This window comes from Pterocles gutturalis, unplaced genomic scaffold, assembly GCF_000699245.1.
Source record: "Pterocles gutturalis isolate BGI_N339 unplaced genomic scaffold, ASM69924v1 scaffold23779, whole genome shotgun sequence".
In the NCBI taxonomy this organism is placed as follows: Eukaryota; Metazoa; Chordata; class Aves; order Pterocliformes; family Pteroclidae; genus Pterocles; species Pterocles gutturalis.
Window position 1 is genome coordinate 1 of NW_010136381.1, and position 53,843 is coordinate 53,843.

The window sequence follows — 53,843 nt, forward strand, 5'->3', positions numbered from 1 at the left end:
GGTCCCGCCGCCCCTCTCCCGAAGGGAGAAGCCCAGGGCGTGGGAAGACCCTGGGGTCCCTGCGAGAGGGCTTTGCCGCAAGCACGGCCTGGCGCGAGAGGGGCCGTGGCGTGCCCCGTTTGTCGAGCAGATAAACCACAAGAGAGCTTTTGTGCTGAGAGGCTGCTAGCTCTGCTCTGGTCTTCCCTGCTCTAACACTCCTGGGCTTTCTCAGCTTTTATCTTCTGAACAGTCAGAAGGTGGTAGGAGAGCTGTTGTTCACATAACCCGTGAAATAATATGTACCTATGGCAAACAACGGCGATGTGAAATCAACCTACAGGGGTGATGGAGTTCAGACCGGGAATCGAAACAGGTGGTTTATTTGTCCAGTTTAGATTCTGAATTCCTTAGGGCAAGGACTGTGTTGTTGCATGTGGCATATCTAACAAAATGGCTTGAAGTTTCAAGGAGCTATGATACTTAGCTACAATGAGCAGCAGATCTTGAGAAGTTCACCTACAGATTCTCTGTTGGTGATTTACTAGAACATAAACCAGTTTACTTTTTACCATGATCGGAATTATGTTTTCTGGATAGGATCTGTGCTATCTGGTAAGGTTGACCTCACAGAAAAAGTTGCTTCTTGACAAAGGTTTAATAGGATTGCTGCTCTTTTTGGTCTCCTATTTTAATGATTCTCAAAGAACTTAACATTTCCTAGTGATACATTTGAAAAAATTTGGCTGGAAGTGGCAGATAAATTCAAAAGTTGTAGGACACAGGATAGTTGGAGTGGGATGGGCAGAGGTAGGATTGCCTTATAATTGCATAACCTTTGCTTCTTTAAGAAAGTGTTTCAAAATACTTTTACTTAAGGTAGAAACACTTGATACTATTTGCATATTTTTAAGTGAAGTTGTAATTTATAAGAACACCTTTTGGAAAAAAAGTCATTGGTACATTAAACTGTCCAGAATATGAACTTTGAATCAAAAGTTGAAGTCTAAGAATAAATCAGGAATGTTCACATCTGTTGTGATAAACCAAGCATTAATGGCCAAAGAGTCTGCTGATACCACTATATATATTGGTTTAAGTAATGGAACACGTAGCTTAATTCTTGTGTTGATTATATTTGCTTAATACATGCATCAGTATCAAAGCTGTTTGACTTTATTACCTATTGTGTTCCATTCCAATCAAGATGTGAGATCAGAATGCTGAGACACTAAAGGAGGTCTGAGTATGTGCTAACATAATAAATGTGGCTTGCGTTAGACACTGGGACATTTAATCAGGCATACTGGACAGTAATAGAACTAAGGCTCTATTGAAGTAGGCAATCTCCTGGAGATAATGGTTTTCTGAATAGTATTATAATTAGCTGGCTGGAGGATTCTTTACCAAAAAAAAAAAAAGTCTACTTGCAAACAAAGGGAAGGTTTCTGTTTACAGAGTATTTTTCTTAGTAGGCTTCAGTTTATAGGATATTTTGTCTGCAAATTAGAAGAGTGCCTTTATGATTGATCTTCAGTGACTTGCAGCAGAACAAGGTAGTAAAACAATTTTAGAATCTAAGAGCTCTGTCTGTGGGAACAAAAACACAGGCAATACCATTTCGAAGCTGCAGTGTACTCTTTTTAGTGTCATAGTGTTGAGTGTAAGGGAAAATGTGTCTTTGGAGTCTGGTTTAGGTAAGAAACAGAGAAAAAATGTCATTTTATTCTTGGCAAAGATCTTTTAAATGGTGGTGCACTTCAGCAAAATACTAATGTTTTACAAGTTTTGTCTACTGAGATGAAAAGTATTCTGGCTTTCTCAGTGAGCCCAACACCCTAGTCTCTGAAGAAGAATTTCTCTGACTCCAAGCAGGAGTTAATATTTCCAGAAACGTTACTGGAAGTCTTCTGGACAGGAAGTCATAACTAGATAAAAGACAATACCTAAAATGAAAGCCTGCTGTCTAAATGTACATGCTAATACTCCAGGAAACTGCAGAGTAGAAACTTTCACTGCTCTCAATTGTTTTATTTGTTCAGCTCTAAATATACGACAAGTTTGTAGCCTTGCCCAGTCCCTTTACACCAGGCTTAATCAGCCTCTTTCTGTTTTCCGTGCTATTTTCTTCTCCAACATGTCAAATGAGGACTGTGGCATTGAAAATACAGCCACGGCTTTCTAATGCTTGCACTTAGATTACTGTTGTTAAGCTGTGGTCCTATTTGCAGTGGCAGGCAACAGCAGTAAGATTGTATCTGTGAAACAGTCTGTAGGATTCTGTCTACTTAAATCTCTGTCACCTTATTTACTTATCAATATCAACATGTAGCCATAGCTGCCCTAGAAACACTACAGTTGATTCTCCATTAACTGTAATTAATACTAAATGTGTGCTTTTCCTCCAAGACTTCATGAATTCCTGTTGTATCCTCCAAGTCTTAAGGGTTTATACTTTTAGAGGCCAAAGCTTGCAGAGGATAAGCTCAGAGATCTGGCTGGAAACTGCATTCCTTCGTGAGCTTCTTGCCTTTCCTCTACCTCTTAGTCTTGTCCTTTCAGGGAGAAGAAAGTAAAAATATTTTTAATAGTGAAAAGAGATTTAGTGCCATGGGAAGTGTCTTGAGAGAGAGATAAGAACATGATAGAGATTTTTTGTTATTTGGAACTACCATACATGAAAGAGTACTTTTAAACTATGCCACTTAGACCTCTTGAGTTCAAGAACTGGACAAAATAAGACATTACCCTCTGCTACTAGTTAAAAGCAGTAATGAAGGCATCGTCTTCTCTCAGTACTAATTGCACATCAATGAACCACTCCTGAGGGGCAAATTTTTTTTAATCTTTCCAACACTGTCGGCCATTGTGAGAATAATTTTTTGTATCAGTCTGAACTAATACGTTCAAATCACTTTCTTCTTAGTCACTCAACAGACAATTTTAACGATACTGAACTTGTACAAAGTTGTTGGATGAGCAACCAATTGGCGATGCAGTGACATGTAAACTGTTGTATTGCTGGCTTTAGCTTTGAATTCTGTACTTTGTCATGGGCTAGCTACATTGGACTGAAACTGTGGTTTAAGTCCAGTTAAAAGCTCAGATGCAGGTGAGACTTAAAGAACGTGCTGTTTTTCTGGGAAACACAAGGTGCGGTATTCCCCCAGCACTGTAAATCGTTGCTGTAGCTGACACATCTGGTACTTCAGGTGTAGTTGCCAGAGGCCTTGATAGCTGAAGTTGTTCATGCTGAGTAAGAGGTTGGTATGCCCTTTGTCTCAAAACTGTCATGGTTTCAGAGTGCTACAAGTTGGTTGATATGTGATTGCTGAAGCTGTCATACGGTGTGCTTTTCCTCCTTGAATCATCTGATGTTTTTTCAAGAGGTTTCTAGAGGTCTCCCTTGTAGTGTTTTGTTGCTGCCTGTTACAGGTGAGCTCTTAAAATAGTTTCACTAAACAAATATGCCTTAAAGTACTCTTGGGCAATGGCGTGTTCTCACTATGAAGTCCAGCTTACTAGATAGGAGTTAATAGAGCAGTTGCACATTATCCATTTGAACCATACATTCAGCCAGTCTGGCTTTTATTTAGCATATTATGGGATTTTATGTCTGGTCACAGAACCACAGCATGGCTGAGGTTGGCTGGGACTTCCGGACTTCATCTTGGCCAACGCCTCCACCTGCTGAAGCAGGGACACTTACAGCTGGTTGCCCAGGACCATGTCCAGAGTATCTCCAAGGATGGAGACTCCACCACCTCTCTGGGCAACCTGTGCCAGTGCTCAGTCAGCCTCACAGTGAAAAGGTATTTCCTGATGTTCAGAGGGAACCTCCTGTGCTGCGGTTTGTGCCCATTGCCTCCGCACCTGTCACTGGGCACCACAGAGAAGAGCCTGGCTCCATCCTGTTTGCACCCTCCCTTCAGGTGTATGTGTATATATACATTTATATATAGATAGATCCTTTTCTGCAAAACTGCTTTCTAGGTGGTTAGGCCCCAGCTTGTGTGGTGCCTGTAGTTGTTTCTCCCCAGGTGCAGGACTTAGCACTTCCCCTTGTTGCACTTCATGAGGTTCCTGTTGGCTCATTTCTCCAGCCTGTGATTCTATGTGCAATAAGCATAATTGTTCTGGAGGCTGATTCTGCGTGTGAAAAGGTAGGATGACAAGGAAGCATTTAGATTGTTTGTTGTCCGTGAGCAAAAGAGATAATTTGGTAGATTTTTTGTGGTCTTAGATCTTAAGGCTGACTCTGTTCTTAGTCTTGTAGGACACCTCTCTGCATCTTAAACCCATTGGACAGCACCATTGCGTAGTTCAAATCTTGCAAACTGAAGCGTAACTTGGCAGCAGTGTCAGGTGGGCAGTTGTCTTCAGCCTTGATCTTGCATTTGGCTAGTAGCCTGTCCAAGACAGTAGTGGATTTTTTGCCTGGGAGACAATTGCTTCTCTGTATGTTTGCATTTGTGACTATTAAATGCACATGTTGGATTTTAATTTAAAATAGCATGAATGTTCTATTCCTGTATCCAAGCAACAGTAAGAATTAGGTGATAGGGTGCAGATGCGGTTGCACACAGTCTTGAGTAAAGCTGCTTCTTTGCTGCTATTGTCATCAAGAGAGGGCTCACATACATATGCAGTTTCAGATGATTGTTGCTTCCTAAGAGGTGATGTTTAGCCTTTGTGCTAACGTGGCTACGTAGCTGTGTATCACAGTTGTGAAGCAATAAGGGTGGTAGCTTGTAAGGATCATTTTAAGCAAGTCATCGCTTTGGTCTTGTAACTGGCACCACATCTGTTAATGAGTATTCTGACATCACTCAAATTTCTGTAAGGTACAGATGCTATAGTTGGTAACTCATGACCATGAGTTAGACCTTGATTCTTCGAAGATGCCTTCTTTCGTCTGGTTTTGTTTGCCTGTTGCCACTTGTACATGAATGAATGAGCTGTGCCAGTTTACATCTGCAGAGCCTGCAATGCTAACTAGTGCTGTCCCTAACAGCACATTTACTGAAGTCTTGCAGGAAGATAGACTTTCATATTTGGGCATGTAGAACTAATCAAGCTGTCCAGCTGCTGTAAGCAGGTTTCCCTTGTTAGTGCTCATCAGAGCTGATGCATGAATAGTTGTTTTATGAAAGTGCAATGCAAACATCAGGAGACTTACGTCCAACAATCACTTGCTCATGATGATTAGTAGGCTATCCAATAACAGATTTCATTACATATTGCCAAACCAATATGAGCATGACATTCTTTCATTAGCTATCTATGTTAATAGAAGGCGGAGTTTAGACAACTGTCATGTGTAGACTAGCTGAGATTTGCTCAGCTCACATATGTTAGTTATACAGAGCAATGTCCTTCTGAGCAGGATGGCTCTCCACTTTAGACATTTGGTGCTTGTCTTTACAGTCGTGGGAAAGATCTTAAGTGATAGGTGTTTTTTTAATATTGTACTTGCTTTCAATCATATGCAGAAAGATGTCTTGGATACAAAACTCTGGTCTAGATTGTAAAAGCAGACAGTTTTTAAAGCATGCTCTTAGCTCTTTTCACTTTCAAGGAGAAATGTAGTTCATCTTCTAGCCTGTCACAAAAATCTGTGTGATTATCAAATTTAATTATTTGGCAGCTGGTTTGGGGCCACTCATGTTTCTTGCTTCCTGTATTGTAATCATTAGCAGCAGCACTGTGAGCTACAGTGAATCCTTGCGTGTGAAACCCTTGCTGTGACAAAAGCTTATGCAAGAATTAACTTTACATTTGCCTGTGCTGTGTGAATACATTTTATTCATTGACAGGAAATTGCTAGCACAATTAATGCTCTACAGCATGACCGTTGATGGGAACTCCTCCGCAGTGCACCCAGTTTTAAAGGACTTGTATTTGTAGTGTGACTGGCACCAGGTAGCAACCCACGATGTCAGTCTTATTTTCATTGGCCTTCCAGACTGCCTAAACTTTCCAGTCACTTGCATACTAGAGTTCTCCTCTTCGATAGTGCTGCTTGTATTTTAGTTACTTGTGAGTGTTTGATGTAGGACTGTCATAGTAGCTAACGGCAAATGTGAAGAGGTGTGATGCAGCTTAAGATAGGATCTGGAGCTGGCACACAAACAACCCTTGCAGGCTGTAAGCTGTAAGGTAAAGCTATGACTGCCCTGGATTACCCTACTGTCTATCTCCTGCGTTCCACTAGGTATTGTGAAAACTGTCATTTGCAGAATGCACGCAATGTGTTAGTGGTTCGACTTTCTAAGTGAAGAATTTTTCAAGTGAATAAATGATGAACTTTTTTACAGTTATGGTGATTTATAAAATCATCAGTGTCAGGACTTGTTTAAATACAGATTTGAACAGTGTAATATTTTGCAATTTAGAGGGAGCCTTCAAATGTAGATGTTGTTCACCTGGTACAGAAAGCTGCCATGGATAGAAAAATAACCATTCTAGAATAATTATCTGCTAAAATATTTGAACGCTGTTACAAAGAAGATGTATATGCGAGAAGCAGTTTCCCAGTATTAGGAGGTATAGCAGCAATATTTAATGCTTCTTTGACATGAGCTGAGCAGAGTACATCTTGGAAGTAAATCTTATTTCCATGCCTCTTCTAAAAACTGCTCACAATTTCTTTGACTTCTTAACTAGCAATTATTTCTTAGAATAGGCTGTAATTTATTTTTCCATTAATCAAAACAAATAGCCTAACTTTGAATGCAAAAGAAGGTCTGACTTTAAATTAAATTGTTTTTAGATCCATATGTTAGTTTTAAAACAAAGTAATTGACTAGGTGGAAGTCTCGGCTTGTTCCTTAAAATGAATGAAGCACTGCCTTCAGCTCTTAAAATCATGATTTCAGAGGTGGAAAAAGACATCTTAGAAAAGTAAAACAGATTAAATAGTTTGAGAGCCTCTGTCAGAGTTAATCCAAATATCTGTCGTCTTCTGTATGCAGTGTGGAAGAGAGATATCAAAGCTGCTTTTGGCAAAGCGTGTGGCTGTCGTTTAAGAAAGATATTACCTCTGCCAGATAATTGACATTGATCTTCTCTAGAAATCTTTGTTCAGTTTTTTGAATTCATGTCAGGAAGACATTCACTCTCATACCAAAATATGTGCTAAACTTGTTAGCTTATGTAGTTTGGACATAGCCAGTTAATCATAGTAGTAGTGCTTTCTATGGTGAGTCTTAAATGAATCATAGTTTTATCAGGGTAGCTTTAATTCTCGAAGGCCAACAGTTATGTGAATAATGCATGACCAGGAGTTAACACTTAAAAAGTGAAGTACTTGGATTTGGTTATGTCCACAGTTGTTATGAAATGTCTGACAAAACAGTATCAGTGGGAGTTTTGAGGAAATGTGAAACTGGCTCTCTCCAGAGCATGCTTGTGATTTTTTTTTTTTTTTTTTTATTTAACTAAACTTGCAAATTTGCTAAAGCTGTTAAAATGCAACGTGCTGGTTTTGACTGGGACAGAGTTAGCCTCTCACTAGCTGCTATGAAGAAGGTTATGTTTTGATTTGTGCTGAGAAGAAGGCTGATGACATACTGATGTTTATAGTTGCTGCCAGGACAGTCAGGGACTTTTCAGCTTCTCTGCTGTGTGAACATCTGTAGATGCAGGAGAAGCTGGGAGGGAGCACAATCCCCAGTTACCAGCCTAGGATTTGACCTTAGGTTTAGGATTGAGGCCCAAATTTGCCAATGGTCCGTTCCATATTATGTATGTCATGCCCTGTATATACATGAGGGTCTGTTCAGAAGTCTGCTCTGTCTTGGTCATCTCCCTCTCCCTCAAGGTTGTCTCACTTCTCTTAGTTGGCTCTTGGTTTCTCAGGTCCTTATTGCTTTTCCGGGATTATGGTTTCTGGACTCTCCCTGCTCTGGGATCGTTAGCTGGGAACAGGCTGAGACTTGGTCATCAGGTGGTGAGCAGTATCACTGTATATCACTCATTTGTATATTTGTATATATTTTTATTGTTATTATCATAGTTTTCAATTTTATTGTAGTTTAGGTATTAAATTTAATTAAATCTCAATCCATGAATCTCTTTTCCCTTTACCCCTTAAATTCTCTCCCCCATATCGCATTGATATATAGCCATTTTCCTTTCTTACTCCAAGTCTGACATTGCACTCATGATTTACTAGATGTTTGAAGCATGAAATACTGTTGTGATCAGTTAAGTTTGCTGAGATGGTTTACTGAGTGACTAGGGACTGGTGTGAGTTTTATCTTGAGGAAACAAAGCATGCTCTATATTTTAAGTCTGATTGCTTTGAAACCTGAAATTACTGCCACTCAGTGTAGAAACACAAACTGTACACTGATTTAGATGAAACAGCTAAAATGACTTTCAGTTCCTCAGGCCGTCTGTAGTGCCATCTAAAGGTACATAGATGTTCACTTGCTAATTGTATTGCTGTTGATGTGACTGATCTAAATTAGATTAACAGTATGCCCAGGGCAGGCTTGATGCCTTGGGTCCTAAATGAGCTGAATGTATTGTCAGGAGATGCCAAAGTTTGTGCTCACGCTATAGATGATGTACATCTGTTGAATCTGAATAAGTTCATTGAAGAATGCACAAACTCCAAGGGGATTCTGATGTCTTTTGACACCTCTGTGCTTCCTCATTCTGGTCTGCCTGTTGTGACAGTCTTGGTGTCTGTTCTCTGTACCAAACAAGGCAACTAAGGCAACTAGTCTTGGCTTTTGGTTTGTCCCATCGTCTTGCACAAGTCCTTCAGGAAAAAAAAAAAACAAAGCCAAACCATATATATTCTGGCACTTATTTCTGTGATTTTATGCTTCCTATATTTAAAAATAAGAGTATTGTCTGAAGGTTTGTATTTTTCCTCTACCCATCTTTTATGAAGGTCTTTCAGTGGAGCAATGTTATTCATCCTGAATGAGAGGAACAGACTTTGAACTTTCAATATGCGTCAACTCCAAAAAGTATCCATTTCTCACAGGAATTTTACTTGTTTCATAGAGCTACTAATAAGATAGATATTTATTTACCTTCTAGTTTTGTTGCAGACCAGTTGCTAAATGTTTGTGGTGCATTGAATGCCTTCTATTCGATTTACTTCTTTTGAAAGCTTTCCCAAGAAACCTGTCCTCTGTTCTAGCTTCCAGTGCTTAATAAAAAACAGTATTTGTTTGATTTGTGGTGCTAAATGGTGCTAAACAGAGAACCACATTCTCTCCCCTTCTGTGCTGCTGCTACCATCAATATGGTATTTGCATATTGATAGCAATTAGGTACTTGCTAAGCGTGCATATTGTGCTGCTTGTTACAGATAAATACAGGTGCCTCAATTAGAATAGATTAATCCGGAAACTTGCGGGTAACTTCTAGTATTTCCTAGTTCTTTGTGGTTGTATCTTTTTAAGACAATGTGTAATTTCCTTGAAACATAGTTATACCGGTCAACTGGCAAAAACAGTTGCATCTAAAGTCATTGGATATTTTAAAACACTTCTGAAGTTTAGCTTGCTAGGTTGGTTTGTTTTTTTAACAAAACCTGGTAATTGAAGAACATGTAAATTGATACATTAGTGGTTTATCTTAATTTGGGAAAAATTACAGAGGCTCTCATTACCTTAGAGAAACCACTTGAAGTCCATGCTCATCTAATACTTTTCTCAGGTTTATTGTTAGCCTGGTTTGTTCGTTCTTCTCTTACCTGTCCATGTTACCTGTCTTGTATGATTTCCTGTTCTGTCCCTCCTTATGGACTGTATTAAAACAGCAGTAATACTTGGCTTATAATTTTAAACTCTGCATGTAAATGTGGGGTGAGATGAGCTTTCAGTCTGTCCTTTTCTTTGTGGAAGAGATGGTGTTGGTGGCAACAGGTTGTGTTCTGAATGTTTAGTTAGTAAGAGGTGCATGGAGTTAGCTGTTAGGAGCATGTGTCCTGATAGACTGTCCAAACAGTTACTCATTATTTCCTGTATAGCAGAGATGGCAGGCTGAAGATATAGGGCATGAATATAATTGAGGAGAATATGTTTAGAGTGTAGTGAATAGATTATTTTACAGGGTAGTGATTGAAAAAGCTTGTGCTAACAGTAAATTAGCACTGAAGTTCTGAGGTAGTGATCTTGAATTATGCATCTTGAGATACTGTAAAGGCACATGATCTGTCCCCCACTCTGTTCTGTTTTTAAAATAAGGGCAGTGAAACATTGAAGGTTATAGCTAACATATAATAAACAAAAAGGTAAGAACTGAAATGGCTAATGACCACCTTCTTTGCCAGTGTCTAGAACTTCAGGTTTTTCTCCTATAGAATACCAAATAAGGAACTTCTTAAAAAAATTCTGCTGTTTAGAGCAAGCTTTCATAATATACATTCTGTTAAGACACTTCCTTTTTTTTTCCTTCTCAATTTAGAATGACTTTTCCCATAGTGACTGCATGTCGAGTAATGAGACCAATTTGCTAGAACGAACCACAGCACCTCATGATGGACTACCAATGGTTTCCCATAGACCTCAGCGAGAAGGTATGTTGTCTGACATTTTCTGAGGAACACTTTAAGGGTTTTTTTGAACGCTAGACTCTGCCTGGAGTTGTAGAAATCTTGCAGCTGTCTTACTGTTCATCTGAATGAGAAACTGCGGCGATTGTAAGTATTATAGCTTCTCTGCTGCCTACTTGGTCTTTTATTATAACAAGTTGTCACTCTTGTTAGCTGCTAACTGCTAGTGACTGCATGCATGAAAATTGATTGCAAATGGGCTTCCTCCTGAAGAAAGAGGTGGGATTTGGGAGAAAACAAGAAAATTTAATGGAGTCGTATTAACAATGTTTAGATTTTGAAGCAAAGCTAAACTTTAAGATACTGGGAAACAGTGGATAGCTTTTGCTACTTGATTCAGTTGTATGTGATTAGTCTCAAAGAAAGAAAGAACGAACAAACACATATTAGGAGGTTTTATAGAAGTAGTTGTTTGGAGAAGCGAGAGGCTTTCCATAGACGTAAGTTGTCTTTTGGCTTTGTTGGGGAGAATGAGAACAAGGCTTCAGAGTATAAACAGAACTCTTCTGTGCAATTGCCAGCACAGTTTCTTGTCTTTGAAGAAATAAGCATTATTGAAAACAGATTTATTCTTACCCTTTATTCTCCAGCAAGATTAGCAAATTGCTTGTCTACTCAAAGCTAGTCCACACTATCCTGCAGATATTGAAGAGGTGGCAATCTGGGAAAGCTATTGCTTTCCTTTTGTCCTCATAAATGTCCTTTTGTCTCTACTCTGGAGATTTAATTACACTTCGAAGGCAGGCAATTTGAGAGTTTTAATTCCCTGCAAAAAACACTGAGGAAGATTATGGCAGGTTACAGACAACAAACCTGTTTCAAATCCTTTTACAGGGTTCAAAGTGTTCATATTTGCAAATTAGAAACACGAAAGGGAGACTCTTTAGCAACACTCTTGAATTAAGTAAAAGAAGCACGGAAGAGTTGAATAAGTGAATCTCGCAAAGAGCTTAAATATTTCTCAGCATTCGTATTATCATAGTTAGAAACTACAGTGAAGGGTCATAATAATTTTGTGATATTTGCTATTTGGGTATGTGATAGAGAGTCCCCACTACAGAAATCTCCTTATTGGGTTAGGAATAGCACTGATGTTAAAACACGGTTTTTATTCTTAGCTGTGGTGAATATGATTTTTGGAAATCTTAACTTATACTTAGAATGGGAGCAATTGCTTGACTTTATTGTCCTGAATGCACATGTTCTGTGCAAAATAGATGTAGAGATGTAAGACACCTCATTGGCTTGTATATTCAAACATTTCTTGGTCTAACCATTTAGAATGTTCAAAATGTGATTGTGGAAACTGAATTTTAAAGCAGTCTAATGAAACTGTGTAACTAAAGCTGTGCAGCAAAAACACTGTAATTCCCTGTTGTATCACTTATTACCGTGAAGCATACAACAGCAAGAAAAAGAAGTTAAGGAAGCTGAAGGTACTACATTGTGAAATAACGCTTCTCTATACTTGAGGACAAATGTATTTAGCATTGAGAACATTCAGTAGTTTAAAATAAACAGAGTCTCATTAGAGAAGAAGCTTGTCTGTGAATGTTAATGGTGTTAGTTTCCCTAATTATGTATCATAAATATATGCACGTAGTAAAATACAATTTAAACCAGTATTCTCAGTGACAGTCATAGGAATCAACTTTTTAATTAACTTATGAATATCAGCTCAGCTGATGGTATCAGTTTTAACATTGGCCATTAAGAAACTTTACTGCACCAAAACTCATGCCATAGTCCTTTTTCTGACAGTATCTGTACCAGATGGGTAAAAATTTAGGTCACTAAACATTTGTCTTTTCATGGTGTGTAGATATATATTATTGTCTGACATCCTTAGCTCTTCTCAGATGTCTTTGCTTGTAATAAATAATCTTCCTTAACTGATAAAAATGAACTGATCATCTAGTGCTCTAACTCCCAGATAGAGGATTAGAGCTGGTGTACACCAGCACACTCAGTTTTTGTCAGTCTTTCTACTAAAAGAATTGAAAGCTGTAACACTATCATTAGGCTTATATGCTGGCTTTAGAACTGGCATGTTTGATGGGGATGATACTTTAATTCTAACTTTTACAAAATTCATTAAAAATGTTTAAGTTAGATAAAATGGTAATTAGCTAATCTCCAAGAACAACTTTGTAACACTTTTAAGACATTGATTTTTTTTTTTTAATTGGTGGGAGTTCCCAATATATCCCATGTAAACATGCCGTTAAAAATTGTAAGGAAATTCAAACACCACCCTTCTTCCACCTCCCCTCAAAAAAGAGAAAGTTTCAAAAGCATTGAAAGGAATAATTGATGGTGTAGAGCTGGTTGAACTGGTTTTTGAATACATTTTTTTACATGTTAATGTGTTCATGCTTTTAAAGGAATAAAATTCAGTTGAATTCTTAGGCCTGCATAGCAGGAAAAGTGAAAAGCCCATCTCAGTTACATGAGGATTTTTATATAGAGTATTACCTGAACAATGTTATGTGCCCTCAAAAAAATCTCCAGACCCTGAAAGCCAGATGGTGCTGCTTCTTAACAGCCAGAACTTACCTGTTCTTGAATGCAGTAGACTATGGGGAAATGAATGTTAAGTAGCAAGTACTTTAAAGTACCTTTCTTTCTTTTAATTTCAATTTAATTATACTCTTTGTAGTATGATTGTAGTAGCCTTGTGCTTCTCCTCTTCATTTTCTGTTTGTGAACACTCATTTCTGTCTCCATCAGGCCTTCCCCAGGTATTTCCTTCCACCCAAGTGCCGTTCAGAAATGTGGTTCTTCCACCTTAGTTTGCTCTCATTACTACTTGATGTTTCAGAAATGTGTATGTGGAAGGCACTGTTGCTGGTTTTTATCAACACTTGCTACTTCTTGGAGTAAAGACACAATTTGACTTCCTTTCATCGTCTTTTCAATTACAGTGGTTATATTGTTTTACTTACGTGACTTTTAGTCTAAATAAGCTCTTGGGTAATGCACGGATTCCCATGATCTGTAGTGAAGGGGTTGTGGTCAGGCCAGAGAAATACTTCGTAGAGAACAAGGCTCCACCTGCCCCCTGCAGTTTGTTATAGCAAAATAGCATCTGAGAAAGAGAGTGGTGTGAGTCAGTAAATATCATACAGTGATTCTCAGAGCGGCAAGGTAAGCTGATACATTTTCAAACAGTAATTTTGGTATGTACAATAAGGTGTTTTTCTTTCAGCTGTACACATTGAGAAGATAACCCTGAAAGGAGTACCAAGAAAAAGGGCTGACAAACATTTAGAGTACACATTCAAAGTAAGTAAATAACCTCCAGAGTATTAAAGTAATTGTCTTCATGATATCTGTGTACTGTAGATATATACAGCTTGTTTCAAAGTACCTGCTCAGAAGGCAATTTTGAATTACATTAGGGTTTTCAGAGATTCTTGGAATTATCCTATCATTCTCTTGGATTCTGTGTGCAGATCAGGTGGTTTATATAATCGTGGGCATAAGGTGGGAAGGTGTGTGACATAGCTGGGTGTGTGACATCACTTCAGGAAACTTGGCTTTTGCTAATTTGGGGTAAGCATTACAAAGAATTCTGAAACTAGTTGGTTGTTTGCTTAAGTGGCATAAGAGCACAGTTCTTGTGTCTGCAGTTATATATTGCTTGGAGTTGTACGGTCATCTTAGATCTCTTTCATTAATATTGACCATAAGAGTATGGCTCTTGTGGTTTTTGACAAAACTTGGGGTTGGTTTTCTTTTGTTTTTGGATTTGTTTGTTTGTTACAGTAAAAACAAACAAGCTAAAAAAAAAAAGGGTCAACAAACTCAAAGGCCTACCTAGTATAGTCTTCATATATTATAAAAGCCAGAGGCAACATATAAAAAAATTATGTGAGTGAATTTAAAACAAAACTGAAACACTGCTTCTTACTATGGAAAATAGGCTTTCAGTATTGTGGTTTGGTACTGAAGGCTGTAGGTGTTAAGTAATAGCTGCTAAGGCTGTTGGTGGTCATGTTCTAATTGAATCAAGTAGTAGGTTCCTTAGCAAGGGCTGGCTAACATTCTGAGTCATTTGGCCAATAGATGTGAGTCTGGTAGTGTACCAGATTTGAACATAGTGTTAAATTCTACCTTTTTTCTCCAAACAAAAGAATGGTTTAGAACAAACATTGTAACTGGCCATTTGACATGGGTCATAGGAGCTCTTTGAAAAGGCAAACTTAAAAAAATGCCATTTTGAGCTGAAAACTGATGTGTCAATCCCAAAGTTTGATATTGTATTCTCTAAATGGATGTGAATTACAGAGTTTTATCTTTTCTGGTATTATGAGAAGCTTAAAATTAAAGTTAGGTTGGCATGTATACTATTCCTGTCTTTGAAATAAAGTAGTGGCAACAGATACCTTGTGGATCATGTCTAAAGGTGAAATTTGCAAGAAATTCTACACTCTTTTGCTGAGGACAGTAATGTGGAATTTAGCCTTCGAAGTCTTAAAGGTTGACTTGCCCAAGTATTTCAACCATGTCATAGATCTTTTGTCCAAATAGTCTGTGAACTGAGTACTAGGTAAAATACAATAGTAAATATGAGAGGTTTATACAGATTGCCCGTATGGATTATTAATATCTAAAGTCACAAAACTATTTTGAAAATTCAACACGTAGATGGATTTGACCGTGGTTTTGAATTTCTTTGTTGAAGGGGGAGTGTGGAGATATTCTGGGAAGTGTTTGAGTGAGCTTGAAACACCCTCACCTAAGTTCTTTTAGAAAAGAGTTTCCTCTCATCAGCGCTGTGGGTGTATGCTGTGCTCCTCGCTGCAGGTCATTTTGTGCTTGCCCGGACACTGCTTTTTTTAAGGTTATAACAGCAATTACAATCATTGCTTCCCAACTGAGGGCACCAAGAGTAGTTGGCATTTCTGGGGACTAAGTTGAAGGCACTTGGTGGTTGATATCCTATCAACTCTTAGAGTAAATGAATGTTTATAATTGCCATGTCCACTCCCGTTACACAGAATCTTCCCCGGCATGTAATGGAAATCTTAAGCTCAGAAGTGGGCCTAAAGCTAGGCAGCACTCATCTAACCAAGCTTACTCTTTTTTCTTTTTTTCTCAAAATATGCATGTGAAGGTGCTGGCTTACTACTTGAATGTTGAGTCAGAACAATAAAGTACTGAAATTTTATACCAGCACATACCAGAATGCTGTCAGATTCTTTAGTAACTTCTTTAGTAACTTGCAGTGCTTTTTATGAATTGTACCCTACAACAACTTCTATATGACCATGTAGGAGTCAAACCTGAGGCAGATAAAATTATTTTACAGGTAATATAAACAAGATTTTGTTTCCCGTTTTTGTTTTAACTCATGATAATGGCAGTGAGAACTCAATCAAGTGTATCTGATCTACAGTCCTTTTCTCTGGTACCTGGTTTTTGCAGTTAATGATGTCTGTCTGATACAGAGATGTCTGTCTGTAATTACAGAGCCTTCTGCCTGGCTTCTTTCTGACTCAGTAATCTTCAGGGATTTCATTGCATTCACCTGAATTTGCTCATACTCTTTTTAGCCACAAGTAACATTAAGGTGATCTTAACATGTACACTCAGAATTAGTGTAAGTCTTTGAAATAGTACACCATTTTCCCTGTTTTGCCTGGTATTTACTTACCTGCAAGTGTTAACTGTTATGCTGAGGTTTGTTTATGGAAATGTTAAGATCCGTTAACTGGTATGATATTTGGAAAAATAAACTGTCCTCATTCTCTTTTCCTTCTTTACTAGGTAACCTGGTCTGATCTTTCCGTAACATGTGTAACAAAAACACACCAGGAGCTTCAGGAATTCCTGCTAAAAGTATGTATTGGGATATAAAAGTAGTGTTTATACATCAGGTTTATGACTTCAGAAGTAGTCTAGGAGAGCTGTGATTTCTGGGGTGTAATTACAGAATCAAAAGTATGCTACCAGATTCTTGTACTTCACAATGGTATTAACCATTTAAATAATTTATATTGTGATGGAGCAGCTTGACAGATGAAGCAGTTCAACAGAATGTTTGAGGAGTTTCCCAGGAGGAGATCGTTTGTCTCATCTGAAATTGCTCTTATCATTTTAATCAAACTGCCATAAAACTACCAGATGAGTTTTTAATATTCCCCACAGAGTTAATGTATAGGTACAAGCACTACTCATTTGCTTATTGGTATCCCTGTCAGAATGACTTTAATAGAATAATTTGGTTTTTTTAATTAATGAGGCAGAGCCATGAACGTAATAGTTCTTGATTTTATTGTTGCATTCTTCAGTAGGGCAAAGGCAGGCATATTCACTATTGCAAGGAGTTAAATGTGAGAAAAATCTAGCAACTATTTGTGCATGCATTTTAAAAAAGTAAAAGTTCTTCACGTTGTTCTCCACCTCATCCCAAGCAGGGAATGCACTTGTGTGCATAGGCCACGTGTAGATCCCATGAGTGTGATGACCCTGAACTGTGTGTTTCAGTGCCAGTGTCTAATATTTTGGGTTCTGCCTATTCTGGGAAATTCTGTATTTAAACTTCTGACTGTTCACAGCACTAATGAAGGATCTGTTCTGCGCATATTTTGATAGCAGGTGGTGGTCTTAGCTGCAGTGTCAATTGCAAGTGGAATGCCAGTTACTATACAAAGGTCATTGTCCACTGCTTCGGTTATCAATGTTATGTTTTCTAGTGTTGTAGACATGAAGCAGTGAGTATTCACTGCTGCTTTAATCTAGTTGTAATATCTAGTTCCAAGACTTAGAGAGTTTAATTTGTGAGGATTTGAATTATGGATGGCACGTCCATAATTCACGTTGTGGGACACATTGCAGATGGTGTGTCGCACAATATAGGGTACGTATATCTGCTCCTGAAGAGAACCTTAAAAGCAGGACTGGCCTATGGGATCCTGTGCAGTTCTGGGATGAGTATTCAACTGCATGCCTCCTGTTCTCCTACCTGTAAAGACACAGTTTCTGTAATGGACCCTCTAGTATCTCCTTGCTGCCAGGAGAGGAGTAGGAGGAGGAGACAGGCAAACAGGATCCAAACTGTTGCAGAGCTCTCCAGTTTAACTGGTGGCAGCTCTTTAGATGTGGAGTGTTCCATGGGCTGGCTGACTGCTCCAGCAGAGTCTAGATATATACAAGAGAGCAAGACAAGAGGAAGAAAACCACAGGCTGCTACAAGCTTGTTGAGTTCTGTGGAGAATGTGCACAGATGAAAAAGATATTGTTTGTGTTGGTTTGATAGCCATAAGTATAGAAGAGAGAATTGTGAAATAAAGCAGGATAAGACTTATACCTTGCTTTAAAAAGCACTGTAGCAGTACAAATGCTGTCCAGTTCATATACATTTGCATTTTGGCTTCTTGTTATTCTTATTTCCAGTCTGTATGGCATTGTTAAGTACTATGCTCAATTTTCTAGGGACAGAAAAGAATGGTCAGAATACTTGACAGAAAATTCCAAGGTTGTGGGTGATAGCACTGAGATAACAAAAAATAGTTTCAGTATAGAAGTGTCAGTGGGAAATATAAGGTAGTAAATGGGATAACTTAGATGCCTTATATTTAAAGAGCACTTTCTCTTAAGTGATAAGCATAAAAAGTTCTTCGCATGTGGGAAATTACCCACATATGTGGAAGGACTAACAAGCTTGTTTTAACAAGGCTATCTCATTACCTGAAGTTAAGATAGTAAGCACCTAATCTTGGGTTTGTATAACTTTGACTTTTTAACCACAGAAGGAATTGAAATCCTTTCAATGAAAGTTGTAAAGAAAAAAAGTTGTGGGTGTTTCTGGAGACAAATTCAAATATGAAACACCAGGAGAGGAGGTTTGCTTATTCCCATGCTTCTGCAGTAGGTTATTGGTACCTTTTGGTTAATACTGACTAATTCTTCAGTCAGAGTTCTTCAATAGCATGCATGAAAGGCAGACGGGTCAGTTAGGAAAAGCTGTGTTCAGGACTTCTTCCTCTTTTCATAGCTAATACACTTCAGGTGCTATAGCACTGTACTAATCTAATACTAACAGCACCTGGCTGTTTGAATTCCAGAAGTTCCTTTTTATGCATGTTACCACTCAATTATCTACTTTAGATGTAGTATTTCTCTATTAGTAGCACTTCATTCAGTGAAAGAATTACTTCGTGCTTTGTTGTTGTACCACTAGCAGAATGTAATATCTCTGGATTGAGTGTATTCCAGATATGCAAGAGAAAGATGCTACTCTAGTGTAAATTACTTAGTGTAGTTGATCATAACTGATGGCAGGTGTTAACCAGATTATCAATAGCTTTTAACTTTAGGGAAAACCATTTTTGGTATGGCAGTTTACTTTTAGTTGCCCCAAAATTAAAAGACTTTTTAAAAAATCTAAATTAATGAATTTGATCAGCTTTCCTATACTTAAGTACATTGTTTTGGAATCAGTAAATATGAAAAATCTTTGTTCTAGGTAACATTTTTCGTTTAAAGTAGACATGCTCTGCAGTAGCAAGAATTTTGCCTTCTGAACTAGAACATCAGAAGACCTCACTTTGTAGTAGTGGCATTAGAAGCAGTTAGAATCAATTTTCATAAGAAGTTTCAGTGTTAATAGCAACTGGAGAAGGACTTGTTATTGATTAATATTGCCCACTGAAGTCTAGTGTATTCTACTCCTGTTTCTTTAAAATAATTTGATCTAGCTATAAGTGATAATCATGAGTACAGTGCATTCAGTCCTCCCTGGTAATTTTTTTATGTTATTTTCAGACCTACTTTCTGTGTGTGACAGATTTAAAGAAATAAGTCAAAAAAAGCTGTAAATTTCTCTGGAAAGAACATAGTATTGTTCTATTTCTAAGTTCTGGGCCCCTCAGTTCAAGAGGGACAGGGAACTGCTGGAGAGAGTCCAGCGCAGAGCCACCAAGATGATTAAGGGAATGGAGCATCTCCCTTATGAGGAAAGGCTGAGGGAGCTGGGTCTCTTTAGCCTGGAAAAGAGGAGACTGAGGGGTGACCTAATTAATGTTTATAAATACGTGAAGGGTGAGTGTCAGGAGGATGGAGCCAGGCTCTTCTCTGTGACATCTAGTGATAGGACAAGGGGCAATGGGTTCAAGCTGGAACATAGGAGGTTCCGCTTGAGTATGAGGAAAAACTTCTTTACAGTGAGGGTGACAGAGCACTGGAACAGGCTGCCCAGAGAGGTTGTGGAGTCTCCTTCTCTGGAGACATTCAAAGCCCGCCTGGATGCGTTCTTGTGTGATCTGATCTAGGTGTCCTGCTCCGGCAGGGGGATTGGACTAGATGATCTTTCGAGGTCCCTTCCAATCTCTAACATTCTGTGATTCTGTGATTCTGTAGTTCTTTGAAATAGACCTTTAAACCATCTTACACCTGGATTTGAAGTGAGGGTTTACAGCAAAGTGTTTCTCTAGCAAACCTGAATTATGATGATTTGTTGTACCTTTAGTGTGTAAATACTCAGACTGGAACAATAGAGTTTCTCATTGATACCAAAAGGTATAAAGATTGATGCTGAACAAATAGAGTCTTTAAATTGTCAACTTCTCATTTCTGAACATTACCCTTTTTCTCAGCTCCCAAAGGAACTATCTTCTGAAGCATTTGACAAGACTATTTTAAGAGCACTAAATCAGGGTTTTCAGAAGAGGGAAGAACGAAGGCATGCTGATCTTGAGCCCATAATCAGGTAAATATTTTAGCGAATAACCTGAAATGCGTCACCTGAAAAGTGTTTGAAGTAAAATTAGATTACTTTTAGGGACAGTGGAAATTCTGCTGCCTAAACACAATTCGTGAAGAAAATGGGAAGGCAGTGAAAATAGATACCCTTAACTATTTTTTCTCCCCCTTTAAATTGAGACTCTTATTAAACTTTAATGGGTTACTTCTTTAGATGTAATCATACAATTATGAAAATATTTATCCTGAGCAGCATTTTATAGCAATGATTTGCACTTCAGCAAGGGTCTTACCTCCATTATTACAAAGATATACTCAGAAATATTAGAAACAGTAACTCAAAGTGCGCGTGTTGTGATTTTACGACAGGATAGAGTGAGAGAACAGAATTTGGAAAAGAATAAACAGTAGTAGTGAAGCATGTATATCAAATTAACTGTAGCTCACACATTTGTAAGAAAATGGCCCATACCTCATAACCTACTATCTAGTGATGAGGGTGCTTGCTGGGTTGTGGGACATGTTGGTCAAATCCTCCTAAATCAGAACATAAGTATGAATTTGGTTGGCCCTCCCTGTTCTTTTTATTTGTTACAGATATCTTGTTGTGTTTGTTCTTTCCTGTCAGGTTTGTTCAGGCTTGTTCAAAACAACTTAAATTATTCATCAGTCTCTTGAGTTAGGGTACTTGTTGAAGAATCAGGCAGCGCTTTTCAAGCTCCTGCTCAGAATATACTTCAGGTCCAAGCAAGACGGATCTTTGGGTTTTGCCTTAATAGCTTAGCTGTAGAAGATATGGAGCTGCTCTGTGCCTCAACCTCCCCCTTCCCAAATTTCTTTTTTTTGGATCTGTAATATAATTTGTCTGTCTTTATTGCCTTGATTGTCAAGCCGCGAACTAAATCTGTACGAACAATTTTTGGCTAATAAACATTCTGAGTTTAAATTAATAAACATGTTAAATAGAGGTTGACTGAAGAGAATGTATCTGTGATACAGAAAGGTTGTGGAGCCTCACTGCACAGTAATTACAAACCCAAGAGATTCAGTTTGAGGATAACCTTTGAACATATCCAACCATGTCATAGTGTGGAACTATAATTACAATTTGCAAGCTAAGTTGTGACTTAGCTACGTGGAATGCTTCATGAATAATCTCATGATAATAGCATTACTGTATACAAATTTTGTTTTCTTACAGTATCAGTTTAGCATAAATACATATTTATTTGGGGGTCTTAAGTATGTGCCCAGTTACCAAAAATTGCTCTCCCTTGCCTCTGCTCCAAAACAGTAGAACTGGGTAGTGCTTCCTGGCAAGCAGTAACTGAAAACTTGGTGTGGGATGTAAAAAACATTCATTCTTGGCCTGTTTTCTTAACTGAAGCTGATAGAAGTTGTCACTGGCCTCTTGGGAACAGATTGAGACCAGTGTAGTGCAGTATTGAGAATCCCACCTTTTGCTCTTAGAGATAAGCATGAAACTCCAATATTGACGTTATAGCTGAATTCAACTTTGTATTTAACCAAATAAGTATTTGAGGAACAGGTGCTTTGTTTTGGGAAATAAAAATATAAAGTCCAGTACAAACTCCTCTTTGATAAAATGTCACAGGTGGCTAAAATGTTTGAATTGGGATGGCTCAAAAGCGCAAACATTTTAAATTAAAAAAAAAAAAATCATCATACCAATCTCTTGTACTGGCTGTGCAACAAAGCTCAAAAGTAGTATTTTACATTGTTTATGCTGAATGTGTAAGTTCAAGTGTTTGGACTTCCTAAGAACTGCCTATTCTGCCCTTAAGTGGTACTATAGTAATTTTTTGTCTTTTTTCCTATGGAATATTACTTCCAGTTTGACAAACTCTCACTTAAATTTCAGGCAGCTATTTTCAAATACATCGCAAGCTTTTCTGCAGAATCAGAGAGTATACAACTTCTTCCAATCAATTTCATCAGAGTCTTTGCACACTCACAGTAAGAAATAACCTAATATTTTATATAACAAAACATCTATAAAAAGCTATTTTTCTTGTCATGCCTAATTATGTTTTTATAATTATGTATGGATGTTATATTGTATTCCACCGGTCATATTTGAACTTATTGCCAATGAATAATTGCTTTAGCAGATACTTGTACTTTTGACAATGGGAACATGCTATGTAGCATCAGCTTGTATTCTTTTCTTTCTTTCTTCTCTTCTGCACCATCATGCTGTTAAAACAGGTAATTATGAATTGAGTATGTGCAACAGTTTGGAACTTCTTACTTTTAAGAAATCTTGAATTTTGGAATTAAAGGCTTGAGCTGACCCAGAAAATCCCATCTGTTTTTTATTTGTTTTCTTTTGTAGATGAAGCATTTATCTCATATTTTAACTAAGACTAATCTTGGTTATATAGTGCATAAATAGTGGGATTGTCCTAATTTCAGAACATACAGAATCTTGTTCAGAGCATTTGCATTGCTTGCAAGATTTCCTTGGTGGACCTGTAACCTACTTGTTAGAGTAAGTTACAGATTGTTTGTGCAACCTAAGCTTAGCTTTTCTATATGGATACCTTAGGATGTGGTCTTTGTTTCTGTTGAATCCTTTCTTCTCTAAGTGCATGTTCTACACCATGACAGTTAAGGCACTTACTGAGAGGCCATTGCCTCAGGAGTTGCAGAAGAACTTAGTCAGGAATTGAATAAGTTAGAGGTTTCAAACAGACTGCTTATATGTGCTTGAAAGAAAATAGAGGAATTACAGCTGACTTAATTTGAAATTATGTGTGTGATCTGTGACAAATGTATTCTTTGCATGATCAGATAGAGGCCTTCTCATTAGGGCAGAAGCTGTAGGTCATCTTGTGATACTTTTTTTTAGTAACACTTAGGACATTCTTTCATGGCAGTTTTGTGAAAAGTGTTAAGCTAGTGAGGTCCAGGACGGCTGTGAAAGTGGCTGGAATTTGCTCCTGTGAAAATTCTGACAACGCTGCTGTATTGCAAGGCTGCATGGGAAGGAAGGAGTTTCCAATATCTAGAAAGATTCGTGTTAATGATAGGCACACTACACAGGGCTTGCATATTTTAGTCTGTAAACTACATCCAAGTGGGAAAAACTTGGAAAGGCATTGTTGTACATTATTATAATTTGAAAAGGCTGAAAAAGAACCAGTGCTGGGTTCCATCGTGATAGACTTGATGGCATTAGTGCAGGGCAGAGATGGTCTGTGGGGTAGGCAGAATAGAAGGGTGAAATGGACAAATATCAATTCTGCAGGAGGTCTTACAGATTATAGTGTGATCATAAACAGGAGCTCATTTGTGTAATAATAAGTGGGTACATGAAAGTTCATGAGGATTTGTCAGATCTAGAATGCATGACAGATAGGATGAGGAATTTCATTGTTTAGCAGAGGGGAGGAAAAACTCTGATGGAAGATGACTTAATACTTAAAATACCAAAGAGTCAGAATGTAAAGAGGATGATCTGTTCTCTCTGGTGGATAAGACAGAAAGCAGTGGGCTTAACTTGCCATGAGGAAGATTAGGACCAGGGGCAGAGAAGAGTTTGGTTATTACCCGCCAAGTCCAAAACAGTGAGTCAGGTCTGAGATCAAGGCAGAAAAACAAGTCAGTAGGTCAGGGTTAAGAACAGGATCAGCGAGGTACGTGGCCAGGCACAGGCATGGCTGCAGTGCACCCCAGACAAGGGCCTGAGCTCAAATGTGGCTCCCAAGGCAAAGGATGGAGGCCCCAGATGAGGCCTGTTGCAGTTCAAAAGACTCACAAAATTGCAAAACTGTACTATATCACATTGGATCTTGAGCACAGGCAGGTAAAGCCCTTGGGAGGGCAGGGGAAGATGTTATAAAGTCCATTGGTGTGGTTAAGGGCCCTGACATTGAGTTCAATACTAAGAAAAGTTTGGTGAAAACCAATAGTGCAATGAATTTAAGTATAGTTGTTTTTCTTCTGAGAAGGGGGACTAGGTGACTTGTTTGGAGTAGCTCACAATCATGTTTCCTATGGTGCAGGCTAATAGAAACTGCACTAAGACAAAGTTACCGTGCTCATTACCAAAATTACCGCAGTTAAGCAGTTTGTGAGTTTTTTTTACTGGTGGCCTCTGTGTTTTTCTAGATTTCCTGTTTGGGATTCCTGAAATCCTGCTAATACTTGCCATTGCAGCTTAGTGTGTGGTGGCATGTTTTGCATCTGATGACAGTGTGGGGGGAGGAAGCGTATCTTTGAGAAAAATCTTATCATTGTTCTCAAATCACGTGCAGAGTTAATTGCCAGGCAAAGCAGTTAGGGCTTAAATTGGTCTTCAGTTGCTATTTAGAGTTGGGGATAAAAATATCTCTTCACAGAAATACAAAAATATTCACTCTTTCTGAAGGACTTGTATGCTAGAGGCATGATATTACTAAAACCTAGGTGAAATAAATTCAGTGAAGGGTCTTTATACCTTAAATAATAGTTGGGCTCTCACACTGAATAATATATTTAGTAAACGTAATTATGCCACTATAGTTCCTTTAAGGAGGAAATCAATTAGCTCCCTCCTGGTTCATAACGTCAGTTATTTTAGACACTTCTTCGGGCTGGAGTAGACTTTTGGTTCCAACAGACTTTATTAGAGCATGATCTCTGGGGGCTTAGTATGTTCAATGCAGACAATATTCAGAAGGATCTTCCTGTCAAAGTTTCAAGCTCCCAAGCAACAGCTTTCAGATCGTTTTATCTGCACTTACTTGGAACTTTTTGAGAGGGAAAGAAAAAAAATAGATTCATTACCAAATCTAGTCCTTTTTCAGAGCATGGCAGTGGTGTTTTTGCAACAAAACTGTAAATCTTATTGCCACTTCTTTTTCCCCATCCCATCTGGCATAAAAAGGCAAAAATTGTGTGTGAACTGTGTTGAAGTCTATAAGACTTTAGCCCAAATTAGGTCTCCTTTGGCAGGTGTATGATTTGACAATAGAGGAGTGTAACTTGTTGCAGAAGAATTCTAGTAACTCGTTGGTCTCCTCCCATTTCCTGCTGTAACACAAAAAAGACTTTTTTAATCATCTGAACTACAGGATAATAGGAGTATTTCTAATACTATAATCATGATACCAACCTTTTGAAATTGCACCATAGCTCTAAAAGTGTTTTGCGCACTCTTTTCTTCAAAATAAAAGTATCTCCATAGAGCCTTTACTCTTGGAGATGTCCTGCTTTGAAGGAGACCATGTTCAAGTTACTGCCACATGCAAACCAGTAAGTTCAGTCTTCCATTTCCCTGGCTTCCAGTTTAGTACAGGCATTCAGGACCTGTCTAGTTGTTCAAGATCTATAAAGTTACTACGTGAACTTTATTCTCTGCAGGTAACTTACAACCCTCTTTGAAGACGGTTAAGGCACCAGAACACTTCAAGGAGGACAGTTCAGAAGCTTCAAGTCAGGAGGAAGGTAGTTGTGTACTCAAAGGTGGTTCTTCTCTGAGAAATTTTACCACACTCAATTCTGGATATAATGCAGTTGACCAATTTCTTCATTGCTACAAAGCTGAGAGATCTGAATGAAGTGTGATATGTAAATGAAGAGTTTTTGTATACTGTCAGCAGTTTCCTTAGGGGTTTGCTATATAATCCCAGGAGCGGGAGTGCTCATAGACAGCTTGGAGGCAGAAGTTCACAGCTGTGTTGAGCAACCACAAAGATATACATTACCATTTACATGAGCCAGGATTGTTTGTAGCTTTTTATGTCTTTACCTGTTCTTCAGTTACCGGGGCTAGAAGTTGAGTGCAGCATTTCAGGAGTTGCAGACTGATTTGCATTAAATGTGCCAAATTTGTCTAGCTTTTAGTTTTACACAGAGAGGATGTTCAGGTTTTTCTCTTCCTTTTCTTAACCTATGCTGCTTTATTCTCTGGACTGTTAATAAGGACTCTAACTGGGAATGTAGTGAGCATTGATTAAAGGTGAAAGCTGTTTTTTCCAAATACCTCAAAAACAGTTCACATATGGAAGCAGCAGCCTAGTGGCTGATGAGTCATTTAATTCTGAAAGGAATGGCAAGACAGTTTTGCATTGTCTTCAGGAGCAAACAAACATAAGCTTCTTGTAGGTGGAAAGGATGAGAAAGGGGACTGATAGGTGAACATAGGCCACTGAACACTTACACTAGCTTTCACAGAATGACACCACTCTTATCCTCTTCCAAGATAATAACTAATAAGAAGCTTGCGCTTAATCTTATGTGCAATCAGTAATCCACATATGCAGTTTAGACAGCTTTTTCTTATTAAAAAAAAACATTACCATTTTCTTCTTTGGAGTTCAGAATGCACCAAGTAAATTTACAATATATTTGACAATTACTCAAATAGTGGTTTACATACAGTCCCTAAAAAAAAAAAATCATCTGATGAAACTACAAATGCATTTCAGAACACCTTTTGTGCCATTTTAGTGAAGTGCTACCAAAAGTTTAAAAATTCTGATTTTTTAATTTTCTTTTTTTCAAATCATAATTTGGACTTACGTGTAGCATTGAGAGAAGTTCAGGCAAAATGATAGTTACCAAGAAGCCTAACATGATCAACAGTTGGAATTAAGAAAAGTTGCTTTTGATAAAATGTAATGGTTGCCTTAAAGAAAAGGGTAAATTATGTCTCTGAAGCTCTTGCTTCTTGTTTGAGGCAGTATCTCTTTTTCTGTCAAATGTAATTTGTAAAGCTTTACTTCCATAGTGAATTTTGAGCTTCAGAATGCAATACTTGTGTGTATGACTTGTCTTCATTCACTGTTCAGAGTGTGTGACATAGTTTTGAGATGACTTTTAGCAGTCAAAAAAAATTACAAAATTCTGTACTTTTATGACTAAATCCTTTCTTCTCTCTCCATCCTTTCATACTGGGTCATATTCAGTCACATTTAGTCCTTATGATTAAATGTAGAGGTCAGCAAACACAAGCAGTTGTTATAGTTCCTATTTTTCTGTTAATTCTTTTGTGAAATGGAAGGTAAAGAGTCTTGATTATACTGTCTGCACAAACTGATCTGTCCTCTATGCAACACCTGTTAATTTCAGCACTGTAAATTAAGCTTAGCCTATTTAACTGAGATGTCTTCTGCCAAGTGTCTGGTAGTGATAGATTAATTTGTTGGATTGATGTAAAAGAGAAAATAGGAATTGCTGTTGAAGTTATGCTTTGTTTATTTTTTCCAGATGTAATGCAACACACAGCAGTTCACAAGAAACATAATGGAAAAAGTCCTGTTGCCAAGTAGGTACTAGATTGTAATGAGACTATGCTACATTTCTGAACTTCATTTGTTAGTGCTTTGAGAGAGTATGTGTTTTCTTCTAGATTAAAGCTTGTTTGTGGGCGTTTTGTTTGGTTGGGATGGGATGTTCTTGTTTTGTTTTTTTGTTGTTTGGGGGGACATTATTAACTTAATCTGTATTAGAAAAATATTTCAAAAGATCCCATTTCTAAATCTCTAGGTCTAGGTCATTTGGAACTCTCTTCTTTCACAAATTTTGTGAATCTTCACTACTTGAGTTGATGTTTTGATTTGTGTTTATAAGCTGAGTAACCTAAATCTGTATTGCCTGTGTTTTTTCCCATATGTACACACACCCATGCATGTACTGAAAGTTTCCAGTGCTGCTGTTTTTAAGCTTTCCTTCAGTAGCTTCAAAGATGACCCTATAGGAGAAGATAGTCCATTCTTTCCCTTGCTTAGTAGCAAAAGCTGGTATACCTTGCTGGTTTACATCCATTGTAAGTGGAAGCACTTCTTAACCATGATTAAAGTAGTTTATGTATGCTTTCAGATACATGAAGTATGTAATGTGAATTCACCCATTAATCTGTTTTGAACAGAAACTTTGGATATGTTTGCACATAGTTATGCAATATTTCGACTATATTAAGAGAAAAAATAGATACAAAATTTATTGCAATTTACAGTTTTGTTCTGTGTTGTTTTATCTGTAAAATGTATTTATCGCGGGGGAGGGAAATTACCTGGAATTACAATAATTAGAATATAAACATAGCATAAAAGAATGTTGGTTGAGGTTCACAGATCTTTAACAGGGAAGATTCTTGTGAAATTACCAATTGGACAACTTAGTGGTTTGTTTCTGCTTTGGTTTTTAACCCTCCTGCTTACTCTCTAGTTACATTTTTTCAAGAAGAGAATGTCATCTTGACAACATCTCTGATTATACCTACAGCCTACTATGAAGTTGTAAGAGCGGGATACAAATGCAGTAGCATGTAGTTACTAATTAAAAAATTGTCTTTTTCTTATTCATTGTATAGTATAGTATAGTATACTAAAGCTGGCTGTAGTTTAGGATCATCTATCTTTCAAGTAGGAAAAACAGGGACAGGCCTTTCCACAAACTTCCCTGATGGAAACTCCTTTTGCTACCTGTTGTTTTCTGTTTATTTAAGAGCAGAAAATGTATTTACTGCTTGACTGCTAGAGGTCTGTTAGTTCTCTCTCATTTGCATTACGTGTCTGTCTTCTTAAAATCTGTGCCTGCTCTTTATGTGTTCTAAAGAAATGGCACTGAATGAAACTTTTCCCTTATAAATATGTATAAAACTGTCCAGAGTCGAGCAGTTCATCTCAAATAGCACTGGTACATTTCAGGAAAATTTGTACATTACATCTGTCTGCCTCTTGTTTTGATTCAGTATGGCAGCCTTACTCTTGAAAAGGTCCAAAAATTTGCTGGTAGGAATGAGATCAGACATATGAAATAAAAAATTTAGTGGTATCACACCTTATGTGAAAAGACTGGAAATTTGTCAGCAGATTCTCTTAACTCCATTTGCCAGAAGTTTGTAAAGTGACCTTGCTTGTATCTCTACTCATGGGCTTAACGTTTGTCTTTTGGGACCTTCTTGGGTTCTCACCATTTTTCTTAAACTGGTTTTTTTAATATTCTATTGTACATCTTTTAAGTAGTTTAAGCACTTATTTCCAGATATATTTGGTAAGTAGCTACTGGAACTTCAGCACGTCTTGTGCTTTGGAGTGAGCTCTATTTCTGCCATCATGGGAACTGAGTAACATTTCATATTGCAGTAACCTTCATGAAGCAGTTTGCCCACAGCCTTGAATTAAAAGGCACTTTCACTTATCAGCATAAGGATTTTGATAAGAATTTGGAAGTGTTAACTCTTTCTTTTTTTTTTTTTTTCTTAAAAATCCGGTCAGTAGTAGAGCAGGTTTTTGTAGAATAGATGAAAAGTTTATAGGTTCATGGCCCCGCTGACTGCCAGAACCCTGACTTTTTTCAGCAGTTTTGACCACTGCTCTCAGGCGTAATTAAATATTGCTTCTGACTGGCTGCTGTTAAGAGAAGCTTCAGCAGAAGGCATTATAAGGTCCAAAGTAAATGCCAAATGCAACTCCTCTTTCCCAGCACTACTCAAAACTAGCAATCCTGAAGGTAAAAATATAAAGCAAGATGACTGTTTTGAAATTCAAACACACACAGCTGCAGTATGATCTGTTAAATAGCCACACGTTCCTTTCCTTAAATGTCTCATGAATCCTGAATTAGAGATTACAGACTAATTCCAGCTTTGTTATTAATGATAAGGAAAAAATAAGATTAGTTTAGAATATATTTCTATCTGGAAAATTTCCCCATGTCTGGTATAAAAAAAGCAAACAAAAAGACTGTGTGTGCAGAAATAACCATGGAAACTCTGTGCTTAAGTACTGTTTTCTGCAAATTCTGTTCTGAATTTTGCATCAAATTATAGTAGACAAATGAAAAATGAACTCCAGTTATGTTCAGATCATTGGTATAACTTCAGAGCACAAGGACTCCTGTAATTTACATCTTTTAAATCTTTTGAGAATTTCTAGGGTTTTGTGAAAGCAGAACACAGCAGTTTCCCAAGATGATACAATAATGTGTATGTTGGTAGGAAGAGCTTGCAAATTTGTTCATGTTGGCATAACTTTTGTTTTTTCCTTTCAGCAGCACTGGCAGTGCAAAATGTTCTTCACTGGATAGCCTTAACATACAGCACTCTGAACAAAATGGGGTGATGGACTGGAGAAGAAAAAGCTGTATTGTCCAGCAGCACCCAGAGCACTGTACAAACCTACTTGACCAGGTGTGTTGCTTTTTTTTCTTTAAAGTAATATTCTGAGACACTTGAGAAGACTATCCACTACACATGATTAGACTTAGCTTTGAAAGATGAAGAGCCCTGCTAAAATTGTGCAAATAGTGTTGAAGTTCAAGTTGCTACTGATTTGTCTTGATTAGAAAAATCCTCATAACTACTTACCACTGCCTTATGAAGTTGCATATTTTGTTTATGAATTTGTAAGTAAAATCTACTGTTCATTTCTAATCAAACACTTTCCTGTTATTATAACATTGGCATCAAAGATAATTTCAGAATGCCTGGGGAGTTTCTGTGTTATTGCAAGGAACAAACTAGAGGCTGTATTAATAACTAAACCATATTAATGCTACAGTAGGGACAACAGCTTAAACTTATTCTTTCTGTTTTATCTGCATTATCTAAGTAATTTAAATATTAATCTTTGTTGAAAAAAGTTGATAGCAAGATGCCTATACACTTTTTGTGAGATTTGTGTCTCTTCAATGGTCAATTTTGGTGTGAGTATAGTTGAGAAGAGTAATTATTTATAAATAAAATCATCTGCTGAAATTGGGAAAGGAATGTTGCTCACTGTTTACCTGTGAAAAATCTTGAATGTTAGAATTGCCTAATATTACACTTACTCTACATGGAGAATTTGGCTATTGATTATTATGTGGGGAATAACAAGCCAAACAAAAACAGTTTCCTTATTTCACAAAGCAGGAATTGAGATTTGCTTCTAACGATGGAATAGTAGACTGCATCAAAGCTTGAAATATTGTAAGCTTGAGGCAAGAAAAAAATTAACATAATAAAGCAGAGGAAAAGCTACTTCCTATTTAAAGGATGACCAAATACAGCATATTTGGACAGAGATTATTTCTGAGTTTTCATAAATATTACTCTTTTGCCAAATATGAGATATTACTAGCAGTTACTAGGAGTATACTTAAAGAATTATGCAGATGATATGTTTTTTCTTATGTGCTTCTAGGTTGTATTCTAGAGTTTAGTTTAGGAGCAAACTCCAGTTTAAGGCTGGGTGTCTGCTTTGTTGCTATGTAAAAATAGTTTTCCACATATAACTCTCACCCCCCGTCTATCAAATAATTCCACTTAAATAATAAATTCTGTAGCCCTTTAGGCCTTGTGATTAGCCTTTTTAGTGGGTATGTGATGAAACACATTTGTTTTTATCCTCAAGAGGAAAGACAGCATGCAAACAATAATTTGTTTGATATTTTCAGAATATTTGCAAGTAGTAATTTGCTGACTGTTTTGCTGATAATGGCATAAACTCAAGACAAGATGCGTTATTCTAAAGGCCTGGATGCACTGTACAAATAGTTGTTTGTATGGGTACAGCACTTGTGAGCACGCTAGTCTTGAACCTCTCAGTCTAGAAGGGTTTTTTTGTTGGTTGTCATGATACTAGTTCTGTTGTTTGACTGGCATCTTTGTATTTTCTCTCTAGCATACAGCAGAAAAACGAACTCTATCTACAGTAAGCAAGAAGAAAGGAAAGCCACAGCTGGAAAAGTAGGTTTCCAATGTTGTAACACCTTCACTCTGATAAGCAGATTCTACAGTTAGGTGCTTTGTTGTGCTGTTGTAGAACAAGAGCTGGCATAGTGTGAAGCCAGTCTACATAAAAATACTTATTTTATCTTCTGAAAAGAAGTAACTTGAAAAACAGAATGTAGTTGTATGCATTCATTTCTCAAAGTATCAGTTGTCATTTAGGAAGAAGATGAAGGAGCAGAAGTAGATTCTTAATAGATACTGAATTGCATTTTTTTCTCTTTATTTTAAAGTTAAAAGTTGTAAAGCTGTCCAGAAAACACTGAAAATCAAATAGGGATTGACAGCTACTTTTAACATTATGCAGTGGGTGGTAACTTGCTGAAATATTTTATTGAAGATTATTTGCACATCAGAGGGCTTTAGAACTTCCTGTGGGCTACACAGTCCTGCACTGTGAGGAAGTGAAAACATTTCCACCCTTATCTAATACTCTGCCTCTTTCCAAGTTGACTTTCTGTCATTTTGTTACCTAATGTGTTTATACACATCAGTGTGTACGGTGGTCTACTGCTGCATTACACACATAAGCTTTCAAAGATTACTTTAGAATCAGCTGCACCTTTTTTTGTGTGTTTTCTTTTTTAGATCTTTATTTGCAGTGTTTAGTAACACTGCTTGCAGTTTGGTTCCTGGTATATTGCACTAACAGCCTTTACCTATTTGTTTATTATCTACATTTGTTGTTTTAGCTATTAAATATACATTTCTGGCTTGGAATCACTGTCATTTTTCACACTGGCATTATATGTTCATTCATGGTTGTTTGTTTGTGCCCTTGCATTTGGAAAAAAAACCATGAAAATTATTTACACAGGGAGAAAGCAAAGAAAAACGACTGCCGGTTGAATACCAGGACTAATGGAGTTAGAGTTGCAGCATCACAGCACATCCGTACAGGGACAGCAAAAGGTAAGGTGTTTGTTCCCAAGCTATTTGTAAGAAGCAGAATTTCCAGTTTTGCTGATTTATTCATTGGTCTGCAGTAAAGTGGAAACAACAAGTCTGAAATCTGTGTTGGTGCAAGTCAGCATGTTAGCTGTCTAGTCTGTGCTTTGACTTGCTGTATAGAACATGCTAGACTCAGTCTTCTGTATGCAGTTACCTAGGGTATGTCTCTCTTCAAGCATAACTGGAAAAATCCTAGCAAAGTCATCCATAAGTTCTCTTATATGGAGTAGTAGTTGCAGAAACAGTTAATGTTGGACTACTTATATGAAACTTACCAGTCTGAGCGTGAGGAGGTCCAGCGCTTTGTCATTAGGGTTCTTCTTGAAGCTCACTAGTTTTTTCAGCTGTTGTGGAATGGCCCAAGAGGAACCTGTATAAAAATCATCTGGTGCAAACCATTAATGAACTGCAGTGTGCAAACCAAATGACTGCTGAGCTACAGCACAGAATGTGTATGCTGCCCTAGCAGGGTTTTCAAGTTTGAGTAATCTAGCAAAATCTACTGTCTAGGTCAAGACTTGTGTATGTCAGTCAGTTATAAGACTGCCCAGAGAAGCTGTGGATGCCCCATCCCTGGAGGTGTTCAAGGCCAGGCTGGGTGAGGCTTTGAGCAACCTGGGCTAGTGGGAGGTGTCTCTGCCTATGGCAGGGGGGTTGGAACTAGATGATCTTTAAGGTCCTTTCCAACCCAAATTGTTCTATGATTCCATGAAGACAAAATGATATTTGTGTTCCTTCAGTAAATTGACTCTCCAGGGTTTCTTACAAATTTCTGAAGGGCTGTGTTACCCATTGACTTTGCCATCTTGATGCTTTCTAAACTCCCAATTTCAGTTGTGGCCTTGCCTCTCTTTTACTTAGTTCTCATGACAGAAGAAGTTGACGAAGAATTTGCCTTTTTCTATGCCACCTGATTGGCTTAAGTGTTGAAAGGACTCTTACAAAGTGCCTTGTCTTGCTCTTGCTTCCACTTGGGTTACAGTCTTGATTAAGCTTTCATTCTTTCTTCTCACTGCCTCTGACCTTTGAGAGTTGCAGGTGGATCCTATTCTGAGTTACTGTCATGTGTTTTGTGGGCACTTTCTGTTACCTTCTACAAACAGTATTTGACTAAAATTTTTAAGAATTCACAAACTTGGCAAAACCAGGACAATTTTAGAAAATTATAGCTAAGGGCTGTACAAGCAGAAAAAATACACTGCAGGACTGCTTTGCCACATATATTTCTGATTGATTACTGTTCTTGTTGTCATGGAAAACACACTGAATTTTGAACTGATGATAACTTTAAGAGGTGGTGCAATTTTGTGTGATGTAGTGCAAAGTGGAATAGGGGATGCTTTGCCTTAGGAGTTCTGTCTGCTCACTACCCACTACTCTACAGATGTGAAACTCCCTGATACATTTGGCTAGTTAAGGCCACTCCAAGAAGAAACTGCAACCCACAGAGGCTGGAAGCAATTAAGTCCTGCTCAGAGATGAGCTTTCTACCTTTGCATTTGCATGAGAACATCAAACTGTCTTTTGAGGTAGCCTATTGGAGACATAGTCTAAAGAAATAAATTCATGTTGCAGTCTGAATCTCTGCCTAGCTTTATATATCCAGACTTGGTTTGAAACACTCTTATTTTGAGTCAGTAACTCTTAACTGCATCATGTTTTCTTCTATTTTTTCCTCCCTATTTTTAGCTTTTTTTGAGTCATCAGTTAGTTACACTTGTAACTTTGAAGACTTCATCCTTTGTGACTAGCACTTCAGACTCTTGCTTTCAGTGATGTGAGGTTGACACTGCTGCCCCAGGTTATGTTAGATATTCAAAACACTTGTTAAACTAATTTGACCAATTACAGGTTTAATCCAGGAAATTATTTCAAGAATTGAAGCATTAAGGCAGCTTTTTGATGACTTATCCCAACCTGTTGTACTTGCAATAACAAAAATAAATAATTTATAAATAAAATAATAATTTATTAGAATTAATAAATAATAGTGTTCTAACTTTTGTCCTGCAGTTTTGTTAGCCAAGGTTTTGGGGGTTGGTGTTTCCTTGAAGCTAGTGTTTGGCACATGTTCTGAGGGAGGGTGCATCCGTCTTGCTCCTTCACCTCAGAGGCTGAACTTGAAAGCCAGGGCATACTGGCTACCTACTTGAATTCACTAATAGGATCTAAACCCACCCTGAAAACTGGTTTCCAGCAAACGAGTTTCCCATGATCCCATTCAGAATGTGGAAAACAATTTTACACTTTTTTAGTTCACCTCTTTAAACAAGTTTTGTTGATACAGTTTGCTTAAAGCCTGTTCTGTAAGAGTTAATTGTAAAAAGGTGTACTGTTTTGATGTGGCCCACTGAGTTAGCTTTCTGCCTTTGCTGGTATGACCAAGGAGTATTGCATCTCCTTGAATGGAAATGTTTGATTGCTGCAATTCAGAGGAAATTATTACTGTAGTACACTTTGGTATAAGCATCACAAAATCTATTAAGGATTATAATTGTTTTCAGTACTCTGCATAAATATGAATTTTCACTGTCACCACCTTTACCATCAAGGATTCAGTCATCACAAATTTAGGGACAAGACTAGTCCTGAATGCTGGGAGTGGGAATGTTAGGAATACAGAGGATGGATGCAATTAAGTAGGAACAAATAAAAATCTGGACTAATGTTGAGATGTGAGCAAACCAAAATAACCTCACTTCCATATACTGAGATTAAAAATAAAAATGCCAATTTTTATTTTTAGATCTGAATTTGGACGCTGGATCTGGTCATGATACATGTGGAGAAACATCATCTGAAAGTTACAGTTCTCCTTCTAGTCCACGACATGATGGGAGGGAAAGCTTTGATAGTGAAGAAGAAAAAGACAGAGGTTGTATTTATGGAGAGAGTGCATGAACTTCTTTATTCCTAGACTACATCTCTTTCTTCTATTAATTTTAATTAGTTTCTTATTTTTAATAGCTGCTTTTATTTCAGAACTAGCCACAGAACACATTTTGCTTTGTGGGTTTCATGACTGGACAGTTTGAACACTTCTAGCAAATAGCAGGACTGTTTAAATACCATTGAGTTTTAGATTATTACATACATACATGTAGTAATTTTCTGACCTCAGTGGCATAGCTCTCTTGAGAAATTTTAGCAGTACAGTAATGGAAAAATCTTTGGCATGAAAGGGTCTGGTTTTATATGGAATTACATGTGGCGTGCCTGAGAGGCCCTTCTTTTTGTATTGACAGTTTAATTTGCCACTCCTTCCAAATTTGAGTAAGCAGTGTTAATGTCTTTCTAGGTAGAAGCAAATTCCTAATTCCGTCCGTGTCCTACTCTTCACATTTTTAGATAAATACAAATCAAAGACAGTAGCTATTTGGGCAGTTTGATATAGGCAAGTGATGGAGTTTAACCTAGCTTGATTTGATGAATGAAAATAATCTCGAAGTTATTCTAATTTGGGAAGACATAACTGTCATTTGTGTCATTGAATTTAGGAAGATTTATATGGTTAAATGAGTCCAGGGCATGACTCCATATTGTTTCAGATTCGTTCTTCTGACTGGTAAATGCTTTTTTCTCCACAGATACAGACAGCAATTCTGAGGACTCTGGGAATCAAAATACAACCAGGTTTACAGGCTACAGTGCTGTCAGTTCATCAAATATGAACAAATCATCTGCTCAGATCTGTTCAGTGAATAATGAAAATGGAAGCCTTTCAGAAGATCCTTTGAATGCAAAGTTTCAACATATTTCCTTCATGCCTGCCTTACACTGCGTGATGCACAGCGCTGCCCAAAAGCCTGAAGCAGTTGTCCCGCCACCCATATCTGCAGATGGTAAAACAATGGGAATGCTTGTTACCACACCCGTTGCTGTCTCACCAGTAAGAGAGTCTGCAAATTCACCTCCTGGTGGAATGGGCCCAGTGACCTCTGGTGAACCTGAGAAACGCCTTGAGCTGATGGCTTCCCCTTTACCAGTCCCATCCACTTTCCTTCCACATTCTGCCCAGCCTGGTAGCCCTGCTTTGCATTTGGCAATACATAGATTGAAAATGCCCTCTCCACAGGGATCATCAGAAAGTTGCACAGTTAATGGACCGCAGCAGCCAACAGGAAACTTAAGTATTGGATCACCAAATACTGCCTTTATCCCAGTCCACAATCCAGGTAGTTTCCCAGGATCCCCAGTTCCTACTACAGATCCCATCACAAAACCTGCATCCCAGGTGGTAGGACTGAATCAAATGGTGCCTCACATTGAGGGAAACCCAGGAGCGATCCCTCAGCCTACCAATCTAAAGGTAGTTCTTCCAGCAGCTGGTCTCTCCACAGCAGCACCGCCACCTCCACCAGCTTCATACGCTTTGCCAGGCAGTCCTCATGCTACCAGTGTGTTGCCCAACCAGAATACAAACGTGTTGAACACTGTAGCAACTTCCTCACCACCTCAGTCAGCTGGTTTAGGTGTTGGTCAGGTCCAGTCCACTGTTCCTCCTGCAATACCTACGCATACGCCAGGCCCTGCCCCTAGCCCGAGCCCTGCTTTAACACACAGCACTGCACAGAGCGACAGCACATCCTACATAAACGCTGTTGGAAATAATAACACTAACGGGACAATGTTACCTCCGCAGCAGTTGGGATCTGGTCCTTGTGGTTCTTGCGGACGTAGGTGTAGCTGTGGGACCAATGGAAGCCTTCAGATTAATAGCTATTTTTATCACAACCCTCTTCATGGACAGGTCTACAGAGTTCCATCTTTCTTCACTCTGCCATCCCTTTGCAATGGCAGCTACCTCAATCAAGCACATCAAAGCAATGGAACACAACTTCCTTTCTTCCTGCCTCAGTCTCCATATGCAAATGGGCTTATGCATGACCCAGTGATGGGGAGCCAAGCCAACTATGGTATGCAGCAGATGGCAGGATTTGGGAGGTTCTATCCTGTATATCCAGCACCTAACGTAGTTGCCAACACAAATGGGTCAGGACCCAAGAAGAATGGGAACGTTTCATGTTACAATTGTGGTGTAAGTGGACACTATGCGCAGGACTGTAAGCAGTCGTCCATGGAGGCCAGTCAACAAGGTAATCATGATAACTCCCAGCGGACTTGCTTTTGAGTTTAGCAGTTTCTCTTTACCTTTCTGAATGTGCTGTTTCTGGTCTTGGAGAAAGGTGTGCGTGCGTGTGTATGTTTTGTGTAAATGGTTGTGTACTAGTGACCGGCTCTAAAACTGCAAAGTATCTTATCTCTGCCTGAAAATTTTGTAGAACAGTGCAAGGGAACGGGGTTCACAGCGCGAAGTTGAAAATGGGCATGATTCAGAGCTGGGAAGTTGAACTATGTATCAGTCCTAAATTGCCATTCTTTTTTCCCTGGTTTGGTTTTGGCATTATGTTGAGACTTGCATGTGGCTTCAGTTTTTCCGTTCCTGTTCAGTGGTTTTTTTGAGATAATTCATTGGCAAAAAGTGAAAGGTACCAATTACTGGCTATAATATGAACCTGGATTCTTAAAATTTGTGAGAATTTTTAAAAAGCCAACAGACTGGCCATTTGATAGTTTTAACTTTTCTAAAGCTTACCTTTGCACAGTCAGCCATCCTTCTGTGCCCCATCATGCAGTACATAAATGGAACATGCATTACCTTTTCAGACAGGTGGCAGCAAAGAGGCAGAAACCAATTGGAACTAAAGATCAAAGGAATGGCTTCAGTCTTATATGCCATTTCTCTCTCCATCCAGAAGAATGGAGAAAACACAGTGATTGCATAGAGCATAAACTATTTTTGATTCTTGGACTGTGCCCACTCTGACTTGACTTGTTTGGTCGGACTGGAACAGGAAAGATTAGCCTTGATGGGGGTCATCTTTTTTTTTTTTATATATTTCCAGTTAAGGTAAAGCCCTATATCTATGGTCTATACCTTTTTTAAACGTAAAATTTTAGCAAGCAGATGAAAGAAAATAGTGTAAAATCTTTGGACCTACTGTAAAAGGACTGGAGGATGATAGTGCCTTTCGAAGAGCATGTCCATTTTGATACTTTGTAGTGGTTTTGTAATCCATTTTAATTGTGAGCAGTGACTTAGTAGTTCTCTTTCCTGTTTTAGGCACTTACAGACTGAGATACGCACCTCCCCCTCCCCCTTCCAATGATACCTTGGATTCTGCAGACTGAAACAAGTAAACATTGCCTACTTAAACTGAAGCTTGGGAATTGGGGGAAGGTGTGTCTGGGAGGGAGGGGGGGTGGTCTTGTGTTTTGGGACATTCCCGGTTTTATATTCTTTTGGAATTTTTCATTGCTTTTGCACCTCTGTTCCACACAAAAGAAGAAAGCTGAGTCCCCTGTCTCCTACTGGTTCTACAAAAGGCTTGCGTAATGCATGTAATTCAAACACACAGCCAAACAATCAAAAAGAGCATTCGAACCATGCTTTTGCACTGAAGACTTGAGACATGTGCAATGTTTACTGCATTTTTTTTTTAAAGTCCTCTGACCTCCGACATGACTGGTGGAGCAGCCATATGGTGAAAGAAGAAACTTGGTCATGTTCCCCACCACAATCTTATTCCCTCCCCTCCCCCCCATTCTCCTTATGCTGCTGTTTTATTTTCTTTCCCTGTTTGTCCATGTGGATTCGTTGGACTTGCATGAGTGTTTAGCAGTTCATACAGACCCTGCCCATATTCTAAATTAATGCTCATGAATTGAGGGGAGATGGTCAAATGTCCTAATAGGAGAGTCCAAAGGAACACAGAATACTCTATGTGTACTGTACCTGATAATAGTACATATACACAGCTCTTGAGAGTCCCAAATAAATGAAAATTTATAGAGCAGGAAGGGGCTGAAACTGTGTGGACTGGAACAGATTTAGAAAAATGAACGAGCTTAACTTGACAGATTTTTCTTCCATTGTAGCTTTTTAGCCTGTATGTTCAGCAACAAAGGTGAAAAAATGGTATGAATGTTGTACTCAGTGTGTTTGCATTTGTAATGAAAGTTGACAGCATTTTTTCCTTTTTTAAAGCTGTTCTACATCGTGTCGACACAGAATGAACGTTACTTGATTGAATATTTTTTTCTTAAACTATTACAGTGTTGCATTGTACTTAGAATGTAAATGTTTTCTTTCAAACTGAACAAAAGCTATGGTTTTCTACAAAATAGTCAGGTTATTAGTATTAGAACCTGTCTACCAAATAGCAAAGTCACTATTTTATAACAATTTACCACTATGCGTGATTACGGTATAATGTGAAAGACTGAAATGAGTGTTAAGATGGTATTAATCATGTCAGTATCATGAATAAGTAAGTTTAATGCTGCTGTATTTTTTATTTTATTTTTAAAAGCCAATATATGTACTAAATTGCTTCCAGGTAATATTTGATTTCCTAAAGTGCACTGAGGTTATCTGGAAGATGAGTGTATTTTTTGACTGCTGCATTCAACACCGATGAACAACTACCACTGTATATCCATAGGGTTTGGCATTCCTCACAGTTCATGGGAGAAATGTTTTTTCTTAAAGTCAGACCTGGTGTCCGGTAGAGGGATGAAATAATATCAATCTTTGGTTCAGCCATCTAATAAATAGCTAAAGAAACAAAAAACTTGAAGAAAAAAAGCTTGATTACTACATTTCTTCATAGGTAGCATTTATATTTATAGCACCAGTGTACATTTTGAAACTTTTTTCTTGGAGGGGGGGGAATGGGGCGGGAGGTAGGTGAAAGCTTTAATTTAAACAAAAAGTTTAAGTAGTAAATGAAAATTATTTTGATTAAAATTTTTATTTGATCTGGGTATTTTTGGACCACTTGAAATGAATGAACTGCGTTTGAGTTGAAGTGAGGGTGTTAAACCACCAATGGACTTGTATTGTGAATTACCTGCCAGTTGTACTTTATGGAACTTATTTTATGATTTAAAATACTGTACTGTAAATAGGAGGTATGTTACCTTCTCTTTATTTGTATGTTTACCATATACTTTGATATTTGAAATGTACTGGAAAGGTCACTTATATTTCTAGAAGAGATTGGATTTTATGCAACCTTTTTCCTTGAATTAACAGCAATAAAAAAAGAAAAAAAGTACCTGTGTGAACGTACTATCCTTTATCGCCGAGAACAATGAAATAAGTGTGATGCTCTGCCTCTGGGTATAGTGATGGGATTGTGGAAGGTTTTGGCAAACTACCATTTTGGTTGGAATCTGTCACTTTTAAGAGAAAGCTGAGAGTATTTGACTTCAGGTAAGGTCAGTCTTATATCTGAAATCAGGATACTGTATCTTGATTTAAACTTCTTGAAGGTAGATAGATCTCTTGGGAGAAAGAGGTTGACCTTGTGTGATAGGCCCAGGACTTGGATCTAAGTTCTTTCAGAACAGTTAAGCCTGTGTTATATTCTGATGGCTCCTGGATTTGGGTTAAAACCCAGTTTAAACATGCTTTTATGACTGCAGTGCGAAAAATGCATGTACTAGCCATGTAGTAACTGGAAAGTGAGATCTTTCTTCCATCTGCTAAAATAGAGGGAAGGATAACAGGACTTGCTGGGAGTAGGGAATAAATTTAGGAATGTGCAGATTAATTACAGCTGAAGGTGCTGATAAAAATGTAGTTCCCAAATGTGCTCAGGTAGTAGAGAAAGAGGAGGGTACTAATTACTCTGTCACCTCACTTTACTGTATAGACAGTGCTTCTAATTCCTGCTGCTTAGCAGCAGCTTGTCTGCAGAACTGAGGACCACAGACTATCTTATCTTAGATCTTTATCCCAGCTTACTATCCAGAACAACCTGCTTCCTGAGAAACTAGCTAACATGGTGAGAAGGCTCAAAGTTGTCAGTGAGCCCTACCTTTTTTTCTTCAGGCAACTCCCATAACAATGGGGGATATTGAACCCAGGTACCATGCAGACATCATCGTACAGCTTCCATTTCTGCAAGTGTCTTGTCACCTCCCTGGACACAAGTGACTGGGTATACCTGTCCAAGGAATTCATGAATTATCATATCACTCTGAAAATGCAATCTGCTACTTACCATGACATCCGAGTTGCTGATGCTCTCGTTTGCCTCCATGCTGCAAGCTACCCTAACTTTAATAGATCCTGGTTGGTTATATCAATTCAAAAATTTAAAAATGTGTGTGCTCTGACACAGTAAACAGTATAAAATGCCTCATTCTTCTGATGCTTGTTTTGCTGGAGACCTAACAATACTCTTACCTAGCTGCACCACTACTAGGTGGGTGATCTGGTTCAACCACAACGGCAGTTTGAGAGAGGGATTCTCTTCCCCCTGAGTGGCTTGGAAACAGTTGAGTGGCCTGAAGATGAATGAGAAAATCCCAGAAGCTGGTTGGCCCAAGCAGCCATCTGAACTGTCCGGGAGTGACTCCTGGGCACTGCACTGCTCCTGGCTTGTATTGCTGCTGCAGGGGGGAACCTGTTGTTTGTACAAACTGGTCCCTAAAGCTAGAGGAAAAAAAAAAAGAACAATGAGGCTGGCATGGACAGGATTGGAAAGATGAAAGCGTAAGGGAATGCAATGATGCACACCACTTGCTTATCAGTAAACAGATGGTGGCATTTTCCCACCTAAGGTTAGGAGAGCAGTGGTGCCTAATGCCTAGGTCTTGACTTAGCTGGTACTCTTGAAGAGGTGAAGGAACAGAGGGCATATGCGTCGTGCCAAGGTAGATGGAAAGTTAAAAGTATATAAAGGAACACTGATAACTGCAAAAAACCAGTGCCAAGCCGCTCTAGCTGTAGAGAGATGGGAGTACCATCGTAATTTGTTTCAATTTTGCTCATGGCTGCTTCTGGAGCTGTGCTGACCTTGCCCTCCTGCAGCTGCTCTGCTGAAATACAGTTGCCTAAATTCTGCACACACAAAAAAGCAGCCTTGGGCAATAGTGCTTCCTGCTCAGGGCTGGTAACTACTGCTGCTAGAGTTACAGGGTATGTGGACTGCACTTGTGCTTTGTCCTGAAGGTGTAGTCGTGAGCATATACTACGGCTCAAGTGCTGCCTCGGTTAAGTGATCCTGTTGCTAACATCCATCCCTGTGCTCCTCTAACAAGGGATGAAGGAAAAGCGCATCTCTCAAGTCGTTACTGCAGGGGGAGCGTGCTGCCTCCCCACCGGTAGCTGTTGTACGCCTTGGTTGCTAATCAGGGTAGAGAAACAGGGCTCTGGTTTTGATGCAGTCTTTGAGATAACAGCTGCAGACGGTCAAGTTCTGTACCTTTGAGCAGATGGGAGATCAAAATGTAAGAGCAACTTTATTTGGTCATGCTGAAAATCTTCCTGTGCCTGCAGCATGTCTCCAGCGATGATCGGTAGCAGGTATTGAGGCAGAAAGTGCTGTTAATTTAAAAAAAAAAAAAAAAAAAAAAAAAAAAGAAAAGAAAAGTGCATTCACCTAGCAGAAGGAAATGAGTCTCTTAAGTTCAAATGCACAATAGGTGGCAGCAGCACTCCACCAGTGGAATATACGGGAACTTTGAGGTACCATGTGAAATGCTTCAGTTTAACTTGGGTTTAGCATCTTCACTCTGTCAAGGTAAGCTTCCTTGGGAGATTTCTTTGGCTTGTGATTTTTGTAATGTTATTTCTGTAGGGTTTTCTCATGTTTATATATTTTATCACATGAAAAGCATAGTAATTGTTGTCTCTCAAAAAAATATGGATGCTAAATGTACATATGAAGTGTTAGAGCTAAAATAGCCCAGGTCTTGTAGTGAACACTGAAGCCCCAGACTTGCAGCCAAATTTGAAAGCTGTGTCTTGAGAACAAGTGAGCATTTAAATGGTTCCAGATACTTGTATTCCTACAATGAGGAATGCTTTCTGAGGACTGTATAGCTTATTTTGAAAATTAGAATAATTCCTGAGGGAGTCTGGTTATCTTTCAGGGTAACGTCTCTTATTTATCTCTCTCTACTTACTCTGAAGGTCCACAAATCAGATATTTATCTGGACTATCTCATGCCCAGGAACATGTTGCCCAAGAGATGGAACATAATAAAGCCATTATTTTTAATATTGATACGTGCTCCCTTGCTAGTGTAAAGGGTCACTGCTGTATGGATGGGTCAATAAAACAATGTACAAAAGCAGAGGCTGAAAACAATGCACTGAACTTGGTGAAAGGATAGAATAGCTGTATCTTAACCATTAGTGCATTCATTTTTGAACTCTCCTCTTTGATCTGAAATGGCTATATTTTTAAATTGACTTCTGAAGTATATTTTTTTTCCCTGAGACAGAGGATGTTGACGACTGATACAAAGTTAAGAATTTGCTCCTACTGATGCTCATTGGCGAGACTAAGGAAAGATGGGGATTGTTGCTTAAAAAACTTATTTGTCATTTAAGTTTGGTGTTGAAGTACTGGTTAGGGACTTCTTAGAAAAAAATTAGCATTATACATAATAAATGATAATTTGCATAATAAAATATTACATTAAAATAGTCTTATTTTACATCATTTGTAGTTCAAAAGTTTAAACCATGGCAATTTCAGCAGCTTCAGATTTTTTTCTTGTTTTGACTGAAACTAAGTTTTGAAACTGATGGCATGTCTAGGTAAGAGTAGTCAATATAAGGTATAAAAGTAATTGTGTTGCTATCAAAATTCTCTTTTTTTAGAAAAATAAATGCTGGGTTTTTTACAGGATATGTGCATGTCACAGCGAAAGAGCAGACAGCTTAGCCGTGGCAGGACTTCTGGATGAAGACATCATGGGATTTAGTTTAATTTCTCTTTAAAGACCAGATTGGCTCTGAGGTGCATATTGACAAGGACTTGTAGGTATTTCAAACTGAGTGTGTAAATCCTGGCCTCTGTGAACATACGAAATAAAAGTTGTGAATTAAAAGATCATGTGAGGAGGGGAGGGGAAAGCAACAGCAACACCCAAAAATTACCAACAGGCATTGGGGTGTGCTTGAGGTGAGACAATTTTCACACATCACTTGATTTCTTACCGCAGCTCAGATCCATTTCATAGCCAAGAACTTCAAAAAGCAACTGCATCTATTTGGTACAAAAACCAGCTGAATTCTGCATGTCACCCATATCAGAGACATAACAGAAGAGACAGGCACTTCCAGCAACCTGCATAAGGCTAATTTATGTGGACTTGGAACAAACTATAATAATACATTTCAAATCTTACGGTGTTTGTAATTCTTATGGCTACACAGAGTTTTCAGCTAGCCACCATGCCCTTTAGAGTATTGTCTCCCTTTGATTTGTTTTCCATTTTTAAGTCATGGGTTTGCCTTTTTTCATTTTGCTTTTGCCCTGATTAACCTTTTAAAGTCTCTTTTACATGCATGCTAGAGCCGTGCACATGATGGAGGGACATTTCAAATGCATGATACGCAAACTCCCAATCAGTAATACTAGAAACTTGCTAATCCAAAATAAAATAACCTGTGCAAGGGGGTAACTATTCCAGTGTGAGCCTGTGCCACTACCTGCCATGGCAAAGGCAGCTAGATGGGAGCTGGGACTTAGCGTTGCACTTTGAAACCATCACATTTTTCTCCTTTTCTAAGGAAGGGTATCTCATTTCTAACATGTTCTCGGGTGGAGAAGGCAAAGAATGGGATGCTAATTTAGAGCTAGGCAGGAAAACAAATGTGCTTGGCTATTCTGCAACTAAAGCATGATGCCCAAAGGCTGTCATGCCTCCAGTGCTGCTGGAGGGAGCAGCTACCCTGAGACGTGATGTAGCTATCGCTCTGTCGAAGCCAGAGCTGTCTAGCCATGTTACTAGAAACTTATGACAGCACTTTTCTAATTTTTCTTCTTGACTGTGGAAGAGAATACTGTAATGCTTTTATTGCCATCTGTTGCCAGCAGGTTCCTAATGCCAGCGCCTGCATGGGACAACTAAAGGGACTGCTGTGCTTCTCCACCACCCAGCACAGACTGGGCAGGTTCACCGAAGCAGGGCAGTTCTTTCCTCATCAGTATTCTGCCTACTGGCTAAGGACAGGGGGACCACTGCCCAAAACCTGTCATGGGATTTTGAAGAAAGAGGTTTTTTTCAGGCACCTGGGTGACCTGTGTTTTCATTTGCACCAACAGCTCCACCATTTATCATAGAATCACAGAATGGTTTGGGTTGGAAGGGACCTTAAAGATCATCGAGTCCCACCCCCCCTGCCTACTGGAAGGCTGCTATAAGGTCTCCCTGGAGCCTTCTCTTCTCCAGGCTGAATAACCCCAGCTCTCTTAACCTGTCCTCACACGGGAGGTGCTCCAGCCCTCTGACCACCTTTGTGGCCCTTGTCTGGACTCACTCCAACAGGTCCATGTCTTTCCTGGCAAAGATGACAGAAGCAGGAGATGTTCAGCAGTTGGAAGATAAGTTCTCTTCAGCAGTGACTGCCCTGTGGCTTACAGGTTACATCTCAACCTGCATTTTGCTGGTGATCTGCCCTGACCTCCCTGCTCTTCCCAGAGCACCTCAGATCCCCTTGGGCAGGGGACTGTCACCTCCTGGCCAGTGACAGGTGACATGCACTGCAGCTAGGTAGTTTTGAAGTTGGTGTTGATTTGTGCATGGGTGGGGGCACATAACATGCTGCACATGGCGGCAGAGAAGCGGGCACTGGGATCAGGAGCCACATGGGGACCGGGACTGCTCAGTGGTGGTCTGTGCTGCAGAAGCTTCATTGCCAAACTTCAATAGTTTCTTCTTTTTTGTTCAATTTTGAAAGCAAAAACTTTCCTAGCCAGTTGGGAGGGCCGGGAGGGAGTAGGTCAAGCCAGCCTGACAGTACCAACATTGTGTATAGCCAGAGTGCGGCCACCTAGAAAGTTTAGCCTCTTACTTGGGCCCTTGTTTTTTTTTCCCCCACCAAAAAAAACCCCTTCTTGATTTGTGCCTTAAACTTTCATCTTTCAGCTCTTCAGTGCACATCTTTAACCAATTCTGGACAACCTCTATATTCAAAAGACTTCAGGCCTTCAGGCTTACTCAGGCAGAGGGAAGGCTATGTGAGCCCTCTCCCCTTCCCTCCCCGCTATGCATTGTCACTCACCCTCTATTTTTCAGCCTTTCTTTGTTTGGAAATGTATCTAGTTTCCTTCTGAACTCTTTTAAAGCTCCCTACTTCCATGAGGGACGTGGGTAACGTATTCCATATGGTCCCTTCCCTTTGCTCGGTGAGCTCTTCCCAGCTCTGTCTCTGACAGAGGGACATGCCAGGCTCCTCCTGTTGCCACTTGAAAGCTGGGAAGCGCCCTTAGTTCTTTAATAAAATTAAATAAAATTAATTTTGCTTCAAACGCTCTTTTCTCTTGAGGTCTACACAGCGTCGCTTTGCTCTGCTTAGGTGTTTGCACATTGTGCTGTCATTGTTTCATCCGTGCCAGGATATTATTTTTACAGCTGGCCGTGCTTTTGATAGGAGGAAACACGAGAGTTTAAAGGCGGGAGAGGGAGCGATGGCGGGGGAGCCACCGCAGCTGTCTGCGCCGTCCCCAAGGGGGGAGGCGAGCTTCACCCACCCACCATGCAGAGCCCCGCCGGGGTGTTTTGTCAATAAAGGACAAGGGAAAAAAACAAAGCCAAAGCTAATGCGAAAAATGAACAGCTGGCATTGTCAGGGCCTTGGGAGCACTAATAGGCCTTAACGAGCCCACCCAGCCTCCCATGGGGCTTCCACCCACCCTGCCCTGGGCCCGTCAGCTGCGGCGCAGCTCAAAGTCGGTGGTGGCCGCTGGAGTGGTGCTGTCCATCTGTCTCATCCCAGCTAAGTGATGGACATGTCTTCCCAGGTGGGTCTCAGACCCATGTTTTAGGTATCCCTTCTTCTGCTGCTCTTGCCTGGACCCCCTGCATGGACCCTGGACCTGCCCCATCACCGCAGCCGGTCTGGGGCTGTCGATGGACCCGTGCCCAGCTGCTGGCTCTGCTAGGGGGCTGTGGGCGGCTGGGGTCACTCTCCTGCAGGTCCCTGGCAAGCATGGTCTGGTGTCTCGCAAAGCTCACCTCCTCATCTCGGGTGAGGTTCCTTCTGCAATGTACTGCCTGAAAAGCCCTTCCAGGTAGGTGATGGTTTCCTTCTTGCTGGTTCTGTGTCAGCTATGGGCCAAAGGACAGTGGGTGGCAAATAAAGAGAGAAGTGGGTGGCTGGGGTCACTCTCCTGCAGGTCCCTGGCAAGCATGGTCTGGTGTCTCGCAAAGCTCACCTCCTCATCTCGGGTGAGGTTCCTTCTGCAATGTACTGCCTGAAAAGCCCTTCCAGGTAGGTGATGGTTTCCTTCTTGCTGGTTCTGTGTCAGCTATGGGCCAAAGGACAGTGGGTGGCAAATAAAGAGAGAAGGAGGTCATCCAGTTTGCAGAAAACACCATTCTAAGTGCTTGATAATTGCATCAAAACCGAAGAGCAAAACGCAGCTGGGGAGAGGGAAGAGGAGATGGAAAGAATCAGACTAAAACGTAGCCAACAGAGTCACTAAATATTGTTTATTTAAGGCTGGCTGAGGTTCAACTGCAGTCCCAGGTACTCTCAAACTAATTTCTGTCATGCAACAAATGGAAGGTCAAAGCAACGCCGTGCTGATTGAGCCGGTTATGTCTCTGCAAGTGAAGCAAACAGGGCTTCGCAACTTTTATGCAAGTATTTTGCAGCAGTGCGGAAGCCACTAAGCTGTGTGGTTATGGATTTCACCACTCACTTGAGACCTATTAAAAAAAGGTATTACATCGTGCGCCTGAGGCAGCAGGGACAGGTGAAAGAGGGCAGATTTTGCATCGGACTGCCGTCGCCTTCTCAGGGAAAGGAAAATAACATTTCTCTAATTTACAGATACCACATTCTCAGCTAAAAACTCATTTGCCAGTGCTTGACAGCACTCGGGGTCTAAAATGCCACTTTTCCCTCCCTGAGACAAAGAGCAGCAATAATCCCATGGTGCTCCCTTACAAATGTGAATGCAAATACATTTCAAGTGTGTGTTGTTTTATTGCCAGAGATGTTTCAAGCTTACAGACTGCTTGTTCCCAGTCTAGGGATTTGCCTACCTTTTGTTTTATCTAATGAAGAGCAGAGCAGCTCCAGCCGGGCTCTCACCGGTGAGGTGTGCAGATAGCACCTGGGAGGAGCAACTCGGGCTCAGCTGGGCACAATTATCCAAAAGAAAGACAGCATCATATGTCCCTTCACCTCAGTTTCCATTGTGCTGCCTTTGTTGGGTCTTATCTAATTTTTGTCCTCAAACCCTACTGTGCTACCACCTCCCATGTTCTTCTTTTTACCTGTTCACTTCCAGTGAGGCAATGGGGGTCAGCTGTAAAATCCCCACTTCCTGGTCTGCTGCTGGGCATGTTGGACAGTACTTTCTATTCTCAAGTTAAGCCATTTTCCTGTGGTTTCTCTCCATTTCATCCCCTTGTGAATGCTGTACTTGCGAATGTTTGTCTGCCTCAGTGCATCCACAAAGACCTTGCTCTGTCCTCTTTTATTTTTTTGGATTTCACTGGCTGTAAGTTATTTCTCGGCTATCTTTTCATTTGTTTATGTACTTTGATTCTGCATTGTTTATTTTAGCATTGTGTTATGTTAGGATGATGTCATGTTTTGGCTCAAAGAGATTTAAAAGTTCAGAAAATGTAATCAGGGACAAGCTCGCTCTCTGGATTAATTTTCTCCAGAGCATCAAGTGGACAGACCCTGTCTTCTCACAAATGGTGAGCATCAGTTACAGGGTGGTGACGAGGCCCACCTGTGTCCAGGGCACAGGACACTGGACAGGGGCGTAGGCGTGGTTTACGTCCATTGCAGGATTTAGGTGGAAACTTGGGTGCAGGTGAGGTGGTCACTTCGGTGGTCATCAGAGCTGTGTGGATGGCAGGAGGATGGCTGAACTCTAGGCTGGCGTGGCATGAGGTGGAAGTGCACGTGTATTCTGGATGCTTCTGCTGCCCCAGAGACCAAACCAGAGCTGAACTTGTCTGTGCTACAGTCCATGGAAAATGTGAGGCTTAGATACAAGCAGCAGTGGAAATCTCACCCAGCACCACAGGAAGATCTTGGTGGCTCTGTAGTGCCCTTGTCCTGCTTCTTCTGCCTGGAAGCTGGCTGTTTCTCCTCCCTGAGGTATTTGAGGCATCGGCTTGGGTCAAAGGACCTCTGAAGCCACCCACCACCAGTGTGTGGGCTTGAGGATCTCATCCCTTGACAGGCTTATCTCTCCTATTATAACTTTTTTTTCTGAAGATGGGCTGAGAGTGCTCCTCCTTTCCTCTAAAACTCCACGTCCTCACATTGAAGTGCTAGCTGAGAACAACACAGCAGTAAAAACCTTCCAGATGAACGTATGCAGAGGAATTGCAAGCTAAGAAACATGGTTCCCTCCTTCTCTGCCCTGCCCTCAAGGTGCTGACTGGCTTTTGTTTGTGTACCTCTTTGCAGCTCCTGCCGCCAGGCTCGGCAGCTCCCGGTGAACACGTGCAAGGTGGGCATGTGTCTTCATCTCCTGCCCCAACCCAGCCAGTCCTACCAGTTCCACAGGTCCCAGATGTCCCCCAGGACTACACTCACTCCCACCACCAATACATCCAAGTGCCCTCTGTAAGCATTCAAAGCAAGATCTATGGGACATCACCCTTCCAGATTCACCATGACAATTCCTTAATGAGCTGCTATCTTCTGCTGTCCTGCTTAGTGCTGTATCTGTTGTCATTGTGGGCAGGGGGCTCAGCTCAGTAGCCCACACAGAGATGTTTAGCGTCGTTTGAGAAACCCAGTGGGCCTCCAGATGCTTCTCCAGGTATCTGCATGTCTCCTGTATGTCTTGAGCCTTATTTTCTGCCCCTGTGTTGCTGCCACAAGTAGCTGTGGGTGGCTCGGGCGGCAGTGAGATGCGCAGGCGCCGGCAGCTGGAGGAGGCCCTTGCTGCATGCCCTTTACAGTGGGAGCAATGGGTAAAATTAACAATTATCAATTGATACTAACTGATTATAAATTTTTATCAGTGTTTCCCCTCTGTTGTGTTTGCTAGAAGAGGAATTGCATCCCAATGGAGGCATGCCTGCTGGAGCCTGACAGCCAAGCTTGGCACCAGCGCTTCTGATGGGACTCCTTTGTGCTGCACACTCCCCTTTCCTTTCTCTTGCTTTTTCCTTCGCTATGAACATGCCACTTGTGAGAGGGTTCATGCGGCCACGTGCCTCATTCTCTGTCCTGCTCAGAGGCTAACCTGCCCTGTTCTGTGAGTATCCAGCTGTGGGGATGTTTGTGGTGTGGGGCATTTTCACTTCTCTTTTTAAGCTTACAGACGATGCCTCAAGGATGTAGCTACAGCATGCAGAGGGGTCCTAAAAATCAAGTTATCTGAGCACTTAAGAATTCTCTACATAATCACTTCCATCCCTCCATGAGACACACAGCTGCTTTTGTCCCCCCTTGCGCTGGTTGTAAACAGCAGTATGAAGCTGAAGGCATAAATCTTGTTGTCTGCAGCAGGCATTTGCTCTGGGAGAAATACAGGCAACTGGTGTTAGGAGCCCAGGGCTGCATCCATGCTCTTAAACCAGGCCTGTTCCCTGACCATGGGATGGGGGGCACAGCACCATCCAACCTCACACAGCTGACCCCTCTGCCCCAAGGTGCAAGGTGGCCTCCCCATGATGCCTCTTGGGCATCTGCCTGGGACCACTGGGTGGGCTGCTGGTGGACCCAGGTCCTCTGTACACTTCCCCGACCTGTGTAGATACATCCCTGCATCCCTGATGGGGCAGGGAGGGAAGTCAGGGAAGGAAAGGGCAGATGAGAGCACCTGAGTTAATGCCAAATCTAAGTTTAAGAAAGGGTGTGAATACCCTCTTTCAGAGAAAAAAAAAAAAAAGCACTGATGAGTATTCTATAGGCAATTAGGAGAAATTTCTGTATCAGTAGCCCTTGTCCTTATGGGAGAGTTCAGCTTCACAGACATCAACTAGGAATGTCATATTGCTGTGACAAGCACGTCTTGGAAATTCTTGAAGTTTGCAGGATACAACTTCTTGTCACAAGTACTCAGTGAGCCAACCAGGAAAGATGCGCTCCTAGACTTGCTGTTTGTGAATAGAGAAAGACTTGCACTATTTATGAAGAGAGAAGGACTTGCAGAAAGTGGCTGGAAAGTGAAGGGAGTAAGTGGGGAGAGAGGGGCGGCTGCGCTGCATCTTGCAGGAAATTTGACGCTATGTGAGCTGCTCTTGCTCATACTGGTGAGGTTTCTCCCTGGAAATCTGAGACAGGTGCTTCAAACACCAAAATGAATTAATTCCCTGCCTTAGATCCATCACATTGACTTTCGCTCCTGTTGCTGCATGTGTCGACATTGCTGCTGAGAGGAGGTCAGTGCACCCACTTCAGCTGTGCCATGGGTAATGAATCCAGTACCTTCTCCCCCAGACTAGTCCCTCTTCCCCTCTCTGAAACCTGAAACAAGAAAAGCTCCTTTAAGTGACAAAATTTTTAAAAAATAGAGCAAATAGCTGCTTTGTAGACAAAACCGGATGCTCTCTCTTAGTGTAAGCTGGTGGTGGCTTCTGCAAAGGCTTCCAAAATCTCTTCCTAAGAGCCAAGGTGTTGTAGCTATAGAATATATAGGCAGATCCACCATGTGCTTAGCCCGAGGTGCGGCATAGTTTGTGTGAGTTTGGTTGGCCAGGAGCAGAGGGCAGAGGTAGCTCTCGGAAAGGCTGCTCACAGTGAGTGGGGAAACACTACAGCAGTAATTGCCTTAATTTCCATACTGCCTCCAGTCTGCCTTGCAGAGGGGTTTTAATGCTTTTACTCATGGCAGTTGCTCCTGCAAGTCCTGGGTTGGTGATTTTGTGAGCGGGAGCCTTGGCTTTCATGCGCTGCCTGTTCAGAGTCCTTTTGCAAGCGTAACCCCCTGCTGCAAGTGCCGCTTCCTCGGCTGCGTGTGGTCCTTTTGCCGACTCCTGACATTTTTTATTTTTGGTTAACATCAGAATGGAGCTGCAGAATAATTGCTCTTTCACTTTCCTCTTAAATAGGCCACGCTGCTTGTCTGCATAAATGTTCTCTTCATGCATCTTGTCACTCTGCCTCGCAGGCTTCCTTGGAGGGGGTGGGGAACCAAGCCACTTTATTTTTTTAAAAAGATGCCTTTTCTTCCTTGTGAATTGCCCTTGCTCTGTATGATAGCCAGCAATTTGCCCAAAGGATGAATACTAAGCAGCCTTGCCAAGGTGCATTTCAGCTATAAGACAACCTGTATATCCAGGGCTGTCCTGGAAGACCTTGAGGGCCGGGGGGGTTGACGCCAGGGAGGAAGCCGCCTTGGCAGCTCCACCCCACTTGAGCACTTGACCTAAAGCCAAAGCCAGGCTTTAGCCACTGGTGTGCAAATCCCAGTGACACCGGAGGACGAGCCACAGACGCGAGTCAGTCTTCTCCAGGATGAAAGCGTTTGCTGTCAAGCTAATCAAAGGGAAACATCCTGAGAGCGAAATCTGCTGGTGTGCACCGGTGCCTGCTCCAGAACGCCTGGGACCTGCAGTCAGGGAGGAAGGGATGGAGGGAGCCCTGGGGGAAAGGCAGAGTGGAGCAAGACAGGCTTTGCAAAGCTGGCCCCAGTGCTCCTGCCCTGCTCCTCCTTGCCTGCCTGCCCAGAGACAAATGTGGTCATCTCAAATGCGATAGGGTTTAGCCAGGGGCCATGCAAAGCTCTGGCTCTATCATGAAGCACAGCACCAAGGAGTTTTCCCTCCTTGCTGAAGTACTTGCCTGCAGAGATCACAAAAGTGGTTGTGTCTAATAACATTTATGTGACCTGATTATTTATCAGAATAAATAATAAATATTAATCAATATAAATATATAAATAATAA

General features: G+C 40.0%; 1 protein-coding gene across 2 annotated transcripts; it reads left to right on the plus strand.

Moving 5' to 3' along the window:
- Positions 1 to 10,414: 10,414 nt before the first annotated feature.
- Positions 10,415 to 39,435, plus strand: ZCCHC2 (zinc finger, CCHC domain containing 2). Of its 2 annotated transcripts, none has more exons than XM_010082284.1 (13): positions 10,415 to 10,522; positions 13,767 to 13,843; positions 16,331 to 16,402; positions 20,161 to 20,273; positions 22,149 to 22,243; positions 25,634 to 25,717; positions 27,482 to 27,539; positions 30,272 to 30,407; positions 31,882 to 31,946; positions 32,806 to 32,900; positions 35,686 to 35,814; positions 36,527 to 38,035; positions 39,064 to 39,435. In XM_010082284.1, the coding sequence occupies exons 1-13, from the start codon at positions 10,435 to 10,437 to the stop codon at positions 39,129 to 39,131; spliced, it is 2,589 nt and encodes an 862-aa protein (XP_010080586.1). In that variant the 5' UTR covers positions 10,415 to 10,434; the 3' UTR covers positions 39,132 to 39,435. The 2 variants fall into 2 exon arrangements, with proteins under 2 accessions (XP_010080586.1, XP_010080587.1); XM_010082285.1 differs by having other exon boundaries at positions 10,417 to 10,522; positions 30,269 to 30,407; positions 39,064 to 39,434.
- The last annotated feature ends 14,408 nt before the right edge of the window (positions 39,436 to 53,843 follow it).

Excerpts from the sequence above, each read along its gene's own strand:
- ZCCHC2 (XM_010082285.1), top strand. The coding sequence starts at position 10,435 with ATGTCGAGTAATGAGACCAATTTGCTAGAACGAACCACAGCACCTCAT. Across the intron at positions 16,403-20,160 it reads TTCAGGAATTCCTGCTAAAA|CTCCCAAAGGAACTATCTTC; the intron begins GTATGTATTGGG and ends CCTTTTTCTCAG. Across the intron at positions 20,274-22,148 it reads GATCTTGAGCCCATAATCAG|GCAGCTATTTTCAAATACAT; the intron begins GTAAATATTTTA and ends CTTAAATTTCAG.